The 60,106-nt window shown below is 40.9% G+C and overlaps 1 protein-coding gene across 1 annotated transcript; it reads right to left on the minus strand.

Moving 5' to 3' along the window:
* Window positions 1-31,564: 31,564 nt before the first annotated feature.
* On the minus strand, window positions 31,565-59,852 carry LOC309572737 (tyrosine 3-monooxygenase-like; the record flags this gene model as incomplete). Its single annotated transcript, XM_082281177.1, has 12 exons — window positions 31,565-31,724; window positions 33,314-33,447; window positions 38,702-38,797; window positions 41,786-41,842; window positions 43,531-43,600; window positions 44,233-44,368; window positions 49,394-49,539; window positions 53,144-53,194; window positions 54,416-54,483; window positions 56,609-56,697; window positions 58,611-58,785; window positions 59,664-59,852. The coding sequence occupies 12 exons, from the start codon at window positions 59,850-59,852 to the stop codon at window positions 31,565-31,567; spliced, it is 1,371 nt and encodes a 456-aa protein (XP_082137303.1).
* Window positions 59,853-60,106: the final 254 nt, after the last annotated feature.

The raw sequence follows: 60,106 nt of genomic DNA on the forward strand, positions 1-60,106 counted from the left end.
CAAAATTGAAATGGAGGAGAAAAAAATAAGGAGGATATAAACTGCAAGTGAACTAGGTAACACCTAATCTATGAAAGAAGAGGGCCCATCTTTCACCATTGTACTTCTGTTTGTATTGTGCTGTCAGACATTACAGAAGCTTGTAGGATACAGATGCCCCAGGGAATTACCTGCAATTAAATCCTACCACTACTACAAAGGAAGAATTTTGTCCAACTTATGAGAGAGAGATAAGTGCTTAGATAAGAAAACTTCTGATTTCATTTCAGTGCTACCATCTGGTGGGCAAAATGCAGACAACAAATATCCCATTGCTGTAACACTGGAACATTCTGATACAGTGAGTTTTTGTTTTATTTTGTGAAGGAAACATAAGATATTATTAAAACAACTTGAACATCTGGTTTGGGGATAAAGTCATTTTGCAGTGTTGCTGCCAACCTTCAGGGCCAAGTGCAAAGAGAACAACCTTCCCTTCCAGACTCTCCATAATGCATAACACCAAACTAAAATTTCATGTCCAACACAAATGAAGAACAAAATATACTGGAGCTGGAGCTGTACACATCTAGGGAAATTCAGCTGATAGCTTGAAAGCCAGAGAATTGTATGAGATTGAAGCTGCAGAATTTAAAAAACGAACAGCAGGGAAGAGGAGTCATGTTTATTATGGGTAAGTTAAAGACAAAGTTACATCAGGCATTTTGAGGAAAAGAAAGGAAAATCACTAGGAAATCTATGTAATTAGTTATTGAAAGGATCTGTTGAGACACCGTAATGAAGAGCGGTGCTGTTTTCTTTGGTACACTTAGAACTTATGCTGTGAAGGTGGAAATAAGGGTAAGATCCAATCTTCTGCAACTACTGCCTGAGCTTTTGAGATCTGGAAGAAAAGGGACTAATAGTTCCAATTTTGTTACTTACTTTCAAATGAATCTAACCCAAAACCTCAAACATTTATGCAAACTCCTTGCCTGTTAAGATGTACGTAACTGTCATAACCACACAACTTAAATTTTTACAAAACTTTGGGAGCGTTTTTGCTGAAAATACTTCTTCAGGGTAGAAGTTCTGGTGTCATTTAACCTTAGTATGGCTGAGATTTTACCCTTGGCATTCTTCAACTTTCCTATACTGTCATTTTCTTAGATGTAAACAAGAATTAGCCACTGATATTTCAAATGCTTCCAGTCCCTACTCGAATGCTCTTTTTGGCCATCTGCCTGCATGCAAAAATGAACTGTATTTTAAAAAGTGATTGAAGTTGTATTATACCATCAGGGATTTCTGTCACCTTTAACCTGGCATAAATATATTAAAAGGAAACCCAGCTACCAAAATTTAATCAATAATGAGGTTTTTGGGCAGGTGTGAATAGTGGTCTCTTAGACTGATATATTCAATCCTGTGATTTAACTTGGCAAGCTTTAGAATAAAAATCTTCAGTGATTAAATGCTGATATTGGTATTTTTTGAGTCTTGGGTAATGTAAATCTACTACTTCAAAAGATCAGTCAGTAGGGGTGACTTAGTGTCTCTAAGAACTTCCACTAATGAGTACAACAGTAATTCATGATAATTTCAGCCTTGGTAATCAGGTTCACAGAGATCTGGTCAAGCATTCCAGAACTCCAGCTTCATCAGGAAATTTGTACTGTGGTTGAATGAGAATAAATAACCTTCTCTGAGATTTGTCTCTTATATTGTTCTACTGAGTTCCTGCCAGCCTGTCAACTAGAACAAATATTCATTTCTTCCAGTATAGATTAAAGTGATTTCTATTTTTCCTACTACAGACTTGGCTCTTGACTTAGAAGTGATAGAGATCAGATGCAAGAAAGACTGAGATGAGTTACTGTGTTATATGTAAAGAAATGGAAACCATTCTTTGTCTCTTGATAAAAAATGTTCCTGAGGTTTCTGAGGTTTAAGCCCCTCTACACATTTTATGATGAAAAGGTGAATAAATAATAGAAATTCACAGATTTTAATGCCAGAAGAGCAGAAAGAACAACTGCTGTTCATTTAATCAGATTTCCCACAGCAAGTATTTCAAGGGAATATGGAAGTGTGTGGAGTTTGTGGTGTGTTTTGGTTTCCTTTTATTTTTAAATGCAAGTGTATTATCTTTTGAGATATCTCTTTTTTGCAGTACCCCAGAAAGTCAATGATTCAATGATTACTCACATTAAGACCCATACAGAGGAAATGACACATGCTGGCTCAGAGATGCTACTTCTCTCATGCATGCTGTTCTGTATTTTTGGTGGAGCAACACTGATCAGAATATCTTTTGCCAAATGCTGAGCTTGAAAGGAGCTCTGGGAGTTTGACAGAATGTACTTTCCCTTCAGTTTAAAGAGTTAACTAGGCATTTATTGTCAGAGACAGACTACTGGGCTTGGCAGGGCTTCTCTGACCCTGTGCTTGTGTTTATTAGCACACTCAGGTGAGGCCCAGTTACTGCTTTCCTTTATGGCAAAATCACCTCAAACCCCATGAGGCCAAAAGTAGAGCTGCTGCATGTATGGCATGGAGCAGCTTGGCTGCCTCTCTCCTGGGACAGAGGCCTCAGAGGAATCTGGGGGTCTGGAGCAGCTGCCTCAGGACAGCGGCCATATCCCGACTTAGTGGTATTGGCTCTTGGATCCAGCTGAATTCAAAGTTTACCATATGCCCCAACTCCTATGGGGATGGATTCTTCTCTGCTTGAGAGAAAAATTATTTTGTATCCCCCTTTACTGACCTATATTGAACCTTTCTCTTTCATTTCAAGCCCTCCTGTATCATCCCAGCCACAAGTTATTCCCTAGAAATTGCTTTATTTAGCATATTTCTTCATTTTGATTGCTATGGTATCTTTTAGAAGGAGATCTTGTTCTGATTTGAAAACTTGACTTGATAAGTTTTCCTTCGTCTCCTCAACGTTCAGTAACCCTACTACATATGTGTGCATACGTTTATTTATTCTTTGGCCTTGAGTTAGGATAGTACATGTCCAGGGAAAAGACATAAAAACATGGCCAAAAGAAAAGGATGAAAAGAAAACTGCAAGGATTTCTTACTCAGGCTTTAGTGCCTTTTGAAGAAAATTCTTTTTGACATTTTTTCACAGTTTTTGGCTTGTGCTTTGTGGTAGTTTGCAATAACCATTTTGAGGTAAATACTCCTTAGAGAGCATGACTGGAAAGATCTCCATGTCGTGATAAGGTGCTGGTAATACTTACTGTAGAAACAATGTTCATTTGAGATGATCTATGAGATCTGCTAGTTTTTCTGTTGCATCATTCCATTTTTTTCTGATGACCCACTCAGATGGGTGCATGAAAGTTGTCTTGGGTTCTGGTCTTCCATAGAAGGCATGATTGTCACCATTGAAATGACCTGCTCCTTAATGCAGCTTTTCTGGCCTTCATAATTTTCTTCATTGCAGACTACTGGCCTTGCTGCTAGTGTCCATGTCATTAGGTGTGCTCAGAGCTGCTTGTTTCCTCCACAGGGAGCCCAAGTTGATTTTTAAACTGAGAGTAGCAAAGATGGAGTTCTGCAAATACTGTGTATTTTTTGATATGTCTAGCAATACTAGATTTGAGAGAGGCAATTTCCTGTATTTAATGTTTTAGCATGCTGAGTGGTGAAGTAATGACTATTTTCAATAACTGATTTTTTTTTTTCCAGTGGAAGTTCATTCCCTTTTCATACAGCAGCTGCTTCCTACAGGGCGACTTTAAGGCTGCAGACATTACAAAGAGGTATTGAAAGCCACAATGGCTGGATGTGCTTCAAGTACATCAGAAGAGAACCCTATTGGCCCTCAAAGTGCCTGGGATGGGTGGCATGGGATTAGAGGATGGAGAATGGTACTCCTATTGGATCAGAAGCTGGATCCCAAGAGTCCATCTGTTCTGGGCTTTTGTTTTTTATCCATGCATTAGCAATAATTTCACATATATTCTGCCAATTCCCCAGGCTTGTCTGGTTGTAGGGTTCCTTCTGCCAGATTTTTCTGCCTGTCTTCTGGAGCCCTTCTCTGGGGGATCACTCCCACTTCCTTTATGTCAGAATGGATAACAAGGCACTTACCTCAGTAAGCCAGCAGAGTCTATCCAACCTTTCCCTGCAGGCTTTGCCTTGGATAACGAAAGGGATTGTCTCAGTGTCTTGTGATAGAGTCCTTTTAAAAGCTGTGGTGAAATAGGGTTTACAGTGATACTGGCTATTGAGAATTCGATTTCTCTGGTGCTGTTAATAGAGTTGTTTTTTTCCTCCTTCAGCTTTTTGTCTCATAGCAATACTATCCATTCATTTTATGAACATATGAATGCTTTTATGATCCTTCACAGCCAACAATGACATCTGGCACTAGAACATTTGATCATGGACAGCAGAACAGAAAGTGAAAATGTAACCTCCCTATAGAAATTTTAGAGATTTCAGGGGGGATATATGGAAAATACAGATTAGAGGAGAACCTTCCTGCAGAAATGGCTGGCTTTCCAGGCTCTTCTTATTGATGCAGTATATAATAAATGGTACTATATCACCATTTAACTTTTTGCTGCTGTGTTTTGAATAGTACCACAGCCTAATGAGTGAAAATCTTGGATTCCAGTACTAGCTTTTTCAAGACCCAGTAGATTCTAGTGAAATTCCTTTTTCTATATTTTTCTTTTCTATAGTATTAAACTATGGAGACAAGCATTTCACCAGACCTATGGAACACATTCTAACAATTTTCCTGAGTCTTACATTACACATCAGCTCTATAGATGTGAGGGAGGGAAAAAAAGCCAGTCTCTTTTAGAAGGCTTAATTAATAATAAACAGAGTGGGTAAAAACTGCTTCTTATTTCACTGGACCTGGGATAAAGATGATGAGTATACAGTATTTCCAGTGTAAATCCTCCTATATACCTATGTTTGTAGCCACAGTGTCTTTATTTGTAACATAGGATTACTCAAAAGTCACAGATAACTGTAAGAGAGACAGCAGACAAAACTGCAAGCAAACAACTAAAAAAAATCAGAAACCAAAAGACCAAACCATAGACAATACATTTCTATAAGGGCAAGATAAAGTTCAAAGAGAGAGCTCAGACATTCATTTATGAGAGATTTATGACTGTACTGGAGAAATATTTAAATATGACAGTTCCCTTGTTTATGGGAAAAATAGCATGTTCCCATGCAGATAAATAAAATGCATTTCAATATTATTAAACTAGTCTTTGTTTATATGAGTTTATTCCAGAATTCAGACTAAAGATAAGGGTTTGCTACTGCAAATAACTAAAGATTAACCCAGATGTTGGTGTTGTTTCTTAGAGGAGTAGAAAGGAGATTTATTGAAAGCAGTGGACCTGCTGTTGATGGTTTCTTATCTTTGGTATTACATTTTGTAATGTGTGGCAGAGATGAAAGCAGTGCATGGAATGGATGAATGATATTTCAGTAGTTTGTATGGAGCAGTTAGTAAGAAACACATTTTGTACTGGATGGCGGATAATCTTGAAACACCCAGCCTTATCTTTAGTGCTTCTGTTGAATTATATATCCTTATTAAAAATCTCATTTTCCTTATGTCTCTTTCATTGTTATAGAGAAAAACGTTGTGTTTTTTCCATTAAGAGTTGTGGTGTTTCTTTTTCAGGAAAAAAAAAGGTGCTGTTCTGCTCTCTAAATCTGAATGCCATGCTAAAGAATGGGATGGAATGTGACTTTACCATGGATTAACAGATAGGGAAAAACCTGCTCACTCCTAGTGCACAGAAGGACAGCTGCTACTCACTGACTGTAATCTCCTGGGAACCATGGAAGCTGGAGGCCCCATTCAGTCTGATAGCCAGTTTGTGCTCTTGGCTCATATTTACATAGGAGAAATACCAATAGCCACTCAACGAGACCATGAACAACAGAGTGGGGAATGCAGGGAGAAGAGCATCAAAGCTCCACTTATTCTTCCCGAAATTTGAAACCTTTTAGTTTCCAGCCCAACTTTAGTCCTAGACAATGTGCAACCACTGACACTGTTATTGTCTAGATTTTCAAATTTCTTCTCTCTATCTAGTTTATACTTTTCCTTATGTCTGCTGAGCTTACAACCATTGGGACATCCAGCAGCCTTTGACTTGCTGGGCTGAACAACCAGTTGGTTTCGGTCTTCTTCTATAAGGCAGGTTCTGATCAGCTGTGTGGCCATTCTCTGTACCTGCTTCATTTTCTACATCTTTGCCACACGTGGGTGGTCAGAATTGTATTGTATTCAGAGTGGAGGCTTGCCAAAGCTTTCTGGAATGACAATAACGCTTCCCTTTCTTTAGCAAGACATGCTAGAGTCATAGCTGTCATCTTCTTTGTGGCTGCATTTCATTAATGACTAATCATCAACCCTTTCCCCCCTTCTGTCCTGTTTGTGCTGTCCTAAGATCTGTAGCTGCGCACTGTAACTAGTAAGATAGGTTTGGGTTTTTTTGCAAGGCAGTGCTTGGACATTGCCATAAAACTTTCAAAAGAGAAGTTCATTCTGTTCACACTTTTTAGGAAAAATTCACTGCTCATTCTGATCTCAGTAGCCAAAAGATTATTTTAATAGGTGTGGCATTTGCAGGTAAAATTTAACAAGTGAGGTTGGTTTGTGGCTGTTTTTTCCCCTTTTTCATGCTTCGGTGTGATTATGATGAAAGATCCAGAGGTTCAGATGAGCAGAGTCAGCCTGTGTCAGATGGTCCCACATCTTCTTGATTCACAGAGGGAAAGAATTCACCGGCTCAGTAGCAGGACCACATTATTTAGGTGACTGACATTTTCCTAGACAGTGCCACTTGGCAGCTGTGCACATGGCCAGAGTTGGAGGCTGCTTAGCCCTGCCTGCCTTCCCTCATACCAGCATGAAGGAGCTGCCTGGACCAGGGGTCAGTTATTGAGAAATACACACAGACTCTCACAGGCGTGGGGGAACAGAAAAGCAGAACAACAGTCAGGGGTTCCCTCATTCTCTCAGTAGAACACACCTTGGTGTTCCCTTATATCCCAAATCACCATCTGCTTCCTAATGGGCCCCAATGCCCACCTCTCAAATTCTTAGTTTCATAATGCCTATGCAACTGCAGAGATCATAGAATCATATAATGGTTTGGATTGGAAGGGACCTTTAATGGTCATTTCATTCAAGCCACCTGATGTGGACCACATGTTGATTTGTCTTCTCTCTAGGAAACAAATTAAAATCAGTCTCTGTTGTTCTCTGTGTTGTGGTCATGACAGTCACCATAAGGTGGAGTCTGGGACATTTGAGTAGTTGCTGCAAACTCTTATCAATAGGATCCAGCACCACCAGTCCTTGGTTCCTGGTTGATATTATGCCCCAAGGCTGTTTCCCCAAATTTTTAGGGAAGAAGCCTCCATGTTATTTCAAGGATTCTTGGGACATTGGTTCTTCACAAGGAAAGAAAAGTCAGTGGAGAGGCAGATCTTTTGTTAACTGGATCTTTTGTTAGTCTCTAAAGACCCCCTTCTCTCTCCCTTAATCTCAGAATAGCTGCAGGCATTTCCAGGGTGCATCCCAAATCTCTACTGGTTTGTATTCTTCTCCAAAGAAAGTATAGAAAAGCAAGAGGAAGCTTCTGGCCAGAACAGCTAACAGCCCACAAAGCCAGGCCTGTAGATAGCAGAGGATCAGCAACAACAGCATCTCTTTTTCCTTGCCTTTGCCTAACTCTTAACTTGTTAGAGGATTTTAAGAAGCCTGGATAATCCTCTGCCCCTGCTTCCAGTGTTAGGAGCTTAAAATCCTGACAAACTAAGCCCTAGTCAATGTCTTCAGAATGGATTAGGTGGAATGCTCTAGGATTTACTAGAACTCCATTGGGAATACACTAGGAATAGAGTTTATCTCTTCACAGCCTATTGATACATTAATTCTGATACTGCTACTACTATAAACACCAATAATCATAAATATTACAGCTAATCTTGTACCAGATATACAGGTATCTGAAGGACACCTAAAACTGATATAAAATACCATTTATATTTTGGATAACAATTCAATTTTTAATCTACTTCATGTTTACTTTCCTTGGGCATTTGCTGTTGACACTGGTTACCTTGTCACTGTAGCCCAAATTGCTTTTCAAGGCATAATTCTCTGCCTTCTTCTCTTGAGTAATTTGTTTTGATTTCCAGTTTCTTTTCCAGTGGGTGGAAAATATGGCCATCAGCAACAAGTGATTCTTTTGCATTGAAGACACAGGGCTCTCTTTTTTTTTGGTAAGACTACTTTGGTGCGTAAAAGCAGCTTTACTGCTCTGTTCCAAATCCTGTGATCCCAAAGCATTTGATCAAGGCTCTCAGTGGTTTCTCTGCCACCAGAAGGTCCCTTCCTTATGCTGCTCTTAGCTCCCAAAGGGCTGTTTCTTGAGCTAGAGAGTAATAAGGCTATAAGGTCTTTCCACTTCCACTGTTATCTTGCTGCCCTACCCAACGCTGGGACTTGAGCTGAGTGCTGCGGTATTCCCAAACTGCCATCCTCCATAACCCAGAGCCCTTTTCAAAGCCTGTGGAGCCAGGTGTGAGGCGTGTTTATGTCCCTGGGTTGCTGCACAGTAGTCTTGCCGGAGCTGGCAGGCTGGCCTGGACCATAAGGGTGTTCTGAGAGGCAGGCAATTCAGAAACTCAGGAGCCACTTCTCTGTGTGCTGGCCACAATTCCTGCTTCCCCTGCCAATGTGCTTATGGTTTGGCATTTGTAGACACACCGCAGCTGTCCAGTTGATAAACTGACACACTCTGGGTGGCCCTCATCTCTTGAGATTTTACAACTGCTGTTTGCTCCACCAGACATGAATTGAAGTCTTCCAAACTCTCCCACAGAGACTTTCCTGGTACTCTGGTGTCAAGTTCAGAACAAGAATCTGGAGCAGACTTTTTATTCCTAGTAACACTTGTTTTCCTACAGTGTTGCTCTCCTTCAGCTAACCGGTGCCTGTGATGAACACGTGTTTCTGTTCACTGGTTCGTCTTGCTCAGCAGAAGTCAGAAGTTATTTACAGAACCCTGCAATCCATTAGCCCTCTACCCTTGAAGAAAAAAGGTCTGTGTATGCACAGAAAAACTCAGGATTACAGATCAAATGTGTTGCTGTGCATGTACGTTTTTATGACCCTTGTGGCTCTTTCTGGTGTTTCCTGCATGCTCGTTGTCCAGGTTAAAGAAAGAGGCATCACTTACTCATGCACAGTAAAATAACATTGAAAAATGCCATCTGTGTAGCAGTGATGTTGAGAAATACAACGGCTGGGTTGCCTGCATGTAAGGTGAATTGTGTAGCATCTTTCAGTGTGTGGCATGTGTCTCTCATACAATTTTTGCTTTACTCACATATTACTCCTGGAATATGTGGCTACTTCATCTAGTAGAAAAGAACGAAAATAAATAACACCAATAGGAGGTGATGTTTCAAGCACAGGGAAATGAAATAGCTTTAGTTTTCAGTGGCCACCATCAAAATCTTGTCAGTCTGGTTCTTTTCCAGCTCCACATCACGGCATTCAGGTAGCAGTGAAATGGATTTACAGATAACTCTCATTTAATGCCAAATTGATGCCATGGTGGAGCAACTGTTGGATTGCAGACAGAGAGAGAGGTATTCATTTCCTTTTGCTTCTGCAGTAGATTCACTGAAATGTGTTAGCTCAGCTGTGTGCATATATGCTGATGTAATCAAGCCAGGTGCATGCACAGGATTTTCTAACAGGAGGTGGAGATGAGTCTGGATCATGTAAAGAGGAGCTGAAGAACTGTGCAGGATGTTTAAAGGTCACAAGGATGCTTAGCATTTTGTATCAGACATGTGAGGAAGAAAAATAGCACAGGGGTAGAGTCATTAATGTGCTGAATGGCAAGAAGGGTACAAGTTGAGCATTTCGAGGTCCAGAATTCCAGATTATGTATGGTGCATGGGAGAGAGGAGGGGACTATGCTCCTTTCTGAGTTTTGATAGAAAAGGTTAACGAAACTGGGCCTCTTATAGGAAAGGCAGGGAATTGAGTAAGGATTATTTAGGGAGCAGTTTACTATGCCACTTGAACCCAACCGAACTTTTTGGTAGGCAAATATTTGTTTCAAGCAAAACAGACTCTGAAGCAGCTCTTATAAAATGTATAAGGTTTTTTTTCCTTGTCCAAATACTGCATTCTAGTTCAGTCTGTTGATTTTCAAGAGAATGTATTTTTTTCTTTGTCTTCTCGGGAGCAAAGAGAGAGATGGGACAATGGTGTACAAGAGGACAGGCAGATAAACAAGGCTGAGTTTTATAGAGAAGGCTCTCCAGACTGATTCTTGTCACCAGAGACTTGTACACCATTAAAATTCTTCGATATCTTCTCAGATTGTATAAGTGAAAAAGACATTACATAAACTGCCAGCATTTTTCTCCTTTTTCACTTTGAGAACCACCCTTGTGGGACAATTGTAAGGAATTTAGTGGGGTTGGCTCTAATAAGTTTCTGTGGATAGTACTCTACAAAATACAGACACAAGAGGAAGCAGTGTTGGGTTTTTCCGGTTTTGTTTTTAAACAGTTACAGAATTCTACAAAAGGGATACAATTCTTTTAAAAAGCTTTATAGCTTACTGTGAGAAACCTTTCAGTTTTCATTGCATTCTGTTCTGCTTTCAGTACAAGGAGGTGCTGGCAGGTGGAAGTGAGTGGAAGTGAGTATGTGCATTCAGTTCTCACCAAATCCCAGCTGGATCATGTGTTTAATCCACAAAACTTCATGTGACCTGATAACTGCAGGTTGCTTCAGTTTTGCATTCTTAAAGAGTTCACCACTTTGACAGGGATTGTTATTCCATCCCTACAAGAAATGGCATGCTGCTGCAGCCCCAGAAAGCCTGAGTGTCCAGCTACATATTCACTGAAAGAGTAGTTGAATAAGGAAGTAAGTCATGTCCCTCCATGCTGGTGATAAAGGGTGGCCATCACAAATTATTATCACCTTTGGCCACCCCAAGCAATAACTCCCTATGTTCACCCTTTCTCCTAGATCACAACTGCTGTCTCTTAATATTAGTGGTAGTATCCCAGTAGTCTGGGATAGCAATAGTCTGGGATAGAAAAAACCCTCTTTTTTTCTAGTTTCAGGAAAAGTTTTGTGACCCATGAAAACTTGCACGGAATCCAAATCCAGTTACTTTAGTTTCCAGGTTATATGGAGGTCTGAGGTCAGCTTCTCACAAAGAACTGGGATGCAGGGCAATGTGTCGTCTCACACAGAGCTCTGGCACTGGGTCATATAGGAAAGCCCTGGCTCATAGCTGTCCCTCTTCAGCTGTCTCTCTTTTTCCCCCATGGGGTTGCTCAAAATGAACTGACTTATGCAACAAAAGCTGACCGAGGTCTCTGTTGGTAAATCCAGTATTACAGGCCTTTGCATAATAGTTCCAGGATCGGTCTTTCTCTCCATCTTCCAAGAAATTTGATAGTTAAAGATTATGACACCTCTGCAGAGTGACTTTTCCAGAGCACTGACCATTCCCTATGAAAGTTTCTTCTGTCACTGCGTTTACAGTAACTTTGGAAACAATTTCTTCTCTCCTTTTTTACCTACACCAGTTTGGTATTAGTAATGTTGTTTCCAAGGTCAAATCTATAGCAGTATTCATTTTCATGAGGATCACTAGTAACCTCTTAAACAAATGACCTCATAAATGACACTTTTTGTCAAAGGCTTTTCAGGGAGAGCAGTGCCATAGACACATACGCACACACTCTACAGCTGGGAAAAAAGCTCTTCTCAGCACTCTTCTTCATGTATATTTTTTGTAGCCAAAAACTAGAGTGGGAAAGAAAAAGATAACATCTGAGTTGGGATGACCAAAGTACATGGAGAGAACAATTTAGTCTCTTAAAACAATGCAAGAAGTTAGATTCCAGTAGTAATTCAAGTGAAGGCAGGAGGTTGGGCCAGATCCAAACATCTATGCAGTCCCAGTGACCCAAACTATCACATGTGATATACCTCACTTCTTTACTTGCTTGTTTATTCTGAATGACTACAAGGGCACTGGATGTGATAAAAAGTGGACAATGTCCTGAGTTCAGCTGGAGTGAGTTAGGATATTATCTTTCTGGAGCTTGTCCCTACAGTAATGATGATACCCGTTTTGGGGTTAATTTTCTGTTGAATAAGCACGTCAGGTTTTAAGGCACAGGTCCAGACTGTAAACAAGTCAGTCTCTTTGGAGCCTGCTTTGGCAGCTCTGCTGAGGTTGCTATTTGTATTAAAATATTTGCTAACCTATTCTTCATAAAGCCAGGTATGCTTCCATGAAAAGGAGAGGCAATGTTGACATCTGTCCTCTTGCCAGCAGCAGCAATCATATTACCTTGTTATCTCAGCTAGTCCTCCCCCATGCTGATGCCCTAAATAAGGGACTGCTGAAATTCTGACCCAGGGCTCATTACATTTCTGGTCCACACACAATTTTGAGTCTCTGTGCAAAATTTAGTCCCAGAATTTCAGTGGCACCGAGATCAGAAGAAACCTTACTGCTGAGAGAAATCAGTGATAGAAAACTCTGGGATGTAAATTTTAGATGAGCTAGACATTTTCACATGTGGCTGACAAGCAATTTAAAGCACTAAGGAGAGTTCAAGAGGGAGTTAAGTGGTCCACGTAGATATACGGATACTGGAATAATTTGGATGCATTTAGGATACAGGATAGACAAAGAATTCATCTCATCCCTGAGCTCTTTGGGGCTGTGACTGCATTTTGGTTCTCAGCTTGTATTAAGTTTTCTGTAGCAAGTCCGACCCCAGCTCTAATAGATCATTGTAATGGCTCTGTTCACATGACGAGGCTGGGGAGTGGAAAGAAAACAACCTAAACAATGTAAGACCACCACAATCACTTCAATTTTTTTTATAGGTTGCCCATAAAATTGTGGGCACTTTTCAGACATAGAAAGTAGCATAGACTTGGACTTAGATCTTTTAGCCTAAAGCTTTAGCCCAGTGCCTATTCCTTGCACTTTCAATATTCCCATTGATGGGAGTAGTAGATCTAGCTCAGGATTATTATTTATGTTCCAAGATTAAATGAGGTGTCTACAAGAAGAAAAAGAACCAGCCTCTGGGGCCAGAAGGTTGCTGTCCCTTTAGTATAAATGTGCAATCTGGAGTGCAATAATAGGTTTTACCTGGTCAAGGGTTTGATCCTTCCATTTGCCATTGGGTAGAATAGCTAGTGATAACTTTGCTTTCCTGTTCTCCATTTCTTTTCTTTTGATATACAGTTCAAAGTCTGATGAAGAAATGTGAAAAATATTTGATGCTGTATACACAAAAAAGGAGTTAATTCATGCACTCTGGTGTTTGATTTTTAAAAGATGGTATATATATCTATAAGGCACAGAATTTTTTCTTTGAAATAGGTAAGATTTTTCAAAGCTGGCCTCATCCTGCTCCCACCAAAATGACAGGTTAAGGTTTCCTTTCTCTTCAATAGGAGCGAATATGCATTATGAGCATATTTGGGAGCATTCCCTGTCAAGAAATTAGGACTAAGCATTGCCGCTGGGCAGATCCTGAAGTAATTTATCAGCTGATGAAATTGGATGTGCGTACACTTTACTCAGTGTAGCTGAGTTAATTTATATCTGACCGTTTGTTCTGGGAATTCCTAGTGACTTATTGATATAACTATGATAGGTTAAGTAAACAGGAGAAATTAATTTTGTGGGAAGCGGTGGTATGGTTGTTACTCCCACTTCTATTGTTGGAAGTTCCAACAACCATCAGGGCATTTCAAATCCTTTTCCCATTTTATACCTGAAGGTTGATCTATTTATCTGAAGGCATGTTTATTTTTTTCCTACTGGTATTAGTTGTACTGATGTGAGATACTATCTTTCTCTGCAAACTTAGATACGGGGATTTCTTCAAGATGTGATTGTTACAGCTTTTTCTCAGGTGTCAGTGTCATACACAGCTGCCTCATTTTTTTCACTAATTTCTGCTGCTCTTAATTTCAGCCCATTTTCTTCTCTTCTTCCCAGTTCTGCCCATTCCCATCCATTAGGCTTCCCTTTTGGTAATCTTTATGCTGAACTCCTCTTAATTTTTTTTTCCTTATTTGGTGGTATGAATGAGCTTCCTCCACAAAAGACAAAGTACTCCACAGTATCTTTATTATGCGTTTTGGCATTTTTTGATTCTCACGTAATTATAGGCTGAGTTACTTTGATATGGATCTGATCCAGCTTCTGAGTATTTTGTTGGTTTGCATACACTCAGTGTTAAAAATTACTTTTTCCTTTTAAAGTGAGAAGCTTCCCATATTTTTCCCATCTTTTTTTTATTAGCTTTTCTTGACAGTAGGTCAGGTTAGGTGCTTTGCCACCTCTGCTGCTTCTGTCATCTCCTAATGTTGAAACTGACTTTTACAGAGGCTGTTTTTTTTTTATCTTTGAGCTTTCAGAGTAAGGTCTGTATGAGAGGTAGTTTTGTTTTTTTTCTTTCTCTGCCTTCTTTGCTGTCTCTGCTTCTTGTCTTTTGGTTTGGCTTTTGTCTTTCTGGGTTTTTGGCTCGGATGTACGGTAGTAGAGGCACAGTTACTGTGAGCTGGCCGAGAGAAAATACAAGATGGAGAAGCTCTTCCATAATTTAGTTTGATGCGAGATCTTCCATTTTAAGGTTGATTTTGAACCCCACCCTGACTTTGTCAAGCTGAAATTAATCCACCTGAAATTGCACAGGGAAACTTCTATGTCAGACTACAATTTTCCAGGAAAACGTGACTGATACTAGGCAAAATATTTGGGAGATACAAAGATATTTTACAAAGTGGGGTGATCTCACTTTTTGGACGATTTCCTGATGTTTATTTTAAAGAAATGTCATGACTCAAAGCTATCTTGACCGAGAAACTCCTAACTTAGGTTACTTTATTGTCCCTGGCAAGGATTGGTACTTTGGACTTGGTTTGGAAGGTGTGGGGGGGGAGTGTTTATAATTTAGATATTACTTGCAACAACATCCACATACATTAGAAACACATCAGCTCTCCAAATACCACATTCTGGCTTGTGCATTGTTTATAAACCACAGACCCAGGAGCCTTTGTGCTGTTTGACCAGCGTGCAGCACTACACACTCCTTTGGAAGCACATAGCCAAAGGCTACCAGATGCCTGAACAGTTGCTGTTATATCCATTGAGCAGGATGTAAGAAGCACTCAGTTTGAAGCATCTTCTGATCTCCACAGGAGTTTCTACAGAGTCTGTCAACTTCTTGGGCATCCTTAGGATTGTGCTGGCTGAGAAGACCTCTCAGTGCCTCCCAAACGTGAGGTCTCAATGAACCCTCCTCCTAGCCTACTGCTTGACTGGGAGTAGTTCTCTGCATTAACTGTGGCTTTTAGGAAGCACTTAAACATTTCTCTTAAGCCCCAGAATGCTGAAATAAGGACATTCTCTAACCTAGAATTGAGTCCAAGGAAAAAAGAGTAGTTGAAAGGGGATGTGGAAGTACTTGTGGATAAAAGGATAATCCTGAAATTATGTCATTACTCAAACTGCTCAGGTACTGGCAAATAAACATATGAAAAGCACAGAATTAGGGAAAACTGGACCTAAACATCCTGATAGAGAAAATGATTTTGTTATGCCTGAATTTTAGTACATTCAAAGACAACTTGTTCTGCCATGGAAGGACTGCACAGCCTCTAAATATTCTGGTCCATATTTCCTGGAGTCCCAAGCCTGCTTTTTGTGTTCTTCTGCTCTCAATAAAACTGATGTAGGTCAGGCAAGTACTTTATTAACTGGTCTTACTATGGCACATACTAGGACATCTTAGGAGTGAGTTTTGAGTGAGCTGTGATTCCACTGAAACGTGGAGGTGGCAGACTTGGCCTCCAGCTGCGGATGAATGCCAGCAGGGCAATTCTGGTCATGGGAGCAGGAAATTCAGCAGAGGCTGCAAAACTCTCCCAAGATGGGCAAATTAGCCCTTACTAAGCTCCTTGCTGGCACAGTGAGTCAGCTACCGGTGTGCAAGCAAGGCAGCTTAGGTTAGATAAGTTTACATTGCAAAACCATTCCATCTGCCACGTAGAGAAATGTTGAAACATTTTGAAATTCCTCTAATAGCAGTACCTTTATTCATTATGAGTCTGGGAAATTGTACCACCTAGTAAAACCATAGTCCAGACTTATTCAGTGTGCAAATAGTCCCAGTAATTAATTCAAACTAGTGCGATCAAATCCATTTCCAAAAAAAGGAGACCACACACCTCCAAGATAGCGGTTTGAATGCTTCTCTTTCGAACATCCCAGGGGTCAGGGGAAAGTAGTGAAGCGGAAATGCTCCATTCTAAAATCTTCCATAGAGCAGTGCACCAACAAGGAAAAGTCGTCCTGTTGTGAAATGCATGCATTTTGCTATTTTGGACCCAAGACCTCTGTTCCACTCTGGAGGAATGAGAAACAAATTTATTACGTTAGTGAAAGGGGCAATGGCTGCCTCTTCAGTAGAGACCTTGTGTACTCCAGTGATTAGATTTGGGATAAGTTGTCCAGGCAAAAGAAAAATGGAGCTAATAAATTTAAGTGCATCTTCTGAGAAGCACGAACTACCTTTTGCCCTGGGAGGGGGAAATTTTGACTGGTTAGGATTTTCTAGAACACAATATTTCCTTCGTGAAGAACACTTCCTTCAAAATCAGTCTCAACTGTGTTTGCTGTGTGTTTCAAACAACAACAGAAACACTTTGGGGATAAAGGATAATTTTCTAGAGAATGCTTTGGTAAAACGAAGGGTCTCTAGCCAAATACGACAATAGTCAACATAGTTCCTTTTGTACTTCACAGTTAAGTAATGTTACTGAAAGTTCAAAGGATTGGATTAAATTCCTCTTGGATTTCCTGTGATAATCTCAGTTGGATCATCTGCTCCTACATGCTAGAGTTCACAATGTCTGAATCTGTTAAGGAAATATGACATTTATTAGACACAACTTTCTTTTACAAACCTTCCTCATCTGACTGGGACAACATATGCTATTTAAAGGGCTGTCTTGCAACTAATGAGAATTTTGCATAGATAACCAAAAAATGATGTCAGATGGGAAATAATGAACTCCATTAGCCCTTTACCATTAAAAAAAAAAAAAAAAAAAAAAAAAAAAGTGATTTTGTACTTGGTTTCTCTCTCTCCATGTGTTAGAATCCATTTATTTTATACTGCAATTTCAGGGGGGTTTTAGCAAAGGTTAAATTCATCTGGCCTTGCATTACTGTATGACAAGTAGTTTGGTGAACTTTAAGGATCAGAGTCCTTGGATATAGACTTGTATTTCAGGAGATGTGGTGTGTGGGGTTTGAAGGATAAAACATCAATCAAATGGATTTCTTTTGAGCAGAAGAATTATTCTTTGAATTTGCTCTTTGTATATTTATTGGCAACCCTCATTAGCTATTTTAAGGACACTTATACTTTGCAAAGGATGCTTATATGTTTGTTGTGTTAAAATCTAAGTGGGCAAGTACTAAATGTTCAGCTAATAGAGATTAACATAACACCACTAATATTAAATTTACTCAGCTAATTATCTCTTCTGTTGTCTGTGAAGTAATTGGAAATTCTCCTGTCAACTTCAGAGGACCAGTTTTTGCTCTTTCAAATGTTCAAACAACTATATTTAGGAATTGTTATGCTGGTGAGTGCTTTGAATTCATTTGATAAAGAAAGTTTGTAATTTGTTGCTCCATGTGGTGAGAATGCATACATTGATATTTTGTTTGGTTTAATCTATTTTTATAGAGTACTTGGGGAGAAATGCATAAATTTGTATAGTTTAGTCTTTAAGTCAAGTGAGTGTAGTGACCTCTTTTTGGCTAGGTCTTAGTTTCTCTATTTCTAATGCAGAATTTCTCTCATAAAGGTTTTCCTTTATGACAGAGGCAAGGTTGCTAATTCTGCCTATTAACAAATATGGATTTTACTTGAGCAAGGTTAAATGACTGATAGTGATCTGTGTCATGACACGAATGCAAGTATGGAAGGAAGTTTGTGCTGCCTTCCCTGAAAGAATGCCTTTGCTGATTTTTATAGGATTCATCCAAAACTCAATAAGAGAACTCTTCAGTGCTGTTAGAGAGGCAGAAACATTTCCAAGAAAAAGGAAAATTTGAAAATCTGCATTTTCAGCAGTGACTATTACCAGTTATTCCTCAGTCTCAAAGTTCACAAACAGAGAATTCAAAGGAAAATTTGGAAGAAAATCCAAATGAAAAGGGGCCCCAGTTTTCTGCTTCTCAGACTCTTCTTTTGAAGTGCCTCCACCCAGACAACTGAAGCACTAGTCATTTTAGCACTCTCCATCTCATTCTTCTCTTTTCCTCATCTTTTTCTCTTTTCCTCTTCTCTTTTCTATTAAGGTCAAATCCTGCTTCTCCTGATGCCAATAATAAAACTCCCATTGATTTCAACATCACCAGGAAATATGCAGTTTGTTATTTACCACAACCACCACAATGAATCTCTGGGAAGAATTCATTTATATTCATTCCAACAATGCCATGAAAAATGGGCTCTTGCTATTTTATCACATCCAAACTGTTGCTCTAACTCTAACATCCTAGCTATTGCTAACAAGTCAGTGATGATTTGTAAACCAACAATTTATGGTAACCACATTCCATCCCCATTATGATATGTGGTTTGGAAATGGAAAAGTAATCAAGACCTCCTGTTAAGAGACTTTATTTCAGTTGAGGGTTTCTGTAAATAAAAGCATTTTGAAAGGATCATTGCTATATGATTCTAACTCCAAATTGTTCATTTGATCTAGGCCCCATCTATGCTCCAAATTCCTGCCAGGCTCTGTCTGTCAGGAGTGTGAGATCCCCAACAGTGGCATGAGCATACTGGCAAAACTGTTTTTATCAGTACGAGTATTTTCACTCAACTGGATAATTTCACTAGACTGGAACAGCAGTTCCATTTCTTGGAGACAGCTATGTCCATTCCTTGGAATACTTTGCAATACTTTATCAGCACACTATAAGGGTACTCTGACATAAATAAAGGCCTCCTACTACAGTTACAGTAAGAGATGAAGGATTGCAGTCAGCCCCATGGTATGTAGTGATGCCCTGGGGAACGAAGAGCCTGCGTAGTTTGTGCAACACTTTGTCTTGGTTGTAAGGATTGTGGGCAGTCACTATGACACTGAGGAGGGCTTTCCAGCACTTTGGTGGGAGACCACCTAGAATCACTGGTAAATAAACCCAAACAAGGGAATTTTGTTCCAGTACTAGGTTCTGGTACCAGCCAGGTTGAAAACCTTCTTTTGATCTCTTTGGCACTAACACACCATGTCCTCTCAACCCTGTGTAGGAAGCCCAGCAGCCTGGCTTTGAGGCTAGAGACACTTTGCTCAGTGACCTGTTGAAAGAGAGAGCAATTTAGGCAGTCTAGAGAGTACCCTACTAATCAGCCCTAAGTATTACATGATATGACGGTAGAGACCACACTAATTAGGAGAGACAGCTCTCTTTTTACCTCTTCCTCTCCAGCAAAAATCACTATTTGATTAAGTTACATATCCCAGAATTGAGCACAATTCACTGAGGGTAGGATGTCACCTCAAAGGGTTTTGCTCTGATTTTCTATTGAACAGAAGACTGACTACTAAAAATCACTCTTAAAATTTACTTTTATTTTGTGACCTAATTCTTTAAAGATGATTTGAGCATGTATGAATCCTCATGAGGTGTTCATTAGCTTGGCTGTATTTTAATAATGGTACAAAAAAGAATAGATATTTTGTTATTAAGTAACTTTTTAAGTAGTTATCTCTGTAACATTAAGGTGAATTACATGGTTTAAAGGAAATTTTACCTCGTTTAGTACAGTAGACTGAAAAATAAGACACAAATCCTGGCAGGAGAGCTTGTTCAACAGCAGAAACTAAGCATATATCCATGCCAAAAAGGGTTCATGGGGTTAGCTCTGGTTTAATGTGTTTCTCCCCCCTCGCAACCCTCTGCTGTAAGTAGAATGTCTGCTTGTTTGTGATGGCACAGCAGTTCATGAACCTGCATTGGACTGCTGGAATTTGGTTAAGGAAAAACAGTTTGTATAATGGAGGGAATAATAATGGCAAAAGGGTTTCCTGATCTGTCATAGTTGTGCTGCCAGGTGTGGTGTGTAGCAATGAGTGTAGAAAGGCAGAGAAGGTTTTAGATGGGACTGTCTGAAACCAGTAGTAGTAGCAGTGCCAAGGACAAAACTTAAACTAGTTTTAGAAAAGAGCTCAAATATTTCACTAGAGAGATGCCCAGTGTGTTGTCCTACAAGCTGCTAGACATGGATTCTGGTGGGCCTTGAAAGGACAATCTGTCACACTCTGCAGCCACTTGAGTGTGATGATAGGGACCGCTGCAGCCCAGACTGCTTCATCCCCCTGGAGCAGCATTTGATAATATCTGGCCTCCCCAGTTCTGGAAACAAGTCAAAATCCCAAAGCTGGATTACATGATTTTATCCCTATCACTCATTCTTTCCACACGGCCCTTTGGGGCATGGAATAGATATCTCTTCTTTATTCTCAAATATTTATTCTCACAGATATATTGGGCCTTTGGCGTAATACATCATGCTGTTCTTTAGAAAGTCAGTGAAAAGGAAGAATATTGCCCACATTTTTTCAGTAGTAGGAGTGCGTCAAGTAACAGGGCAGGAGCTCAGCCAAGCCCCGTGTTTACATTAATCTGATGCTGCGCTACCACCTTGTGGGCAAAAGGTAAATAGCGCTGAGCTGCTCGACGCGCAGGGACAGGGTCCTGGGAACAAACACGGCAGTGTATGGGCAGGTGACGGTGGGTGGTCTGCTTGATAAGGACAGCACAGTCTGAATCTTCCAGGCTGAGGCAGTTTGGGATCTGGGCAGCCAAGAGAAGCCGAGCAGATTGTGAAAATCTGCTGGAGCTCTGAAGTGTGATAGCAGGTGAAGGGTACCCTTCAAAGGGTTGTGACAGCCTGGTATTCCTGTAGGATATAAAGAGAAGCAAGTAGGATGAAATCATGTTCCTATTATGCTAGAGTACCAGTGCCTTTATATAAGTAACACTTCTGATCTGCTTGCTCTTAACCACAATCCTCAGAGCTACTTACAAGTTCCTTGACTGGCTTCCACCTGCTAACTCCAGCGACAAGTCTCTTGGCAGTGTGTTGCCTTGGAGTACCAACACCTCCATGGTGTTCTCTCCACATTCCAGGATTACTACAGCTCTCTTGAATTTCAGTGCCGTGCTTCAGGGAAGAATAGAAATAAGAAAGCCACCTAAAAGTCAAGTTATTGAATATGTTATTAATAAGAGTATTACTGGTAGCCTCTTCATCCCATCGGGATTTAGTACTCCATGGCACTTAACAGATTCCAAGAGAAGATGTATTCAAAACATCATCTTCTTTTTCCTTAAATCCCCCTGCACATCTGAGACTCTGCACAATCAGATGTAGTGTCTGATGTGCCTCCTCACACATAACTACAGAGGGATTTAAAATACAAGTGTTTCTCTGACATCTGTTACATGCCAAAGACTTCCCTGGAATTGTTCAAGGAATGACTTGACCTGGCACTTAGTGCTGTGATTTAATTGATACGGTGACAGCTGGTCAAAGGTTGGATCTTGGAGGTTTTTACCGACCTAAAGATTCCATGGCTCTGAGATTGGCTGAAGGTGAAAGCATTTGAGGAACTGAGACTCCTGTTTGCCAACAGGTCAGAGTTCCAGATTTACACCAATGCCCAATTCTGGGATGGGATGTTATGCAAAATCTTACTGAGGATTTCCACATCCAGAGAACCTGTCCAATGAGCCCAGTTAATTTGATATTACAGAACAAACCTTTCTCAGTTGCTCTTCATTTAGAGCAGTCCACATCGTAAATGAGGCGTCTGCTGGAGTAAGCACATAAACTTGGGTCTCTAACATGACTACAGGTTGTCTTAGTAGAAAGCAGTAGAATTCTTTCTGCTTTCCCTCTGTCTCACCTCCCCCATCTCTACATTTTCATAAGACAGTTTGAGCATTTTGTCCAGGATTGCCTCTTCCAAGCTCAAGAATGATCCATCCTGACAGACAGGAAGCCAAGGAAAGATGGCAGGAGGCCTGCATGGATGAAACAGAAGCTCCAGAAAAAGCTCAAACACAAAAAAAGAAACATGCAAGAGGTGGAATTAGTTTCAGATCTCCCATAAGGAATATAGACACATTATATCACGCAAGGACGAGGTTAGGAAAACGAAAGCCCAGCTGGAGTTGAATCTGGTGAGGGATATAAAGGAAAACAGGAAGGGCTTCTACGAGTGTATTTACAGGAAAAGAAAAAAAAAAGGGGGGGGGCACTGTGAAATGTAGGCTTGCTGCTGAATGAGACCATGGAAAAGCCTGATGAACTCACTGAATTCTTGGCTGGAGATATGGGACAACCTAAATCTTGGTGAAACACTGCACCTTATGATGATTAGCCCCAGGCACCAGTGCAGACCAGGGAGATCCACCAGCTGCAAAGCAGCTTGGCAGAAAGGGCCTGATGGCCTGAGAGTGCTGGTGGACAACCAGTTGACCATAAGCCAGGAATCTGCCCTTGAAACAAAGATGGCCAGCAGCATCCTGGATGGCATTAAGAAGGCCATTGCAGGCAGATGGGGTTGGGTGAACCTTCCTTTGTACTCACCACTGCTGAAACAACATCTGGAGTGCTGCAGCCACAAGGATAAGGACAAATATACAGGGCAAGTCTAATGAAGGAACATGAAGATTATCCATGGATTGGAGCATGTGACATACAGGAAGACACTGAGAAAGCTGGAATGGTTTTCAGCCTGGGAAAGTAGGCTCAGTGGGATCTGAACAATCTGTATAAATACCTGATGGAGACAGTAAAGAAGCAATATCCTGTGAAAAGAATCAAGACAATGGGCACAAAATCAAATACATGAAATTCAAATTTTAAAAGCTTTTTTTTAAATTATTGTGAATGGTCAAATGCTAAAACAGGGTTCCCTGAGAGTTTGTGTAGTCTCTATCCTAGGAGATGTTCAAAACCTGACTAGACATGATACTGACCAACATGGTCTAGCTGATGTCTCTGGGTAGGGTGCTGGAGAAGACAATCTCCAGAGGCCCCTCCCAAACTCAGTGATTCTGTACAGTAACACATTTATTATTCCAGGCACAGTTCTGATAGGACTGATGCTTCTTTGTAAAACTTCTTTTTCCCTTTTTGGCAGAGAGATGAAAAACATTTCTATCTTTTGATTTCTGCTTTCAGGATAACATTCAACTCACAGTTATTGGGGGACATGAGTCCTGTATGCTCTCTTCAGCAGTTTTCCCTGCCCTACTTCTCCTGTTGCCCAAGGAAACTTACTGAAGCATCACAGCTCACCTCTAGCCCCAGCTTCTGTCTTACAAGGACATGGAAAAGACCCAAGTATATATTATCTTTTCGTGTGGTGTAAGCACAGGACATGCTTGAGGCATGTAGAACAGTATGTGCTCTGCAGGCACTTGTCCACTCCAGCTCTGTGTGAGAGTGCTCCTTTAATTCAGGAGTAGATCACTCACCCCTTGCTCTGCCTCAAGCATGGCAAAATTGCTGCTCAGAACTACCATGTATCCAGGACTCTCCCATTTTTTCACACCTGCTGTCCTTTTGCTTCTCTCTTCCACTGTCCAACAGTGTGAAATAGCATAGCTGCTGTGGAGTAACAGGTTGTGTACTACAGCTCTTAATCTTGAAGATGTGCTAATTTCATCTACCAAGATCTTGTTAGTGAAAGTTTTTCATGTCATGCTTGAAATAACTCCTTTGCTGAGGGTGGAAGTCTGTTAATGTGACAAATGCTGAACCTGTTTCTCTGGAGAGAAAATTGCTAGCAGAAGACTGTGATGGTGTTGTAGGAGGAATTCAGGGTAAAACAGTTCTTGCTGTTTTTTGTTGGTCCCCTCAGCCACAGGAGTACATTCTTCCTCACTCATATGAGTGGGGCTCCATATGTAAAAAAAACCTTCTTGCTCCATGTTTCCTAAATGATACAATTTATCTTGCTTTGTGTTGCACACAAATATAAACAGGATTTCACAATCTCAAAGCTGTTACATTAGAAAGCAACCTGCACTTCCTTTCCTGAATTCTCAGGCAACATAGTACACCATAGAGCATAGCCTAAGACAGCTCTTCTGAAATTCTGTTCTAATACCACTTTTTATCAGCTTAGATATAGAACTAAGCCATCTGTGGGAATCACATGGGGCCCTGCAGTCCTCTGTAACAATTTTAGTGTCTTCAACTGTTAGTCAACACTCAAAGTCTTTGGTAAACTTCTTGAATGTGAGGAAGAATTTTCAGAAGGTGAGGAAGTCTTCATACAGCCCATCTTTTCCATTTAAGTAGTAAAGAGTGATGTGTTCTCTAGGTTTCTGTATAATGACATCATTGCTTCTTTGCTTCATGTTTTCGATCTGGTTCTTGGACAAATAGAGACGTCAAGGCAGTCAGAAATCAATTTTCTCCATGCAATTTTTTTTTAAAATCTATCTTTAGCTCCATTTAACCGAGTAATATAGCAATACAGAAACTAATGATGTATCACAAAGTACAGAGAAATTGTTCTTGAATGGCTTGCCCACACCACAGACAGGCAATATCATCAGAAAGCCAGTACCTCATTAGTGATGGCGTGGAATTATTCCCAAAGTGTGTACGCACATGCTAGCAATATTGGATGACACATTTGTAACAGAAAACCCACTCTGGTAACCTTTAATTTGTTTCCTGATCAAGGATAAAGATTATAATTGGAGGAAAGTTACTAAGCAACAGTGGCTAGCACATTTCATTTACAACACTCCATCCTCCTCAACCTCCCTGCAGCTCACACAGTATTTCACGAAGGGGCTAAACCTCAGATTCAGTTGCAAAGTTTGCCTTTGTAGGACACTAGACACAGCAATCAAGTTAAATTATTTTATTTGCTCAGATTTAAACCAAGAAATATGAACTAATTCAAGAGTCAGAACCAAATTGAAATGTCTGAAGTACAAGAATTTAACACAACAAAATTCATATCATCATCCAGCACACATTCCATTTCTAACCCATCAGCTTTGGGATTCATTCAGGAAATACTTAAAAACAGGCTTTTTTCCCTTTTTTCTTTTTCTTTCCTTTTTTTCCTTTTTTTTTTTTTTTAATAGTTTTTTAAAAGATTTTTTTATTTTACAGGTTCTATTGAGGCTGCTCCTAACAGACTTGTACAAAACACAATGTTGATCATCTGTGTCATCTTGTGAGATGTTATTGAAAGACAGCATTTGTTAATTAATAAATTAATAGATATTTTCCTTCTATTAATTCATTTTAATTGTCTATTTATATCAGAATATCTGAAGTGTGCCAGTCTACCACTTCAAGAAATATCGAATAACACTAACAGTTGGGGTTTTTTTTCTCTGTCAGTAAATATAAGAGGAAAGTACTAAATGATGCACAGTGGTATGACTGTAAATGGATCCTTTATTTTTACTTCCACATTGTAGCCATTAGCCTACTCAACAGAAATTTAGCTGTTGATTCTGAGTCTGCAAGTGAGATCAGTCAAACTGGCTTCACTAAAACCAGTTTTATTGCACACCATGCCTGAACTCTACAACTTCAGCAACAGCTGAAATAGACCACATCACAGTAAATGGTATCCAAATTTTTATTAAGCAGGATTCTTCTAGTTACTGTACCTGTACTGTACTTGACAAGTGTTAGCTGCTATGGTTTATATTTAGATGTTTATGTTTAAATCTATCACGGTTAATGTTGTGAAAGACGTACCTTGAAGATTAGCACCACTGGTTATGGATGGGAGCAGAGATTTGTTTTGGATACATCAGAGGGTAGCTGTCACCTTCTTTACCCAAGTGTAACCATTTTGCCAGGTCTTAATTGCCTTCATCAAGGGCCAGGTTTAAGTTTAAGAGTGTCCATGTGTTGGTCAAGTTCCACCCAAAACCCTGGGAAAATAATCTTGAACTTTCTTCTGTTCAAAGAGCTGGTTTTCCCCATTTGCAAGCACAAATCAAAAGGATCAATAAATAACATTTTAAACTAATGGAAATAAGAAAGCTCTTGACAAAATAGTTAAACAGGGTAAAAGACAGCACCTAGCATATATTTATAGAAACAATAATTTTACAGTCTTCTGCTGAGAGGGCAGTGCTTGGCCAGCTGTTCACTTTTCCTTCCTAAGGCAGCCTTCACTTAAAATTTAGGACTACGCTGTCTTGCAAGGCAGTAAGGCCTCGTCACCTTCATCTTTCACAGAATTGTAGAACCACAGAATTGTCAAGGTTGGAAGAGACTTCAAGATCATCCAGTCCCACTGTCCACCCAGAACTACCATTGTAACTCCTGAATGATTAAACCACATCTCCTAGTGCCAGATCCAGATACCTCTTGACCACCTCCAGGAATGGTAACTCCATCACCTTCCAGGGCAACCTATTCCAATGCCTGACCACCCTAGCAGAGAACAAATTTTTCAGACATCTCATCTGAATCTCCCCTGTCTCAGCTGAAGGCCTCTTGTCCTCTCACTGCAGGTACAGCAGAAGAGACTGACCCTCCCTCCCTACACCCTCCTTCCAGGGAGTTGTAGAGAGTGACAAGGTCCCCCAAAACTCTTATTCTTGAGACTGAACAAACCCATCTCCCTCAGCTGTTACTCATAAGACATTTTCTAAACCCTTCACAAGACTTTTTGCCCTTCTCTGGTGTGTTGTTTCTACACACCACAACTCTTTTCTAAAGACCTCTTTTTCTGCTCTCCAACTTTTGTATCCCATGTCGAAAGTAAATGCCTTAGATAAAGCTAACACTCCTCAGGCACAGTTAAAAAGTCTTAAGTGACCTTGACTCTTCCACACTCTCACAGGTACAAAATTTCCTCCTTTATGCTAAAAAGCTCCCGTTCAGACAGAAATGTTTCTCTAATATAATGAAGCAGCATATGCAAAGCAAGCATGTTTCAGGCATATCTACTGGTCCTTTCTGTTCCTCATCCCTTTGCTCCGCCAGTTGTCAGCCTTTCTGCTTCTTTTCCAGTCTGTCTTTCTTTCCCCTGGGGAATATGTGTGGTGGCAGAGGGTGCCAGAGATTTGCTTTCATTTTGGGCCTCAGCCACCAGCTTTACCCAAACCTAATGTATATTTAATATGATACAGCCAATAACCCTTTCTGCCAGCTTCTGATCATGTGCCAGCTGAAGAATGCTGCGAAGTAATGTCTTCTGACTAAATCTCAAAGCCCACGTATAAACTCCTGATTAGGGGTGGGTGAGATTACTGGGGATGTGTGTATATACCCCTCTGCTTCTATGCCAACTGGAATTTCTCCATACTGTAGGATATGTACGGAAGCAGACTCCAGAGAACCTTCTGTTTTTGCAGTAGGTGCGGAAGGCAAAGCCGCTGCAGGGTTTTTCCTGGTAGCTTCACTTCCTGACTCAAGAAGTCGTGTAACACTTCCGTGCACGGTCAATTGGTGGTCGTGATTTACTGGGGGGAATGATGGCACTTCAGTCATGGGTGTAAGGAGATCTTCATGTGTGGATTGTACACACTGGAAGAATACAATGCAGGTTTCTTTGGGAATACACTATCTTTTCCATGGAAGCTTGATATGTTTTCTTCTTTCTTCATGGATCAGCAGAGATAAAGAAGACTGAGGGTAATGAAGTTTCCCTTCTTGGAAGGTCATTTTCTTTTTTCTTTTTTCTTTTTTTTTTTCTTTCTCTGCTCACCCCTCCTTCCCCTCACCCCCACCCCAGCCTTTCTTGAAGGGGTTAAGAAAGGTTTATATTCACCAGGTAGTACAAAGATCAAAATGTTAAGGGAACCAGAGGGAAGTGATGGAGAAGGTCTTTCTGAGGATGACAGCCCTGCCTTGTAATACAATACTATTTCTCATGGGAGTGGGTGGGAGGCCAGCCTAAATTTCCTCTTCCTGTCCTGCCAAATTCCCCAAATTGCATAACTGTGTATTCTCCTTACACAGTGGTACCCTTGGCATCCCTAGCAAATCTGCAGGGAAGCAGTGAAGCAGCTGGAGGCTTGAAGGTGGACCAAAATTGGTAGAGGACAGACTTGGTTAGCCAAAAAACAAAACAAACCCAAACCCACAAACTGAATTTACTAACTCTCCCATGTATAACAGAACAGCACAATACAGATTTAATAACATACACTATTTTGTTCTAAATGCACTCCATCTAGGAAAAATAAGTTTATCGGGATAAGCAAAGGGCCCATGGGGAGTTCATCAGTTCAGTTTCAAGTCACAAGATGTGTTTTACTTGGCTTTGGAACCTTCTTGTGCAAGATTAATATGAAACTGCTGAAATGCAAACTGACAAAAAGGCATATTTTTACTGGTTGGTGCTTTTTCCTCTGTGCCATTATTTTAATTGGGAGGCCCCATTGCTGCCTTTCCCATCACTGCTGCCTTAGACTGACAGGAGGATGAGGTATTTGTTGGCTTCTGTGAGGAAATGAAAGAATGACTATTGGAAGAGCAGAATGACCAGTGTAACTCATAAGGATGTAACCCTGAAGGCTTTTGTTTTGTCACTACACTGAATCAAAAGAAAAGAATGTGGACCTTTTTGGAGGGGAGCGTCAAACATGGCTAGCCTGGGGTAGGTTCTGCCTGAGTAAGGAGGGAAGATTTACCTCCTTTGGAAAAATATCTACACTCCTTAAAAGTTCAGGTAGCCAAATCCCTTACTTTTGTAGCTTCACCAAGTTTCACTGCAGCCTACCCTAGCCATGTATGCCAGCTGACTATCACTAAGACAAGGAAAAAGAAAGTACACCCACTGTGGTTTTGATAATCTTGCTCTTATTGCCTATGTGCAGCACCTTAAACAGGCTCAGAGCTGTTGCTTGAGATTGCTTGAGAGGCTGGGTACTACTCAGCATGTGTAAGGGTGGGAGAATCTGGCTCCAAAATGGTTTCTTTTTCTCTCCTTGCTACAGGAACTGGAAAAGACAAGGGTGTGTGGGCGGGCCTGGAGTCCCTCCAAAGAAAGTGTGAGGCCTTGGGCAAAACAAATCCATCAGGTCTCTGATTTCTTCCAAATATAGGTCTGTTCTGAGTAATAGCCAAACTCAAGTCTAAATTCCACATTCAACCATTTCAGAGGGAATACTTGAAAAAGACCCTATGGCCCAGAGAGTCCGTCTATAGAAAATATTTTGATAGCTCTTCCGCTCTGGTGTTATCTTCCACTTAAAAAGAAAGAAAAGGAAAACACACAGAATTGGAGCACATGATTCAATTTGCACTGTAAAAGAACTGATTGATGAAAATAATACTTCTGAAAACAATCTGTTGTGAGCTATCAAATATTTTTGCCTATGCACCAATTGGCAGGAAGCAGACAGATAAATTATTACAATATGTAAGGAAACAAATTGCTCTGAGGAGGAATGGTATTTGTGTGTGTGTGTTTATGAGCAGGATAAGTAGAATTAAACCCATAAAAGCATGCTGAGAGATCATCTTCCATCACAGCAGAAATATACTGGAAGCAAAGGAACTCACTTCAGCTCTGTCTCTGGCTGAATTTCTAGCAAAACAGGGCTTATGATATGCAAGTGTTCTCCTGGAGTAGAATTTTTTTAAAAATTAAAATAAAAAAGGAGGTTGGAATGTTCCTGCTGTTGAGAGGAAGGGGGTCTCACAGCCACTTTTGCCAAGATACTTCCAAATTTTTCAGGCATCACCACACTTTAATAAAATGGAGCAGTTGCAGCAGGTCCCCAGATCCTGAATATTACTGCCCATGGGAAAATTTTCTGAAGTGCTGTAGACATGAAGGTGTAAGAGACAGCATTCTTTTGACTTTCAATAAGACAGTTTCTATAGAGCCTGACAAGTGGAAAAATTACAGTGAGATAAGGTCTGTATGAAATAACAGCCTGTGGCTTTCTCTGTGGTGACTGTGTACATTTTCCTATCCCACAGTGAGCAGCTCAGGCAGAGTTGGTGAGTCCTTTTCCCATAACTCCTTTTCCATCAAGAGCCAAACCACCTCACACTTTCCTCAGAGCTCAGACCCTGTACACTGGCAGCTAGTGGGTAGCAGTGGACAAGGCAGCCACATGCTAAACACAATTTTGAATAAATAAATAGAGCTTCCAAGCGGCACGGGATAAATCTACCTTACATTTGTGGATAACTATCACCCAGCCTGAGCCATGAGATCCATATTTTCCCTGCTTATGCCATGCCTGTAACCTGCATTGACCCCATGGGCTCGCACTGCTGCTAAGAGCAGAGGGACCCCTTCTGGTCTTGGGCATCATCTTCTTTTCCTGAACTACCCTCTATTTGTGCACAGTAGAGGAAGGAAGGGGATGTGAACAGCATGGAAGTCTGGAAGAGGAGACTGATTCTGGGAAACAAGACCTGAGGAGTGTAAATAAATTTCAGGCACATCTCAGAGAGGGGTTGGAGGGGGAGACAAGATGGGTTGGAGAACATATCAGATATTTTTTCCATAGCAAGGCTATACAGCTGCTAGTGGCTGATCTTAGGTTTTCCACTAGGTGTTCCACAGATCTGGCCTTTTGATTATTACTACAGTCATCATGATACTAATAAGAAGCAAAGATTTCCAAAGGTATCCAGGAGAATCTGAATGCCATGAAAAAAGCAATGCAAGCCTATTTGCTAAAGGCCTCTTTGCAAATCTTTCCTTACACAAGAATTTCCTTCCCAAAATTTAAATTTCCCATTCAAAGTAAGCATCCTTGTATGTGACAGAGCCAGAGCATCTTGAGCCTTTTATTTTCTGCCTTCTTTTTAATCAAGATACAACTATTCTGTGATCTTAAGTGTGACAAGAAATTATTTTGTCATATTTGCAGGCTACTGAATGAGATGAGTACTTAAATAGTGAGCAGAAGTGCTGCTCTTACAAGCTCTTCTATTTGCATATTTTAAGGGGACCATTCATAGTGTGTGGGCAATAGCTGATGCTAATTGCTAGCAGAAAGGAGTTAGCTGCAAGGACTGCTGACTGTAGGCAGCTAGCCAGCCTGCGAGGTTGTGATCATGTCATTAAGGCAGCAAGTAAAACACTGTGGGGATGGAAAGTTACCCTGCTATTTTGTGACAGATAACTTGAAAAGGTGGCAGGGGAAGGAAAAAAACCTGTAAGAGTCCCGTAACACTACAAACAGATGTAGCTCATAACACCTACCAAAAATTGGAGTAAGCTGGTCTTGTTTGTTGTTGAAACATTCTAAGCAGGAGCCCATTATTTTGTCTAAGTCAGCAGCCTAAACTATAGTGAAAAGACTATCTGAACTGAGCTGGTTTGTGCATTTAAGATTTCTGCCTGTGATTACCTCTTCATCACTAAGCCTTCAAGAGCTAGCACCACCTCCAAGTATCTCAGTGACAGGTGAGATGTATTGCTGCGGTTTTAAGAGAGGTTTTCAAGGGACAAGCAGAGGTTTTTCAGTTCCTCTTTTATCTGGTGGAGTGCCCTCTTGACTTTCTGTGGTGTGTTCAGAACCTCTATGCGGCTGGTGAAGGGGTCATAGTGCAGAGCAAAAGGCTTCTTGATCTTCATCGTGTAGTTCCTGTGGGGAGACAGGACAGAGCTTCTAGTGCAAGAGGCATTTCCTTAAGTGCAAAACCTGCAGGACCTAATTTCTCAGTTTGTAGTCATGGCCTTACTGGGGAGCCGAGGCTGCTGTGACACCTCCTCACTGCATCTCCTGAGCTTTGCCTGGTGCAGTACATCCTGCCCACAGCTCAGCCACATGCAGCCCCAAAGATCTGCAGTGCCTCATCTCAGCCTGGCTGGCTTAAACCCATCTGTGCTCTCACAGCTCTGCGTTCACACAATTCAGAGTTATTACAACCACAAGCTGAGGAATGCAGGAGCACAGCATGTCTGCCGCCTTCACTTCCAAGAAATAACCTGGAGCAGCTCTTTCTGTGTAATTTTCTAAAAACCTGTTGATACTAGGCATCCTGGGCTATTTTTCTGTCTCTATTAAAAGAAAAAACCATGATTGCTTGCCATTTTTTGACAATATTTCCATTAAGTACATGCTGGTAGGAACCCCCTGTGCTGATGTTGCCTTATGTTTTCTGTGCTGACAGATTCTTGTGCCTTCAGTCATTTTGAGCAGCCTTGGCTGTGCAACTGCCTTGAAAAAAATGTATGAAAAAGCTTCATGTCTGAGAGTGGTGTATTCCTTGTCCTCATACGTTCTTTTCAGGTTTGCCTGAGTCAAATACTCTGCAAGTCCTCTCTCTTCTACCAGTGAGTACTCACCCACGTTTTTACACTTACTTAAAATTTAATGTGAACATTCAGATTTAAGATGAGGAGCCTAATTAGCTGTGTCTATAGCCCCAGCAAACAGTGCTTCTGGGGAAGAGGGAGAGAGAGTAGGGAAGAAGTCTGGCTCAGGTTCTCTTCCTCTAATAAATTCCTCATTTCAGCTCCTACATGCTCCCCAGTAGCTCCACAACCAACATACTACCTCCAGCCAGAATTGGTCCTGTTGTTCTAACTGTTGGAGATGAAGGCCAGAATTTAAACCCTGCTTACTTAAAAACACAAAGAAAAAGAAAAAAACATCCATCCTTACTGCACAACATCACAGTTAAGGAAATGTGTTTAGAAACACCTCAAGCTAATTTGAAATAATGTTATCTAGGTTGCAGACAGCTGCTTTGCTGAAATTAGATTGCCTGTGAATGCTGATTCTGCATTCTTGTGCAGATATAATCAGAGGAGAAAGGCAATCTTGTTTTTAAGCCCCCTGCTGATCCATGTTAATTCCAGAGACTGCTATAAAATTTCCATGTGACCTTGGGTAAATCAGTTCTTCACGACCTCCTGTTTGTATGGACTAGCACATAGGGTGGGATTGCACTCTCACAGTTCAGTTACAGAATTTACTTCAGAAGCTGCTAAAATGAAGCATTGTTAAGACGAAGCATGGAGCGCAGCATAGCAGAATATAATTCTGAATTCCTATGAACCTTTTCTGAGATAAACAAGCTCATGCTCAACTTTGTTGTACAAAAGCCACTATGCAGATGCAATGAGATAGCCTGACATGGTTGTTGCAAAAGTGGTAGATGTATTTGAGATTAGGAATCAACCCAGTGTGCCCCCCTCAATGAAAACACCCACAAACACTTTACTTACTGAAGCTTGACTTTGGCATCTTCCAAATTTTCTGCTATGAAATAGACAGGCTGGAAGGCTTGATCCTGATAGAGGTGAACTGCAGTCACTTCTGGATCAAAAGGCTTGTACTCTGGCTCGTTTGACAAGGCATACTTTGTAGCAGCAGCAACACAGGTTAGAGCAGGTGAATGAATAGAGAAAGAATTAGTCCCTGCTGGTCTGTGAAATTCTCTCTGGGGAATAGTTAGGGGCAATATAAAGTCCTGTACTTTCATAGGTCAAAGCTGGTTTTCATAATTAGCAGTTAATAAACCAAATAATGAATATTTTTTAAGAGGGGAAAAAAAAAAGAAAAAAAAAGAAATATATGTTTAGCATGATGTAAAATTGGATAGCATAGCCATGTTCTCAGACAGGGAGGGGAAGGTCTATGGCACCCCCCAAAATACAAATATCTAGAAGAAAAAAATAATATCATGCTGCTACTTTTCGAATAGCATTGTAGAATATTTGCAGTCCTATCCAGCATTACTTTAAAGTCCCCTAGCCCATGTCACAAATTTCACAGTTTCTGGTGCACTGAAGAACAGATGACAGAATGTGTCTGGTATTTAATGCACAGCTTCCAGGCCAGTATAGCAGCCTAGAATCTTCCCCGAAATCCAAGATATATTTTTGGACCCACAGAGGTTCTTCTATATGTTCTTCTCAAGTTCTTGTACATTGTCTCCCCAAGCCAACAGGAGGCTTATGGAAGCCACTTCTGTCCACAGTGCAGTCCATAGGTATCTCTGTACGGTTCATTTATATTTACTGGAAATGCCTTTTAAACCAGCCACCTGCACAGAGTCCTGGGAAGGCAGCTCTGCTTAGGCTTAAAGTGAGTTGCCAAACACCTTGTCTGCCCGTGAAACCCAAGTGATGAACTTTAAACCTAGCTCAGCCCCAGTGACATTTGAGCTGCACCACAGATGTGCCTAAAAGCTGATTGGCCATTAGCTGGCCAGGTTGGTGAAGTGTCATCCCATCAATGCTGAGACCTTTTTTTCCACCTTCAGACTGGACAGTGGCTCCCACCCACCTGGGGACAGTCTTTTAGTACCCACCCTTCTCTGAGATCTGCCTCTTTGCCTTTCTCTCTTCTTCCCCAGTCTTCAGAAGGCTCCCTTCACCACTTTATAATCCAAATGTCAACTCCCAGGGTACAACTTGTAAATAACTTTTAAGATGCTGCACAAGACTTTTAGTTCAATCTGCTAGCTGGAAAAATTCAGACAGTACTCCTAAGCACATATTTAGACATTTCACTGAACTGGTGCAGAAATAAATACCAGGCTTAAAAAAAAAAAAAACCCTAAAAAAACACAAAGCCCAAAAAAACCCCAAGAATAAATAAAAGATGGTGTTTTTCTTGCTCTTAATTTGCAGTGTGTAATTGAAGAATAAACCTTGGATAGCACTCATACAATCTAAGATGGTTGGTATACACAAACATGAGGCTGCTCTTAGAATCTTAGAAGCTCTAGGGAACTAAAGGGAAAAGATTTCAGTAACTCAAAACCTGACAGGGGTCCCACTGTACTGTCAGTGTTGAAGCAGAACTGAAATCCCATTGATTTCAGTGGAAGTTCAGCTCGAAACCGGATGGCCTTAAAGGCCTCTACAAGTTAAGTACTGGTTGTGCTGCAAGAAAAGCATATGTAGCACTGAGTGTTGCCAGAAGTGTGGTATGAGCCATAAGATTTTACAGTATGTAGGACAGAGTCCATGTGAGTGTTAACAGAAGAAGCATTTTGGATAATGTAGAACAGCTGACAGAATATAGTGAAATAAATAGTGCAATGCTGAGAGCTGTTGGGGAGGAATTCTTACAGTTCAGAGGAGGCAAGTTTGGCCAGCAGTCAGACCCATTACAACTGCTCCGTTTAGACTCAGGGATGGTTATCCTTCTGATACCTAGCTGCTGTTACTAAATGCTTCGTTAGATAACAGGGATTCAAGTGCAAGACTCATGCAGAGAGTGTCTAGCTCTACCTCTCATCTTCTGCCTTTCCCCCAAATTAGGCCCTGAGTTTGGGCAGGATCAACTCATCCAGAGAAAGTATCTACCTGAAGCTGAGTTCGAACTGGTAAGAGTGGGTGCTGTGGAGGAAAGGGAAATGTTTTGAAGATTTCACAGTCAGGATGTGGTTCCCTTGGTTACAGTCACACACCCACAGAGAGTCAGTCCAGGCTGCAGTTCAGGGATGTTCCCAGGCTTCTTGCTGATGCTAAGCTCTCATATAACATGAGCTGGATGACTGCTGCTTGCCCTCTCCCGCTGGTTAGTTGTTATCTTCTTGTAGCCAACCATCTAACCGTAGTAACTCATGCCCTTATTCCCTCCTTGGTGACTGAATCATTCTGCTATTCCTGGCCTAGAAGCCTTCAGGGACAAGGAAACCCCTCCCTTGCACAGACTGCTGTAGTGTGTCTCCTTCAACACATGAACTGCAGTGAGAATCCTACAGTACTTGCTATATTCACTGCCAACAAAGTGCCAAAACTTCATCGCCTCTGCCAAATAAGTTCATCAGCTAAATGATAGGGAATCAAGTCTGGGACCTCCATGCAGAAGTCTGTGTCTGGGCCCACTGAGAAGACTGGCAGATAATTATTAGGTTGGATTATGGCTTTCTGACAAGCAGAACTAAACTTATCTAGAGCAATAAAATGAAGTCTATCACGAGCCTCACTATCTTCCAATCTTCATCTTCTCTAACAGATCTGTCTAGACACTGCTTTACTCCTAAAAAAATTCCTCCTGTGAAATAGGCACTGCACTACACATATCTTCTCTCTTCAGCTGTAAAAGAAGCAGTTGGTACACGTTTGCAATTTGCTAGCAGGTGCTTAGGCATTGGACCTCACTGCTTTACTCACACTGCCAGTGTCTGTACTGGACTTAGAATCAGATGCTCGGGCAGACTAGAATGAATAAATGGAAATATTTCTATATAATAAAAATCTACAAGATGAAATCAGCTAAAGAAGGAAATTTCAGCACTTAAGTTCATGTGTATTATTATCTTGTGTACAACAAGTTTCAGGAGCTCGAGGTGGAACGCACAGAACCACTAAGCCATTGTCCCAGAAGGTGCACAGTGAGGAACTTGCAGAGCTCACAAAGGGATTCTGCAGGGTGCATTAGAGACATTGCTGGTTAACTGCTTGCCCATCTTCAGATTTAGGTGTTATATATGAGAGGGACATGCTGCAAGGGGGATAATCCTTATTCATTACCTGTTAAATACAAATGCTATCATCCCTGCATGCATTTTCAGTAATATGATGGATGAAGACACAGGTAGACCCATCTCTATCAAAAGTTTATCCAGTAGCTTTACCCAACAACTACCAGTGATAAAAGCAACAAAAAACTGCCATTTATCAGCTCAAGGACAGTTAGGACTTCCATTGTCAGCTTCAGAGGTAGGGAGTTTGAGATGCAGTTGTGCTTTCATGTTCTATATCACACGGTTTTGTGCACAAGCAGTCCTCGCCTGCAGTTTTAAGCAAAAGCAGAAGAGCTTGTTGGTGTCTGGAGAAGAAAAGGGTGGAAATAGAGGAAAGAGAGCACAAGGCTGGTGCATTTGACTCCGGACACCAAAACGGAGTATTTCTGATGAGATCTTTACCTTCTTTTGAGTCAAACTTAGACAGAAAAAGGAGGTAACCACATGCAGATAGATTTTGTCATGCATATTGCTATGAAAGCTACATAAATGCCATCAATATCATTACCTCTGCTCTTTAGTACCCTGTTTAACATGTACATGACTTTGATTTAAAACCATAAAGTATTAAGCCAGGCAGAGTAGAATAAACATTGCCTTGAATTGTGCTTTGATTGGACATTTCTGATTTTACTGGGTAAATAAAAGCAAGTTTCTATTTTCTGTTTGTTGTCTGTGAATATAGCAAGTACTGAAGGATTACCAGATAAACAGGTGCTTCAGCAGTACATAGTGTAAGCACACTTCTGCTGAAGTTGATGAGCAGTCAGGCCAAGCTCAGGCTTCTATGTAGAAAGGAAGTCACGTCTGTTCCTCTAGAGGGCTAATGAACAAGCAGATCTTTCAGCTTATCAAGAGAGAAAGCTCTCCACAGATTTTCCTCACAAAAATCTTCAAATTGCAAGTGTCATGAGGAAAAACAGTGCTGAACTCAGCAAGTGGTAGAAATTAAGGTTGATGTCTGGGACGGTTTCCCTTTCTTTGTGTTAATTTCAGCTGCTCTTCTGTGGGGACTCCTACTTGAAATGTCTTGCGATACATCAAAATGTTGTTTTTTCCTCCTGTCAATTGACTGGGAAGTGGGTTGACCTGTACACCATTGGGAGAGTTTTGTAAAATGTTTACTGTCATAACAACCCAACCATCTCCAGTTCTGGGAGTCCAAGCTATGCTAATTCAGCCACAATTCCATGTGAATGTATCATGTATCTGGCTGTTAGGCTGCTGAATTTACGTATTAAGCTTAAAATACATCTCCCATGAAAAAAGAGAAAAAGGTTTCTGGTTCATAAAAATGCTTGAAAAGAGTGGTATTTATTTTCCTTTGGCTCTTACCAACTAAAAAAAATCATCCAGTATCTGCACAGCTTGAAGCCTTTGAGCCCTACTGATAACAGTTTAGGGTTTTTGCAATTAAAAAGTGATCAACTGCTTCAGTGTTCTTCAAAACTAAGGAGAAATTAATATCTCTCCTATCAGCTGTTTGGTCAAAGGAGGGGAAGCCCATAAGCTTTCTGAAAAAATGTATACAAGTCCTCTTTCTACAGTTAATTTAACTGAGCAAGGCAGTATGAAACCTGTGCACACAAACTTTGATCTATGTAAAACTAGAGCTGAAATAAATTTTGAAATTTGTTTAGGAATGAAAAATACTAAAGAATTTTCTTTTTGTCAGTGTCCATGCTATCTCCAGTTTCTTTGCACTTCATTTGGTCCGGTCAGTCAGTGCATTTCCAGTTCATACGTGTGTGAATGTCAATGGCATGGACGAAAAAGCCAAGCTCATAATAGGCATAATATTGCCCTCTAGTGAGTAATTCAGAAGAGAACGTGAGTTTTATGTCAAAGTCAGCTGCATTACTACTGGCAGGAGCAGGAAGAAACAAATCTAATATTTTATAGGATGGTTGCTTTCATTGCATTTCATCTCTTTCGATGGAAGACAGGTAGAATACCACAGTATTTTTCCCCTACTCAGTAACTTCTGGGAAGGGAGAATTAATGTCTTTGTGAAAGAAAAACCTGAATTTCAAATCATATTGATTTTTTGTAGAAAAACATAGCTTGCTTTTACCAGAGTTCAAGAAACTGGATTATAGAAATCTTTCTATACTATGTATTTGACACATACCATCAGCTCCCCATAGGATGAAAGCAGTCCTGCCCCGTAAGCTTTGATCAATCCATTTTGCTTGCAGAGGCCAAACTCCACAGTGAACCAATAAAGCTGGGAATAAGAACAACTTGTGAAAAACAGTCTGAAAAGGCTTTTAAGCTTCTCATTTTTCCTTTAATTTTCTTTTATCTTCATTCCTTAATATCTTTGTATCTTCAAATTTTATACTTGCATATTTTAAGAAAATTATTTTTTTCCCCTCAGCATGTAACACACACTAAATATAACATGTATTTTTTCAAAACTTGCTGTCCACTTAAAAAAAGAAAGTTAAAAATTTTGAATGACAATACACGGGTACATAAAGTCATATCCTTTTCTTTCTTTGGAAGATGTTACAAATTACCCTGCAACCTCTTAGCCCTGAGCCTCTTCATAGCCAGTGGAAGCTGACAGATTTCCACCCACAGTCCCCAGAAGGACAGGTAGATCCTGACAGAGGGTTCAAGACCTTTGGAAAGGTACTTGAAAGGAGAGTTTCCCTCCTTCTTTGTCATGTGATCTCATTCAGAAGAATTGAAGAATGCCTTTTTCCATATTGTGCCAATTATATCTTAGTCATGCTCCAGCAGAAAATAATGATACATTTCTCTGGGCTTTTCTTGTGATAAAGCATACTTAACACCGTGATTCCTTTGCCTGCTGGACAGTAGTGGGATGAAAGCAACTCTTGGCTCTGCCAAACTCTTAGTCCTTCCCTTATCAAAAACTCCAAGGAAATGGACATTGGAGAACCAGTTCTGGACGCAGCCTGATGCCCTGAGAAGCTGGATAGGCATTGTGCAAAGGGAAAACATGGTAAATGAAGCATTTCCAGAATATGGTTTCGTGCCACAACTCTTCAAGGTTCCTTTAGAGACAGAGAGCACTTTGCTGCCTCAGACACAGCAGGAGAGCTTGGCTTCACAAGTATGGTGTTTCAGGACCCTGCTTAAAGAACTGCAGACAATTTGTAAAACAGTGTGAAGCTCTGTATTATTCTGTCTATTCTGCCTCTTTCATACATTCTCTTTCTTTCTCCCACCCTCTCTCATACACCTTTTCATTCTGATGACTTGGTTTTAGCCTCCAAATTTATCACTGAAGAAACAACAGGCCAGGATCTTTCTTTTTGCAGGATCCTGAGTTGCTTTCTCTACAGTTCAGCAAATAATTCGGCATTTATATTCTGTTAATGATCTTGATTCTTATTATTTCACAGTGAAAAGTCTTTTGAGTATCTCCTCATTGTGCAGGAGGCTTTTTTGGCCACAGAATCAGACATGGGAGGAGGAATTTTTTTAGTGCTTCTTAAGATATCCTGTATTTGGCTTTTGGTTAGTGAGGTTCCTTCAAGCTCTCACTGTTTTAACAGAGTACAAAAAATGTATTAGTGGCACTCTGGATGACAAGGACACTGGCAGTTTCCCACCTCTCGTGCATGGATCCACTTGCTTAGAGAAGTCACGGGCCTGAATGAAATAATGGCATTTCAAAATTTGTCTTACAAATGTTGTAGACCATAGCAACAAACAATTTTGAGATTCTTTAAAGAAACTTCTAAACTAATTGCTAACATTCTCTTTATAAAGAACAGGGAATGACAGGAACTTCCAGAGATAATGATGGAATTCATGTTAGACTTTCATGGCAGGATAATATATACACTTCAAGTTCCTCTCTATCTTCACTTTCTAGAAAAGGAACTCAAACAGTAAGTCTTGATTAAGTATATAAATTTTAAACATTTTAATACTGAGATGTTAATCCAGAATAGGTTTACTGTTCAGAATACTCGATGGCACTTACAAAATTTTATTCTCACAGACCCTGAACCGCAGGTAGCCCTTTCAAAAAGGTGCCCTTATTCTACATGGCCAAACCCTGGATGATACTATGAAAGTTTCAGACACGAGACCCATTATTCTTCTAATCTTAACCCTATCTCTTTTCTAGTCCTACTCAGTTCAGAATCAGGAAGAGGTGCTTGCAGAGGAATGCTTTATAAGCCATGGGCTTTAACCCAATTCCACCAAGACCTGGGGAATGATGCAAAATGGCTCTCTAGGACTTAGAATTTTTTCACCCTAGCAAAGGCATGGATCTTAATCTCACTCTAACCTCTCTAGACCCAGACAGTGGAAGAGGAAATGTGGACTGCCACTGTCATAGTCTCCTCCCATCACTAGCCCAGGATCTGGATGATGTTACAAAGAATTCAGCACTCATACTTTTGCCCTCCAAACTTCAAAAATAATGGTAGCATTACTTAATCCTAACCCAAGGATGGATATCTGCAGATGGATTTTAGGTGAGCCACAATCTCCTTCCTGAGTGGGACTGTGGACTGGGTAAGGAATTTCAGGAGTGACATTCTCCTGTCATTCACTACCTGTACTAAATGAGTCTCACACAGCTGGGTAAGGGTAAGACTCTTCTCCTCCCCTGAAAAAATCATCAGGACTGGTAAATGGCTTCAATTATCAGAAAAAAAAAAAGTCACCTGGCCTCCAGATGACTTTCATAATAAGTTCAGATGGCAGTAAGGGGCTGTACAAATCGTTTTGACAGTTGTAGACAGCCTAGTGACTCAGAACTGAATGGCAGTACCTACTCTCAAATTGCTTTTAAGTGCTCACCTGTTTGGTGAGGTTAATGAATAGGGGGTGAACCAAATTCTGATGGTTTTCTGCACCTTGTGTATGAGAAGATATAGGTATCACACTGGGTATTTAGTCTTTTAGATGAATCTGGAAAGTGAGTTGGGACCATCATATGGCTGAAATTGTGAAAACTTGTAAGAAGAAATTTTATTTCTTATAAAATCAAGAAGAGTAAGCATTTCCTCAGATGGAATCACATGATTCTGGGCTCCCCCAGAGGGACACCAGTCCCTACTCCAGCACTTTACTAACCTGTGGAGGAGAAGAGACAATCCTGCTGATGCTCCCATTTTTGTAGTTAATCTGAGACACAAAAAGAGCCTTCCCTGCACAGTAAGAGATATCCAGTGAATCATTTGGGGTTTGCCTCCAATATTAAACTGCCATCTGTACTTACTGTGGCCAGTTTCTCAATCTCCTCTTCAGATGATCCAAGAGAAGCCAGTCCAATATCCTAAAGCAAGTAAGCGAGCAGACAGTGTTACACTAGTGTGATTATTCAGCCCAAGGGAGAGAAAGAGGGGAAGGGAGGGCCACATAATTTCTAGCATGAATAGCATGAACTATTCATTGTTTTTGTCACCCAAAATGACCTTCCATGGCTTCCAGGATGCCTACCTCTCCCTGGCCCCCAGCTACATACCACTGGGAGTCGCATTAGATGAGTGTTTAATCCTCAGTGTTCTTTGTGTAAAATTAACCACCTCTTGTCTTAATGCTGGACTATCTACCGCAGGCAAAAATTTACAGGGAGGCATGAGAAGGGTTTTATCTTTGCCATTACCTTTCTATCCCTCACTCTTTCTGACAGCCCTTATGAGTGGGTCAGATCTGTGGAGCGATGATTCTGTTTACTTTCATCTGTGCTCCCTGTTAAATGTTATTTTCACAATAGGAATCTGTAGATGTCTCTTTTTTGCTATCCCAGGAGCCATATCATGCAACAAACAAACGAAATTAGGGCATTTTCACCATTCATCGTCTCATATTGAATGGAACAAAAAAGAGCTTTCATGGGGTGTATTTCAACTATGAAAATACTTTGAGGGGAAAAAAAAAAGTGAAATGTGAAAATTCAATGAATGTTATCCCATGTTTTATAGTCTGAGTTATTGATAGGAAAAGAAGAAAACTGAAAGCTTTGAAATTGCTATAATCTCTTATTTCTAATGTGTCTTAAGTTGCAGTATTGAACTGAAGAGGTTTCTTCCAGAAGAAATTAAAGATAACTAGGATACTTAAAGTACTACTCTTCTGATTCTGATAATAACCACTATTTATGATCAAAATGGCAACTGGCATGTATTCAAGTTGGTATGACTGGAAATCACATCATATGAGGTGAACTGCTTTTCTTTTACAGATATTTCTTCAGAGATCTTCAGAGATCATGTTGGGACCTACATCATGTTACCCCTCTGATCTTATCGCCAGTTTCCACACTGGCCACTGATTGATAAGCCTGGACAGTGAGATATCTTCTTCCCTCTGCCGTGGTTTTGAGGAACACTCATAGTTCTGAAGTCTTTAATTATGAGAGGTTATTGAGTTCACTCGGGTCTGACACTGACTGCTCATACTAAATAGCCCCTTATTGTACAAAGAAGCTCTGTTTGCTTTTTGGAGCCTCCTTGCCAGTGTGAGCAATGCTGTGAGAATCTGGTGAGCTGTAAAGGGAAAAACAATTCTGATGAATGACATAGTGATGGACACAATTAAAGTCTCATGTGAGACAAGAATGTACATCCAGAGACAGAACCAGCTTGGAGGCTTGGCAGCTGTTGCTATGTAGGTTCATGTGGTGTAGGACAGGAAGCCAGGGGAGCAGCTCAGTCAGTAGAGCTCAGACTCCAGCCCTACAGAGACAGCCTTCTCCAGACTGACACAGCCCTCCCACAGAGAAATCCCACAAGCTCTGCCTGCTCTGCCCTTCCTTCCACACCGTGTCTGTAGGGAGCAGTGCTACCACTCCCTTGGAGTAAATGTCTCCCAGGGCACTGCTAGCCCACCACGCCTGGAGGCCATGACTCAGGCAGAATCCAGTCTTAAAATTGCATTTCGTGGTGAGCTGCATGTATTTAAGGCACCTCTGGCCTGCCATCCAGAGCAGTTGGTTAAAAAGCCAGCAGAAAATGTTCTTACCTGTGAGAACTGGGCGAACTCCTTGTCAGCCAGCATGGGAACATGACCCAACAACTCATGGCAGCAGTCTCTGGAAAATAAATGACCTTCTTGTTTATTAAAGGCTTCCTTTTTCTGCCCTTCATGAACTCCCCGTGAAGGACTTTAGCCAACAGACCCCAAAGGGAGCTGATGTTAGTGGCTGCCTCCATACCTGGCCTGATTCTGCAAGGATCAGAGCATTCCCTCCTGCCACAGGCAGCCAGCTGCCCCCTGCCACCTTGTCTATTGTCTGCTTGGGATGGCATGGGCACTAACCTTCTATGTCACAACATCTTTGAAAGGTCCCTGTTTTGTCCCAGCATACAACAAAAGCATCTGTGTGAACTTGTAATTTTTCATGAAATATAATTCCTGTTGTCTGGCCAGCACTTACTGGGAGAGTTTCACAGCAGGAAATCAAACCCCAACAGATGGTAACTGAAGGCAGGATGAAAAGATTAAACCACATATTCTTCAGTCTTTTCCTTCCCCAGACAACTTTGCAAGAGAGACAGAGAACCACACCCTCTCATGCATGACTTCCCCTTCTAACTCTCCGGCTACCAGTTTCTCAAATTGTTTCATTCTGTGGACTACTGGATAGAACTCCAGAGCCAGTCCCAAGAGAATGATCCCAAACACATTCAGAAGGATGGAATTATGCCAGGGCATCAAACTTACGGTTCTGGGGAATACATGGGAGAAGAGAAATGCCTAATATACTGTGTGCACTGGAAGACACGAAATGCCAGGCTGGCAAGGAAGTCACGAGCAGACAGCAGTCCTGCAGCTGGTGTCAGCTGGAAACCTGTTCTCTCTGCAAAGGGACACCAAATTTAGCTGTTTCTAGGGTTAACTACACAGCACATTTACTTTAGCTATAGATTCAGGGATCCTTCTTGCTCTGTTGCAATAGTTCCCTCCACCAAGCATAGCAGGCACACCCTGGCTTATCATTAATGTGCCCTTGTACTGTTATGGGGCCAGCTCCTGCAGCATGGAGTCACCTACCCATCCAGCCTGTGTGTATTCACACAGCAATGAGACGAGGTGTGGCAGTACTGCCCACCCCAGTTCACATTTTTTGCACATTTACACACATTTACCTATGTTCCACATGACAGTGGTGTGTCTGAGATCACACATGGTCCTTACAGTCAAGCAGGGAACAGAATCTGCATCTGGATTTTTTTTTCTTTTTTTTTTCTTTTTTTGCCATTATGTTTGTCTAGAAGTCACTACACAGCCTCCCAGTGATGTGATCGTAGGTGTTTTGCTTTGCACATGTCTACAGAACAGGACAGAGGAATGCAACATTTCTGCACTGTGATTTCAGCTTGTACATCCAGTGTTACCCCAGAGCACCCTGCATTACCATGAAAGGACTGTGAGAGACAACTAGAAAAAATAACCAGTCTGGTGGTCAATAGAACACACAATCTACATCTCCATGGGAAACATGTTGGTGGTCTGCAAAGCTGAGAAAATTGAAAATCACTGCTTTCAAAATGAGCCAACAATAATCTTTCTGAAGTCCTATATTCAAAATCTGTGTTGCATTCTCAGCTCCCATAAATGACATGTCATTTTCTTTAAAGCATAAAACTACATTTTAAAAAAATTAGAAATGGCTTTATTCTCAATTCTTTATCCATATTCTAATGTGTCAGGAATCCTGTAACCTTTTTTTTTTTGTGTGTGTGTGTGTGTAAACAAAGAAAAAAAATCCCACCCAGAAACCAAGCCATTTTCAAGATTTGTTTTCATTTGTTTTTTCATGTTTCTTCCAGAATTTCTTGTCTTACTCTGTCAGGCTATTAGTACTTTCCCCATTAAAAAAAAAAAAAGAAACAACAAAACAAAGCAAAAAAAGTACACAGAGAAAGAAAAAAAAAGGGAAAAAAACCAAAGAAGTGACAAAACATATGAAGAAATATAGGAATGAGAGGACAGCAAGGAGTGCTTCTATGTGACATTGAGATGGACTAGGCAGTGGGCATTTGTCAAAGTTATCTTCTACTGCTCCACTCAATTCAAAGGTAATCAGTACAGAACTACCTCAGAAGTGAGTAATATAAAGAAAACCCTATGGAGATTATGTATCTATGTTTGTCTATATGCTAGTCCAATCCAGAGGAATGTGAAAATTTCAGAATCTGGTAATCTTTGGGCTGAATTCTGAGTGAAGTGAAAATTGCACTGGCTGAAAAATACCTTGTATGAAAACCAAGACCTTAGTAACTCAATTTTGGAAGGACTATGAAAGAGTCTAGGGAAATTTATACAGCTTTAGCATCCATGTTGGAGGAGAAGGAGAGAAAATGAAAATTACGGCTTGTGTTCCCTGAGATGTCCTTTTAAATATAGGCCAGTGAATCAGACAGTCTGCTGATGGAAGAGACTTGGCCAGCTGCCTTGAAAAGCCCCAGGAAAAAGTTATCTGCTGAAGGTAATATCTGCAAAATCTGAACTTCTAGTTCATGACTGCACAATAAAACCAGCAATCAGTAGAGAATTGGGGGTGTGGCTGGTTGGACCTGCTGCCCGAAGATCTGGGAAATCAAAATGCATTGAAGAGAAGGTCTGGAGCAATTGACCTAAAGTGATCTGCAAGGCTTAATTCTTGGCCTAAAAACTGGTGTATACAGGCGGCCTGTGCATTGTAGTGTGAGCTTGCTTGAGTTCACTGGCTGTAATTTCTTCCAGCTGTGGAGCACAATGACTGCCTAAATCCAAACATCTTTCCTAGAAAGAAAGATGTGCCTAGGTTCATCTAGTTAACCCTTTGGAAAAACACTTGCCATGTGTAAACAATCACACTGTTAACCACTTAATTCCCTTTAAGTAATTATGAAATATTTGTGAAGTACAGTTCATTTCTCTTCAAACCAGCCTCACTAATAGGTAATAACAGACTGCTCTCGTGCTGAATCAAAAGGAATTGATTTCTTAGGGTTACAGATATTGCTAAGTTAAAGAGAAGATGGAAGTTTATCTGGCTGTATGGGCTGGTTTTAACACGATCATTTTCTTTCCAGGTTATTCCCCTCTCTCTCTCTGCCTCCTATAGTTTATTATTTTCAAAGCTGTCCAAGGGGAGGTTCAGAACGGACATTCGGAAGCATTTCTTTACTGAGAGGGTGGTCGAACACTGGAATAGGCTCCCTAGTGAACTGGTCAATGCCCCAAGCCTGACAGCATTTAAGAGGAATTTGGACAATGCCCTTAACAACACGCTTTAACTTTTGGTCAGATTTTAGACCTTGCAGTTGCTTCTGACTCAGACTAAGTCGTGGCCGCGTGTTGGTGTGACCCAGCCCACTGTGGAGCTGGGACAGCGAGATGCCAATCAATCCCAGCCCATCCCCTGGATGGAGTTCCCCAAGAGGCAGACTCAGAGGTCGAGGGGCAGCTCAGAAGCCTAAGCCGCACCCCCTGGGCCGTGCCCAGGTACAAGCCACCTCCCCCGGTTCGGGAAAATTCCTGGTTACTTGGTTGTTCACTGGTTCTCTGTTATAACTCCCGCCTCTCGGTTTACCACAGTGGTTCTTGTTAAATTGTATCCTCCCCCTGGCTTGTAACTCATTGGTTGTTTTCCCCCTTTCACCGGGGTTTTCAAATTCCCTATAAAACTGAGGACGAGCTCGGGCGGAGCCATCACAACCCATCGAATTAAACCTGTTGGAAGCCAGACCCGAACAGCCTCTCTCTTCCTTTGTCTCTGAGTTAACGTGAGCTGATCCCATCGGCTCCTGCCGTGTTCCCTCTGCACAGAAGCCAGCGAGCCAGCCCAGCCAGCAGCACTTTTCCTGATGCCGAAGTTGCTTCAGCGACACACAGAAGTAGCGCAGCTGGACTCCCTCTGACCTGGGGCACGCCAGAGGCTGTGCCTCGAGCACCCTAACACTGCGTTAGCCGTGCAATGATGTCAATCTTCATGCTATTCTAGAAAGTATTCTGCCTAGTGAAATGACATAGTTAGAGGAAAGCAAGGTAGGACATCCATTCAAAGCCTCTTATAATGGGACAAAAATAGTTTCCTCTCTTTTGTCTCCTAATTGTCCAGCTGTTAACACAGCTCTTCTGAAAATATTTTGTCTCATTCGTGCATAACCCGTAGGCTAAAGTAATCCAGTTTTAATCTACAGTTTAATAAGGGTAGGACCAGTGGTTCCAAGAACCATTCTTTCCATTATCCTTAGCCATCCATTCCAGAATGGAATAAAATGCCTCTGAAATGCTTGATTCTCACTCCCAGTTAGTTCTTAGTTCACACAATTAGCTTACAGTAGACACCTTGTGTTTATAGTAAATGAGTTGATACTCACTGAGAACACCTTTCCAAATGTTATTGGCAGATTTTTCAGCATTGATGTTTGGTTTTTTGGGGTTTTTTGTTTATGACACAGAGAAAATTTAGAACCAGAGCCTGTACAAGAAGTGAGCAGACTCCATGCAATCAAATCCTGTCAACCAACATGAACAATACAAATAGGTTTATGACAGGACAGTCTCACAGTATTCTAAATTCTCCCACTTTGATATCACCTGATACACTTCAAGGGTATGAATATCTGTGGTAATCAAGTCAGAATCACAATTCCTGGAGCTCCCTCCTGTCAGTTACTGTGTAAATTAAATGGGATCAATACTTCAAGAGAAAAATATTTATCAGCCCAATTATTGTAAGAGGGAAGTAAGGTGGGTAGTTGAATAGAAGGGAGAATACATGAGAAAGTACATAATGCCTACACAGAAAAATTCCCACAGCTGGGTGCAATGGTGTTCGTGGAAGATGCTTTTCACATAGCAACCCTCCCTTCCCTTACATTAAACATGCAATAAAAGCCTTGTCATCGAACAGCTTAGTCTTCATTAGAAATGCTAATGTCTTAAAAACTCTTCAGCAACAGAAAGCTTATTCAAGCTAACTTGTATCCCCTACTCTTCTACAGAGCAGGTCTCTTGCTTTTCTGAGTATTGTATTTAAATATAATTTATTTAAAGTTAAGCCATAATTTTTATTGTTTATTTCATCATAGTGATAAGCTGTCTTCTCTCTGGCACATCTTTTCACTGAGGAGGAAGAAGGCAGCTTTAAAGTTCACCTTTCTTTACTAATTCTTGATAATCAGGTGATTTACACAAAAGCACCTGGCCTTGGGTGCAGCCTGTGGCCTCATAAAGATAATGCAGGCTCCCTTGCTCTCCTGCTCTTTGCTAGTCAGCCCCCAGCTAACAGGTCAGCCTAGCAAACTTGTGTGTTCGTTTTCCAAGGTCGCATCTTCATGCCTTTATGGACTAGCACCACAGCCTTTGTGCTCTCCTGTCAGCCACATGGTAGGCACCAACAAGTTTAGTGTGGCAAGTGGTGCTACGGAGAAGCAGAGTTGTTTCAAGGCAGCTGCTGATTGACTAGAAGAATCTCCTGGAAATATTTTTCTCCAGCACACATTCCCATCCTGCCTCATGCACCAGGAACAAAGTGTACTTGAGAGGTATGTACCTGTACTTGTGTTTGGGTCTTACTGTCAGCATGGCTACAGAAGCATAAAACAGCAAAAAGGCTGTGAGGAAGTCATGCTGAGCAGTGTCTGCTGTGACTGTAGTGCTGCTAGCCCTGGGATTAGCTGGTTAGTGCCACACAACTGCTGCCACTCACAGAACAGGCACAAACTTACAGCCTGGTCCCTCAGTGTGCCTGGTGTGAATGTCCTGTGCTACAGCTCCCTGTGCCTGAGGGAATGCTACAGCTCATCAGCCTGTTTCCTAGGAAATGGTTTGTGGTGCACAAATTTGTGCAGGAAACCCTAAAATAAGCCACGGTTTTTAGTGACCTGACCTTTTAAAAATCTGGAGACATCCTGAAGTTGAGGTATGTTATCCTCTCGGTAGCCACAGTGTTTCTCAAGCTGCTGGAAAGCATCCAGGTATTGTGTACAGGCGTGAGTAGGGTAAAGGCTCCTCAGCTTCCTGTAGACTTCTCCCCTGAAAATCAAAAACTGTACAGCATGAGACCCCTTAATAAATAAGTCCTTATCCGTCCTGTCTACAGATCCACAGAGAGATGTAAACCCCCAGCAGACATTGTGGTCTAAAAATATGAGCTCAGGACACCTGGTGCTTGAAAGCTGGTGCTGGTTGGGTGTAGCAAACCAGAAGGGCTTTTTGCTTCACTTTTCCTTCAGAAGGTGTCCTTTAATGTAACAGAACTCTAATACTCATACAGAAGTGTTTCTTGATTAGGCACCTTCTTCCTTACGGTGTTGGAGGCATCAGGGAAATCCCAGGGAGAGAGCTGAATCTGGGATACTCTGTTGTTCAGTTTAGGAACGGAATGAATTGGGTATTCTTCCCTTTCAATACTGGGGTAGAACTTGGAATGCTGGTCCTTCCTTTTCCATGCTGAAGCCTAGCCTAGATTTGCCTCTTAAAAACCTCAGAAAAAGCACCTTTTCTGATACTGAAGAGTAATATCTGGACAGGTGAAGAGGTTTGTATTTTTGCAGTTCGAAATGCCTGGCACGGGCTATGTGTTTGAAAGATATGCCAGCTTCTTGAAATATTTATCCCATTAAACAGAAAGAGACCAGCTGAAAATAATATATGTAACCTGATTTGGGCACAGGTTTTAAGCTTCTCACAAACTTGATGGTGCTTGGATTTAGAGTTGTGGTTTGGAATATATTTAGCTGTTGCAAAATAAGCAAGTAATAATAGGATGGCAAAGAACCTTATAGAAATGGTTATTTTTGTTCAGATGTGGCCCTAGGGTGTTAACAACTTTATAAACATTGTTTTATGAAAATTGAGATCATTCTTGGAAATGCTGGGTACGGGAAATGACCTTTCGTTGGTTTTGTAATTTTTCTTTTTTTTTTTACTATTATTATTATTACTCTCTTTTTTTGTGATGCTATTGTTGCTATGGAGGTGATATCCAGTCCTTGGTAAAGGCTCTTTATTTTTACGAATGTCTTGCGCAGCATGGAAGTAATGAACCAGAATGAAGCGGGGAGGAAAACCTTTGGAGGAAAAAAAGTTAAAAGAACAGAGGGAAACAGTGGCTGCTGTCACTATTGCAAAAGCCACAGGAGACTGGGCCATTTCCATGGAAGAATTAGGAAAAAATGAGGAGGACTAGAGTTCAAGTGTTGCCCTGGCTTATTTCCTCATAGAATACCACTGACTTCAGTGGGGTTGCATGGGATTTGAACCAGCGCATGGTTCATGCCCAGACTGGAGTCTAGAGAGAGCAGGCTTGTTTACACTTCTGCACATATGGTCTCTTTTATCAAAGTGTCATTCTGCTGTGTGTCCAAACATTGGCTACCACAGAAATGCAGGCGGTCCCAGAGACCAGTGATGAACTATCCAAAGCTAAATGTACCTCTAAGACAATCATCTGAGTATTCTCCAAAGTCAAGGGAATAGCAGGTATGAAAGAACTGCTGGAAGCAGAGTCTATGGAACACTCTAGAAAGGAGACTCCTAACAAAAGATGGAGCCAGATGCTTGAAAGACTTTGAAGGCAATAACCTTATTTTACATAATTTCCTTATTGTTCAGGAAAAAAAAAGTGGCACTATTCAACTTCATTATGAAGATGTGACAGGTGCATCCCCATAATTTTGTCCTGAATTCTCTGTTTTTCTTACACAGCTTTTACCCATATGGCATCTCTGACTGCTTAGATTGAGGGCCTTCCAAGAAGTTGTTTTGAAAACAAAAGCTCAGATCGTCTGTAGCCTCTGTTTTCTGAAAGTCATATTTCTTCACTGGCTTGGTTTTCATTTTTATAACCTTGTTGCTTCAAACTGAAGGCATCCAGCAACTCTTCAGAGTGACACCAAGGGAATTTAGTCTGTGCTACAAATTTTGCCTGCAATTGCACAGTACTCAATTAAGTTGTGCTGTAATGCAGCTGACCTCAGGGTACGGCCTCAGGGGGCTGTGATAACAATTGGGAAGGCTAATTTTGGAAACAGCTTTACTTAACAAGGCAACCTGGGTTGCTGGGGTTGGCTGTTTAGGGAAATGGGCAGATACTCCTTTAAAAGTCTATTTTGTTGCCACAATGGGTCTAATTCTAGGTGGAGAAGAGCTGGAATGACGAAGGTTGGCAACAAAAGAGAAAAACAGGAAAGAACACAAAATTAAATTTTCTTAAATGTGACATTCCCACAAGCCATCCCATGCCAAGGTTGTTGGCTGGTGGTAGTAATCATGAGCATGACACTGACCATCAATCTTTGACTATTGAAAGATGCTATAAAAACCTATTTGAGCTTAATAAAAATATGTCCTCCTGGATGAGTTGGATGCAAGGTTTTTATGTGGTCATGGCTTTCTGTGGCACAGTAGATTTTATTTTAAATAAAGTAAGTATTGAAAGAGATGGGATGGCAGTGTGGTTGAGGTTCTGGCATGACACAGCTAGTCTATGGATTTAAATTCTGGCATTGGAATAAACTTTGCGTGTGATTTAGGGCAAATTACTGAAGTTCTCAAGTTTTCAGTTGCACAGTTAGAAAATGTGGTCTTCATTCTTCCTTTCTCCCACCTAAGGCCTTCTTTCCATTTATATTGTAAACTTTTGAGAACAAAGACTCTCCTATGTGCACATGTGGCACCTTGCACAATCCCAGGACTCTGCTCTTACTTGAGGCATTTGGACACATTAATGCTTTGTAGTAACATGCAAATGTGTAATTCCTGCTGCTTACTGATATATTTTAAAGTCAGTGGGAGAAAATGGAAACAGAGGTATTTCAAATCTGCTCTATTTCAAATCTGCCACATACTTCACATAATGTTTAAAAATATACTTTGAATTTTAATTTTGTTTAATTCATTGGTTGATTTTTTTGTTGTGTTGGGGTTTTTTGGGTTTTTTTTGTGGGTTTTTTGGGTTTTTTTGTTTGTTTGTTTGTTTGTTGTGTTGTTGTTGTTTTGGTTTGGTTTTTTTTGAGTGGCAAACCTTCAGGAAAAACAAAGCCCCAGTGAAGAAATGCTGTACCCTTGTAAAAGTAACTTACCATCATTTCATATGATATCTAAGGCCCTTTTTCAGTTTAAATAATGTACCCTGGAAGGGTATTTCAAAATTTCCTCTACTTTCAGTTTGAGAAAATTATATGTATTCACGTTAAAAGCAGTGAATACTTGAAGGAGAACAAGCTATTCTGTGAATATTGAGTTAGCCATATCCTCTGAGTGAATTTCCATCCCATGAGTGAGCATTTTTCTCCTGGGAACAGGTTTGAAAAGGTGGTATTTTTGCCAGCACCATGGCTATGGTAAATTAGAGGTCAGTTAGAAGTTATTCTATAGGCTCCAGGTGTTTTCTGGGGATCAGCAGGAAGGGAGACGGTCAGGAAAATGCCTTTTGCTCTAGGATGTGAATAGTTAAGACCAGCGCAGAGAATGGCATTCTGCAAAACAAATGTCCAGAAGATGACATTTAACCAAAGAGTAAAATGTGGGATGGATGAATACAGTTTTAAAAAGGTTATAGCTGTCTCACACTGCCAGTCTTTCCTGGGACCGTTGTGGAATGGCACAGGAATTGGAGCAAAAGTACCAAACTCACCAAGTTGCTGTTTCCTGTGCTGTGTACTCGATGTGAGGTAAAGGGTCTCCTCTGTAACGAAGAGAAGAAATATGACATGTGTCTCAAGAAAGTTTCAAGTTCAGTTTCCAAGTACTATATTTTTGTTTTGCCTGCACCATGAATATTTGCTGGAATGAAAATAGAAACAGTAAAATAATAAATAAGGAACTTTTTTTTGTCTTGGTCAGCTCTGATGTTGGCATTCTCTGCTCTGTTACAATGTAGGGAGGAAACAGAGGGATATCTAAGAAAGAGATCTGTGTTCAGAAGGTTTACAGATGGAATAAGAGACCTTCAGGCTTGCCATCACCTCTGCTGAAGGCAATCTAGCAAGCAAAACACAGTGTGTGCCTGGAGGGTCCCCCCTGGAGGATGTGATCAGCACAGTACTGTCACAGAGAACTCTCATAAAGCCGTGAGCAGAGAGCTGCCCAGGCATTCACTGCATGGTTAGCACTGACTTCTCTGGTGGGTGCTTTTTTCTCCTCTTCCTCACTGTTGCTTCTTCTGTAGCTCTGAGTCAGTTCAGTTCTGCTCTTGGGCTGTTCTGCTCTTGGGCTGTTCTGAGCTGGGCTGACTCTGGTATTTGATGGCAGAGAGAAAACTGTACTCAGAAGTCTCACAAGACTTTGGAGACTCCACCAGTTCTTGGATGCCATGAGGCTGATAATCCACGATCAGTTTTACCTATACCTTTGACTTACCCTATCAGAAAGCAGTGTAGTTCTGGTGAAGGCTTGCACATAAAGGTGGAAACATTTTTATTCTCTTACACAAGAACTGAGAGCTTTGTATATTTTTAGGTAGTTAATGTGCGTCGATGGAGACATTTAAAAAAGGAAATAACAAAAATAATAAATTGCTTTCCACTGTCAAATATATATATGTTAGTAAATAGTGTTCCTTAAATTTCCCTGAAAAAGATTAGCCTCAGCTCAGGACCGAGTCCTAAAAGGAACTAGAAAATTGAAATAAAGACGCATATTGAAATCAATTCTGCTAAAACAAAATCCGTCACTGGGCTGGGATATGTGAACGCAATCTTAAGATTTTTGCCTTAAAATGTATTTGCTGTGCTGTCACAAACGCCAATTTTGTTTGGAGTGAAAGTTTTTGTGCCTGAATTTTGTTCTCTCAAAAGTGGCCCCACTGATACATTAACAAAATATTACATCTCTGACATTTCTTGCACATGAAGTCTGAAAGTACATGAGGAGCACTGAACTCTCCCTTCAGCAGCCTTGTACTTACACTCTGTAATTAAAGGCCAGGTCAGCAAAGAACGCCCTCCGTTTGTTATACTCCAGGTCAGCGTATCCCTGGGTTAGAAAACAATTTGGGGGAAAAAAAAGCCTTACATTATGAGAGATCTGTGGGCATAAGTAGAAATCAACAGAACCACCACTGGATCTGTAGGAAGTACGGGCTCCCCACCCAATCTCCCCTGTGCATTTATTACTATGTTGTGAAAAACAGACTCAGCGGTATCTGTTTAAAGGGGAAGTTTACCTACTGAATACCAGAATTTTCTTTCTGCTCCTTCTGTGTTTACTAGAATTTAAACTTCAAGCAGGCTTTGCCAGCTATTGAATATGCATACTGACATGGAATCACATTCCTTTTAATTTTACATCATTCATAATAGGAATTAAAACTGAAATCTGAAACTGTGTGCTAATATAACTCATAAAACAGAGTTGATCAGCATCACTGTTCAAATATTTATTATTCTAAAATATTCAGAACTTACTGGAACCACTTGGTATACTACAAGCCAAATTTGTCCCTTAGGTTTATTCGCACAATTTTTAGTGTAGCAATAATACCAGTAAGCCTGCAGTTAATGAGTGTTGTGTGCGTGAATCTGAGGAAAGGGCTGGATCCTGGGAACATGTTTATTTTGTCATGTGCTGTGGATAATATGTTCATTCAGACGCCACCCTGGCTTGTCAGTGGCTGTAACAAGTCCATTTACATGAAAAAACACGAAGAACTGTTGGGCCAGGTTTACATAGATGCTGTGACCTCTCAGCTTTGCCCCTGCTGTTCTGAGGGCTCTGCACCCACCCTCTGAGCAGCAGGAGCCTCCTTGGGGGACCTGCAGCCAGTGACAGGGTGGCCCAGAAACTGGTGTCACAATGACATCAGTTTGATTGGTTTTGGCCAGTAAAGAGAAAGTAAGGAACAAACTGAAGGTGTGGAGATAAACAACCCAAACTGTCTACTTGGTAGGAAATGTTTATGCAAAATCTTTCCTGAGCTACCTTGAGCTACCTGTACATCAGCTTCTTCTGTGCTTTCCCCCAGCCTCTCCATTTTTTGAGCACTGCTCAGAAGCATGATAAACAAGCCCATGCTGTGCTCTCTCCTGCCACAGACAAGCGATGTTCAGTGCCTGAGGTAACTTGTTTTCAACTTGTTAGGGATTTCTAAATTGCACTACATTCTGCAATTTAAATTTATCCCCACTCAATACTTTGGTTACTTTGCACCATGGCTGCTTTCTCTCAACTTCTTCAGTGCTCACACCTTCTATTTGGCAAAGATGAGGGGAACTTGGTCCAGTTCAAAGAATTCCCAATACATGTTAATTTGTCTAATGAGAAACAGCCTAAGAGCTCAGGAAAATTACAAATACTTGGACTGTTTGCATCAGAAAGAAATGAGGAAGAATTAAATATGCCCTGATTATTGAAGATATGAAGCTCTCTAGAGCATTATAGTTGAATAAGTGATCCTCAAAACAGAAGACAGACTTATAAACTTGGAAAGGCCTATTTCATATTACACAGGACTGTACATAGCTCACAACAAAATATGGTTTAAGGTTAATGAAAGGGACTAAATAGAATTCAGACATGTAGAGAAGGGAATGACAAAAACTTTCTTGTAGATTCTGTTGACACATATCTACACCTGCACTGCATTTCTCAGTGCAAAGTATGTCCTTTTTCTTTCCTTTCCATGCATCCCTTCTGTGTGATGCTTGACAGGACACAATGCTGCTGTGACCTGCCTTGTCGATTGGCAAACGGCCCTTTGGAGTCCCTTTTGTGTCTGTGCCTAACTCACACCTCGTCTGTACTAAAGCTGGGAAACTTTGATGAGAAATGAGTGTTTGTTTGTTTGTTCCCAGTACTTTGCCTTAATATTATCACTAGAGCAGGACTCCACAGTGCATTTTCCCCTTCCCTCTCTTAGAGTTTGTGCTTAGGGCATGGCTAAGAGTACACATATAAGGCTCTTAGAGTAAAACCCTTTTTGTGGTCCACTCCTGCAGGGACTCATGCAGTCCCTAATTCCACTGAAGATGAGTTTTTATCTGCCCCTTTGTTTTTGCTCTTCGTTCTAGAGTATTTCTTTACTCTTGAAGTTTCCCTTACAACAATCTCCCTACAGAGAGTTTCTCTTTTAAAGATGAAATAACAGTAATGTTAAACTTACAGGCTGGCCATGGTCCAAACTGGGATCGTACTTCGTGATCACATGGTGGCACTTGTCCAGATCTTGGATTTTTCTAGGGAACCAGGGCACTGGAGAGAAAGCAGAGAGTTAAACAAAAGAGAATCAAATAAATTTTAGAAGACAGAGTAAATAAAAGCTGTGATGAAGATTAAAAGCTTTCTTTTTATCAATATCTAAGAATATTCATATCTACATGTTACCATAATTGTCATCATACATGCCAAGTTGACTTGTTTCCTGGCCAAACTGGCAGATTGGATGAAAAATTATCTGAAATTAACTTGCTGTGATAATCTCTCAGTTTTAATTAGTAGAAACAATTTTTAAAGGCAAAAATATCTTTTAGATCAAATGTGCTGTTCTGTTCGACACAGGACAGCAAATTTATTTCAACATTCTGGATTTAAGAGTATATTTTGATCTTGTCTAAAAAGCAGTCTTACGTTTTCATACCTTTAAAAGTGAAACAATATTTTAAAAGGAAAACGTGACATTTCTAAAATTTCTAGAAACTGAACAGGTGAAGAAGCATCTTCAAGTTTTTTCCTTCGGGCTCATTTTTTTTTTCCAGCAGCATTATTCTTTAGCTAAACTTCCAAACAGCTTCCTTCTCATGAAGTGGGAAGCTTTTCCAGTGACTAAAATTAAAATAAAGTGTGAACGTTTTAATTTAAATGTCAGCATTTATGAGAAATTAATTTAAAAAGAAGTGTTGGAAAAACACAAAGTTGATATTGCTTTCGGAGGTCAGACTGATGCTGTAATCAAACTTTCTGTGGTACAACTCAGGTCCATTTGGGGTCATCCTTAATCTCATACTGGACAAGACATCAGACATCTCTGTACTGAATGTTAAATTTAAGTTTTGCTGTATTATATTATATCCAGGCACATCAAGTTTAGAAAAGTACAAACCTAAAAATACTCAGATATTGGGGAAACTCCATTTTTTTCATGTCTTACAACCAATTCTGTGATACAACAGAAGAAATACCTGTTTGACAGATGTCTTATGTGCACCCAGAACTTTTTTCTGAGCCTTTGTCTCTGGCTGTACCAGTGGTTCTGCATGCAAGGTACCTTTCCTGCCATCTATTACCATATCCACTCAAAACCTGTACCTGATCACAGCTGCCTCCGGGTATGTCCCCACACACATCTTGCCTGTTCCTTGCAGAATTGAACGTAAACACACCCTCTTTCAACAGTGCCTTGTTTTTATTGTAGTTCCACATCCTGGCACATCTGAAACCTCCCAAATCCCAAGGAAATCCTAAAGAAATGCTTCTCCAGCTCCTAAACCCTCTTTGGCTCTCCAGTTTCCCTGATAATAGTGATGCCCTCTTGATATCCCCACGGTTCCTGAGAACAGCTTGGTGTGGACTGCATCTCGTAGTTAGCCTGACAGTGAATTTCAAACAATACCCAAAGGTGCCCAAATCGGTCTGTATTAGTTAAAAGTGCTCTGGGAATATCTGTCTGGCCTTGTCAAGGGAGGGAAACCCCATGGCAATTCTGTATTCAGAGAACTCAGCCTGTGAGCTGGACCCTCAGCCTTCTCTTCTGTCATCCTCAGGATTGTATTAGTCTCTAACGGCTGTATTCACCCATTCCTGCCTGCAAACAGGAAAAATACCTGTCTGCCCCTGTGTTTTTCTTGAAGCAACCAGTTCTCTGCACAGCTCTCAGCACACAATCTTCTTGTCATTGAGGAGTTTCTAGTTTCTCCTCAGCTTTTTGTTCTGCTGCTCTTTCTCATCTCCCTCTTTGCTGGAACACTTTTCTCACCTCAGTTCTGCTGGCTATGATGAAGTGCTTCTCTTTCTGAACTAATGGCAATGGAAAGCAGCCATGCAGAGACAAATAATGAATGCACAGTCACTGGCTTTCCAGACAAATTAAATTACTATCATGAAGCTGAAGCTAAAACTAAAAAAGTTACTCCGAAAGAACAGCACTAATAGATGCATACATTGCTTACCTTTGTCTTCTCTGCTGGCTTTCACATCCTTTGCTACTCTCTTTAAGGTGGTGATGAGGATACCAACATCAGCACTGTGAACTTCACATTCAACAAAAATGTCAAGATCATCAGCAGAGTTCTTGGGCTTTTTGGTTCGACGGGTTTCAAAGTGGTAGATTTGAGTTTCAAACATCTGCAAGAGCCAAGTGTTCATATGATGAAGCTTCTCCAAAGACTGAAAATCCAGGTAAGTCTAGATATACTTTCACAGTGTCTTTAAAAGGTGACTAAAAGAAGTATTAATTAGAAGTGCATGTTAAGCAATGAAGTCCAATAATGTCTGGTTTAGAAAGAGCTAAAATACAGACAGAGCTAAAGATTAAACACTGTAGAAATGGGTAGAGAGAGAAGGAGATGAATGATGAATACTGTTGACTGTAGAATTTCATCTGTGCAGAAACAGTAAATGAATGGCCGGGTAACTTAAAACCCTGCCAGAATGAAAGCAGATCTATTGATGTCTAATAGCACCATAATCGTTAAAAAATTGGGAAAATAAATAACAAGTACAATGCTTTCCTTTAGAGTTATTCATTTTCCCAGATGAGAGTGAGCACCTGGTAGGGGTACTTCAAGTGCCCAGACTACATAATGCCTGTGTGGTTCACAGCTCTTATAGTCTTTGTATCTCCTGCCAAATATGCAGAGAAAATTCACTGGCTTCTAACATCTCCACAGTCTGAGTGCTTGAAATGCTGGCCACCACAACTGCTAGAAAGAAACAACAGATTGGTATCTGCTCTAAACAGCCCTTGCATAAAATGTTGATTCTCCTAAGAGACTGTGCCTAGATGCTCCCTTCCCCCAGAGCACTCTCCCTCTTTGCCCTGAGACCAGGCCACCTCTCTGAGCAGCTGGAGCAAAACCAGGATAGTGAGAAAGGGGGAAGGCAGCAAGGTGCAAGTCAGGCAGGGAGCAGGAGAAGGGTGAGAGAGGGAGAGATGAAGACTGGGAGACATGAAGGCAGTAGGGGCAGAAGAGAGGGCTCAGCAAAGGAAGGGAATACTGTACCTCAAAGACTTCGGCTGCCTTAGAGAGCTCAATCTTCCTCACATTGTAGAGGATGAGGGTCAGGATGAGAGAACCTCTGTCATCTTCCCTGTTGGAGTCCAGGCTGCCTTGGCTGTTCAATGACTGTATGCCACACATCTTTTCCTTGTTGGCCTCTTCTTTTGGGCCTGAGATCCCCACCAAATCCATCTTCATTGGGAGATAGGGGAGGGGATTGCAATAGTCAGGTGTTGAGTGGAAACTGCCTGAGGGTGAGGGAGAAGTGGCCCGGGGAATTGGTGGGACTGGAGATGCAGTGTGTCTGTGTGGGCAGTGAGCTCAGAGCTGCCAGAAGCAGGGAGACAAGTCTGTTGTTGTGTGTCAGGCGTAGGGATGTTTATGTTGGTCGTGCCAGACGCGTCAAGGGAAGCCGCCTGTATGGGATGTGCGCAAGACCCAGAGAT

The sequence above is a fragment of the Coloeus monedula genome (genome assembly GCF_965178545.1).
Source record: "Coloeus monedula genome assembly, chromosome: 4".
In the NCBI taxonomy this organism is placed as follows: domain Eukaryota; kingdom Metazoa; phylum Chordata; class Aves; order Passeriformes; family Corvidae; genus Coloeus; species Coloeus monedula.